This window comes from Octopus sinensis, linkage group LG5 (assembly GCF_006345805.1).
Source record: "Octopus sinensis linkage group LG5, ASM634580v1, whole genome shotgun sequence".
Lineage (NCBI taxonomy): Eukaryota > Metazoa > Mollusca > Cephalopoda > Octopoda > Octopodidae > Octopus > Octopus sinensis.
This window is the reverse complement of record NC_043001.1, coordinates 33,617,918-33,690,006: the sequence shown is the minus strand read 5'-3', so window position 1 is coordinate 33,690,006 and position 72,089 is coordinate 33,617,918. Positions and strand designations below refer to the sequence as shown.

Below are 72,089 nucleotides of genomic sequence, written 5' to 3'. Positions count from 1 at the left end.
ATGCTCCAAAACTGCCCTTTTCCACTTCATCATGCACACATACATGCCTTGTTGTGAAAGTTTCTCTGGTCAGTTCAAACCAATGAGTCCAATGATCTTGACAATGCCCTTTCTATTACCCACATCAAACTTTTCAATGTATCCTTCTCTCTTTATCTGCAAGCATATATCCTGATCTTTGGAAGCACACTCTTACATGTCCCATTCCCAAGAGGTTAACCCCCCCAGTGACCCCACCCACTACTCATTTCCAGTATCTCAAAAGTAATAGACAACAATCAAAAACAACTTTCTCCAACTTCTTGAACCTCCTTTGCTTCTTAATCACCATCAGTACAGTTGACATGATGCCACAACAGCTGGAAATTTACTGTTCTATGTTATTCACAAGTGAAATCTCATCCTTGAGCAATGTAGAAATAGTAGTGTTGTTACCTTCAACTTCAACAAAATTTTTAGCCTTATTAGGCTTGTAAATATCCTATCAAACTTCTATCCTATGCCCCATATCCACTTTTCACCTGATGGACTGGTGGTTTTCTTTCAAAGACTATATAGTCATGTGTTCTAATAAAGTTCTTTCTGACACCTTATCAATTTTGGTGTTCTCCAGGGTTTGATTTTGGTCCCCATGCTCTTCCTCTTATACATCAATGATCCACTTACTGTCACTTGCAATAATGCCTACACATTTACAGAAACTTGTATCTGAACAACTGCAGCTGCTTTGGAAATATTTGATAAAATATATATGGTTGTGCTTAGTTTGATGAGCCTGCACTCCACCACTAACATCAAAATATCAGACCTACCTTGCCACACACAAAAGGACTGCATTTGTTAAACAAATGGAGATAAATAAACACTATATGCACACACACACACAAACTCACACACACACACACACACACACACACACACACACACACACACACACACACACACACACACACACACACATTCTATCTGCCAATATATGGACATTTTGTTTTACAATTATATGAAAATTTTATGTATACTAGCCAGCCCGTGCCATCAAAAATGACAGCTAATTGTAGTATTTTATATATAAAAAGGGTACAAAGAGGTGAAAAAAATCAAACAGTGCTTCAACCCTGTGTGAGTGTGTGTGTGCGCATATGTATACATTTATATGTATGAGTAGCACAGTCTGTAGCAAATATGGTTTTCTATACTTTATCACAGCCTGCTTCCTTCCTTTTTAGGTGTGTCTCAACATATATATATGTATGTGTAAATGCGAATGTGTCTGTAATTCTATTTTCTATGTATCTTTCTGAATACACAAATGCATACACCCACTCAAATATATGAATATATTTTACACAAACACACATATACTCAGAGTTGAAGCGCTGTTTGATTTTTGTTTCCATGTTGACTTTTCACCATCCCACTTCCATCAGCCCTTCCTTTCTCATTCATATGTTGTAATGGAGAAATACACAAGAGTATTATTATTATAGTACGATTATTATAGTAGAAAATACACAATACACTCTTTGCCACTTCCTCTCTCTCATTCCTACTACTTTCTCTCAGTCATTACTCTCACTACTTCTCCTTCACTGAATTACTATTTTCTCTCCTCCTTTCACCATTTACTCCTACTGTGTGATATTGGACAAATAAATAAATATATATATATATAATATATATATATATATATATATAAACACTATGCTCATTATTATATTAGGAGATATACATATTATTATATTAGGAGATATACATATTTTTAAAGAAACTCTAGTGACAGTGAGGCTGCATTTACATTTTCATCTCATAGAATTGTAATATGATACAACACTTCATTCTTACCTACCCTTCTGCATCCAGACATCATCCATTTGTAACCTAGCCACTTCACATCAAATCTGTACTGACTCCATGAACAGAAGATCTTGGAAACTTCCTCCATTGGTGTCCTGCCAATCTTGTTTTATTCCTAGCAAAAGTATACAATCAACACACATACCATTAAAGATTATTGCACCTCCCCACCTCCTAAGCATGTTTACCACATAATTAGAAATGTCAAACTTTACTATCACTAACGATCTCTCCTGATTAATACACTCCCTCAAACACAGACTTCATCATAAAGATGAGTCAACATTTTCATTGTTTCCAAGTACTTCAACCTCCAACAACTATTAACTCTCTACAAAGCTCAGGTAAAACTCACAATAGATAACTGCTCCCGCATCTGGAATGTAGTTGCTTATACACAGATGTCCTTAGAACCCCACATAAAAAACAATTAACACAAAAATAAAATAGGTTGTTTTGAACCAGCACACTGTTGGTTTGGACAATGACGAGACACTGACAGTATAATGCATGTAAAGTCTGAATGTTTTGCCTCAGCGTTTCATTATATTATTCTTGTTCTTATTGCAGTAATTACCCACAGAATCAGGAAGAGTGGGCTGAGCTGTTAAAACAACAACAAGTATTACATGAAAGTGAACTAGAACGATGGAGAGAAATTCTATCAGCGGCTGTTATATTAGTAGATCAAGTGAGTATTGAAAGATTTCATATGTCATACTGCCATCATTGTTTTAACGTACACCTCTCCATGCTTACATGAGTCAAATGGATTTTAAATGAGGCAGGTTTTCTATGGCCAAAACTTTTTCCAAGCAAGATAATATTTCCCTATGGCCAGACATGTTTTCACAGACTATTGGAAATGAATAACACTCCAAATCATCATCATCATCATTTAACGTTTGTTTTCCAATGCTGGTATTGGTTGGACAGCTTGACAGGAGCTGGTAAGACAGGGGTTTACACCAGGTTACATAGACTGTCTTGGCTAAGTTTCTGCAACTGGACGCCCTTCTAATGCCAGCCATTTTACAGAATGTACTGGGTGCTTTGTACATGGCACCATCACCAGTGCTGTTTACCTGGCACCAGCATCACTGAATTTTTACATAGCACCAGCACCAGTGCTTTTTACATGGGACCTCAGTTTTTAGATATCAATTCTGTTGTGGTGGGCAGATCTTCTTGAGTGTGTGTGCGTGTATTTATATATATATATATATATGTATAAGAATTTTTTGTGTAATAAGATAAAAAGCCAAGGCTATATAGATATTAGAGTGACACCTTTGGGTTTCAATGACACCATTATCTCTTATATATATATATATATATATATATATATATATATATATATAGATATATATTTAGATAGATAGATAGATATATATATAGATAGATATATATATATATAATATATATATATGTTAGTAGAGTTAGAGGTTGGAATAACCATCTAAGGGATAAAAGCATCCATTACACTACCAGTATAATTACCTATATTATCCCTGGTCATACATATGCAAGCATATTATGCTCATAGATTACAGGTAATGACAAAGATAAATATGAGTTTATTAGGAATCAAATTTAAAGTAAACAGAAAATGGAGAAATATTGATCAGCAACAACTGACTTACATTAATTATTATTTTTTAATTCAATACAAATAGACTGCATCCCATCTAACAGCTGTTTCTTCTTCCAATGTTATATGGTATTGCCATTGATATGCTAAAAAATAATATTCATCATATTTGGTAATAAAACCGATATGGAACATGGAGATTCATCAGAATGAAGGAAAATACATACATGAAAGAAAAAAAGAGCCTAGAGAGGAAAAAGAAAGGCTGAATATGTTTAAATCATACTATTTTGCTTATGTGTCTCTTATGGAGTGGTTGGTGTTAGGAAGTCCATCCAGTTGTAGAAACCAAGCCAAACCCAAATCAAACTGGAACCTGGTACAGGTCTCCGGCTTACCAGTTCCAATCAAGCCATCTAACCCATGCTAGCATGGACAGCAGATACTAAATGATGATGATGATGATAATGATGATATATATATGTTTGTAATATGATGTCAAAATTTTCATCACTCAGAACTGCAATTTTATCACTGACAAAAAGTTTGCTGCATCATTTTTTGTCAATAACGAGGTTGCAGTTTTGAGTGATGAAAATTTTAAGCACCATATTACAAATTAATATTTAAGTGAAGTTAACAGTCTTTGTGTGTTTCTAAATGGTTAATTCATGTCTTCCACTTGGCAATCACTTTAGTTTCAGAACATGATTTCAGATCAAAACACTTGCCATGCAAGTACATCTCCATAATTGCAATAGGTTCTGCCAGGCTACCAAAATTCTGAGGTAAACCATTACTTGTTGCCTGGGAATGGTAACAGCTATGCAACAGTTTCACTGAGAATTCACCCAAAGAGGATTTATAGAACAGTCAAAAAAACTTAACCTGCACATATACATGTGTGCATGCGTGGGCATGCATACGTGCTTGCATATGTACACACACACAGAGCACAGGCTACCATATATAGTTTCTACCTATCAAGAATTCTCTTTACAGGACGTTGCTTGACCAGGGGTTGTAGTATGAGACACCCAAGTTGCCATACAGCAGGACGGATCCTGAAACCATGTGGTTACAAGGTTAACTCTGTATCCACGTAGCCATCCCTGCACCTATGATAATGAGCAACGTGTATGTATGTGTGTGTGTGTGTACATATGCACACGTACACTTGCATGCACACATACCTATAAACATATTTATATTTGTGTGTGTTGTGTGTGTATTGAGTGTCACAGCTGGTGAAGTCAACAAAGATGTCAAACTAACTGGCACATTAAATGTATTGAATGCTTTGTGGTGTCTATAATAAAAAAAAAATTTCATTTTTAATGACTTTAGCTCTAATGGCTCTTGAAATAGTATCATCGTTTGTTCTGCTTATTAGTGCTATGAAATTAATGAGTTGGTTTATTTAGCAGTGTTGAATTGAACTCTTGTATCCATGACTTGCCAAAGGATGGATTCTGTCATACTCACTTGTCCTAGGTGTTCTATATGAAGAGACATGATAGCTTATAGTAAGGGTCACTAATCATCATCATTTCACAGGGGGCTGCACAGAAAGAATAAACTTTAAAATTCTATTTCTATTTTATTGACTATAACAATCTGCAGAATATTTTTGCATTATATATGTAATAAATTAAACTACTTATTATGCAGTTTATTGTGCTCTGTTATGCATATGGTCCCTCAGTCCATAAAGAAATTATATATATCAGCGACAGAGGCAATATTAATACTAGAGGTAATATTATGCCTCTCAGTAATATTGCGTCCAGGAAGGGAACTTTCTAGGTGCAATTCCAGGCAAGGTTGTTTGTGGAAGACCAGCAGTCGCCCATGCATACCAGTCTCCCCTCTCTATGCCACTAATATTATCCAAGGGAAAGGCAATGGCTGATACAGCTTGGTACCAGTGATGTTGCGACTCATTTCTACAAGAGTTAATGTCTATTCCCACTTAAACATGGATGCTCAGTTAGCACAAACTTTACCATGAGAGAAACTCTCATATAGGCTTTTGGGGCAAAATGCATGCTTGCTATATAATGGATGCTAGCAATGTAGGCGTAGGAGTCGCTGTGTGGTAAGTAGCTTGCTTACGAACCACATGGTTCCGGGTTCAGTCCCACTGCATGGCACCTTAGGCAAGTGTCTTCTACCATAGCCTCTGGCCGACCAAAGCCTTGTGAGTGGGTTTGGTAGATGGAAACTGAAAGAAGCCCATCGTATATATGTATATATATTTATATATATATATATGTGGATGCGTGTGTATATGTTTGTGTGTCTGTTTGTCCCCCCAACTTGGCTTGACAACCGATGCTGGTGTGTTTACGTCCCCATAACTTAGCAGTTCGGTAAAAAAGACTGATAGAATAAATACTAGGCTTACAAAGAATAAGTCCTGGGGTCGATTTGCTCGACTAAAGGCGGTGCTCCAGCATGGCTGCTGTCACATGACTGAAACAAGTAAAAGAGTAATGTAAACATGTATGCATTTTGCACCAAAAACCCATATGAGAGTTTCTCTCATGGTATCTACCACAGTATAGTTTGTTCTAACAGAACATCCACATGTAAGTGGGAATAGATAGAAAATTTGTCTTGCATGAAACTAGTCTGTGGTGCAAATAAGATTGTAGTGGGAATGGGGGTGCATTGATTTATAGGATATGCAATAAATTATCAAAGTCATTATGAACCCTCGTCTTTATATTTTTTTTTTCTTTTCTTTCAGGTTAAATTATCATTATCACAACTGCAGGAAACATTACAACATCGGCACCAGAGTAGATGATGACAAGAACGACTAGGGGGTGGGGAGGAGATACTGCTTTCTGCATTGCCGTTGACCATTTCAACTCATACATCACATCAGGTCTAAGTAAGACTCTGCTGGACATCCTCTCATGAATTTCACTGAAACAACCAAAGGAATTATTTTATGTGCTTGTTTCTTCACTCCTTCCTCTCTCCTGCTTCTGACATCCAGCCTCTTTATTTAAAGTTGAGGAGAATTACAAAACAAAATCATAAATTCTTTTTTTTTTTCTTTTTTTTTTTTTTTTCTTCTTTACATCTCCTTCCTTGGTCTTGAAATTATTTGCTGAAAACAGTTACTTCTGACCTGACTTGAAAATATATATATATATATAAAACTTACTGTGACCAGGACTTAGACACAACTTGGCGTGCAATCCTAAGTGAAGAATCACTCTTTATCTTTGAAATTAGACTTATGGTAAAAAGGGTTTTGGGGTTTCTAGGGACAACAGCAACTACCATCAATCTTGGATTTAAACATTTATAGCAGACTTGCTTTTCCAAATTTAAACTAAAATGAAAAAGAAAACTTTCAAAATGAAGGAAAACATGTTATTTTAGTTTACTATTAAAATCCTAATTATTTATTGAAAAATTATAAAAACCAGAATCAAAATATTAAATTTTTATTTCATATACTTATATGTATGCATATATAATTTGGAAATGTCAGTCGTCCTTTCTCTCACATTTCTCTCTCTCTCAGTATTCTACCTCCATATCATTCTTACTGTTTCATCATTCACATTTTTTAAGTTAATTTAGTGAACATTTTTTGAACATTATAATTAATAATTCTGCTACTAATAATAATAACAACAACAACAGTAATAACATACTAGTTTTTCTAATTAGTGTAGCAGACCTTCTCAAAAAGAAATGAAACAAGATTAGTCAATAATGAAACTTTCAGACCACCCATACATATCTACACAACTCTAACCCTGCCCCCCACTCCAGACTTTGATTTCTTGTTATCTCTCAAAGTAGTTTCCATTAAATGAAAATGAAATTTTTCATGATGTTGAAGTGAGATATATGCATGGTAGTTTTAAATCTATATTGATAAGAGTTATGTTTGTTTGTCTTGAAACAATGTCATTTCTCAACAAATCTCTTCCAAATTTGCACACGGAAACAAAGTCACCCCAGAATAATACGCAAAGAAAAAAAATCATGGGTTCATGGTCATTTTGGGTTAAAACGGAGAGGATTCAAGAAAAGGGCTGCTGAAATACTGATAGTTGTAATGGAGTTGGTAATAGAGTAAGAATGTCAGTGTGAGGTAGAGAAATGTCAATTTATGATGATGAACTCTGCGTTTCTTTCTCCTTCAGTTTTTCTTGTGTTTTTTTTCTCTCTTGAGCTTTCCCATTCTTTCCCATGTTTGTCATCCACACATACACAGACACACACTTTTTCACTGCTCTCCTTTACACAGCAATACATAGTATGTATTGGAACTCTATAGTTATTAAAGCTGATCATTTAAAAATTGTATCTTTTAAAAGGTTAGTATGAGACTTCAGATGCCATGGAAAGTAGAGAATTGTATGTCCTTTAACTGTCTGACATTTAAATTTCTGTATAGTTATAAAATATTCAGGGTTTAAGTTTTATGAATAGGATGTTTCTCTCTCTCTTTCTCTCTCTCACACACACACATACGCATCTTGTGTCTTGGGAGGGTCATTATGCCAACAATAATGGCACATGCACTGGTCCAATATCACTTCTTTTTTGCTAGTCAGTTGGTTAAATATAACAACCAACTAATTGGTCATTTATAAACACTATATATTTATAGTGCTCCCAGTTATGGTCGCCATATAGTGCCAAACTAACTGGGGCTTGAAGCAGTCCAAAACCACTACACTAAAAAGATTGAAACAGTGCAGTGGATGAGCTACAGGGATAGGCTGAGAAAACTGAAACTTTATTCCCTGGAGCAAAGGCGTGAGAGATATGCTCTAATTCACATATGGAAAATTCTAGAAGAGCTAGTACCTGATTTCAGCATTGAGTATTATACAAATGCCAGAACTGGCCACTATTGTATTGTACCAAAGGTACCATCCACGCCATCTAAATTCAGGACCAGGTTCTGCAATAGTTTCAGGTTCAAAGGTGCACAGCTCTTCAGTGCTCTGCCACAAAAATTAAGAAATCTGCATAAGGTAGAAGTAGATGTCTTCAAAAAGAAACTAGACATCCTCCTCTACACAATACTGGATGAACCAGCAGACTGACATGAGGTACGGATGAAGGCAGCGGAATCAAACTCCCTTATACGCTAAGTGGGTCAACAGCTGGGATGAAGGCACATACAAGAGTGGTGATGTGAAACACCACAGACTGAGGAAATCAAGAAGACCGTGGTGGTGCCCCAGCATGACTGCAGTTGCATGGCTGTAACAAGTAACAGGATAAAAGTGTGTGTGTGTATATATATCTGTTCGTGGCCGTTGCCAGCCTCGCCTGGCCCCCGTGCTGGTGGCACGTAAAAAGCACCATCCGTTTGTAGCCGTTGCCAGCGCAGCCCCGACTGGCCTCGTGCCGGTGGCACATAAAAAGCACCATCCGTTCGTGGCTGTTGCCAGCCTCGCCTGGCCCCCATGCCGGTGGCACGTAAAAAGCACCATCCGTTCATGGCCGTTGCCAGCCTCGCCTGGCCCCCGTGCCGGTGGCACATAAAAAGCACCATCCAATCGTGGCCGTTTGCCAAACTCGTCTGGCACGTAAAAAGCACCCACTACACTCATGGAGTTGTTGGCGTTAGGAAGGGCATCCAGCCGTAGAAACATTGCCAGATCAAACTGGGCCTGGTGCAGCCTTCTGGCTTCCCAGTTGAACCGTCCAACCCATGCTAGCATGGAAAGCGGACGCTAAACGATGATGATGATATATATATATATATATATATATATATATATATATATATATATATATATATATTATTCTTTTATTTGTTTCAGTCATTTAACTGCAGCTATGCTGGAGCACTGCCTTTAGTCGAGCAAATCGACCCCAGAATTTATCAATCTCTTTTGCTGAACTGCTAAGTTATGGGGACATAAACACAACAGCATCAGTTGTCAAGCGATGTTGGTGGGGGGGGGAACAAACACACACACACACACACAAACATATACACAGACATGCAGGAAGTAAATAGACATCTTTAATTTTCAAAATCTTTTATTTGATATTAATTGGTTGAAGGAGAGGTTTTCTTATAGCTGCTCATCCATAATGCCCAAGTTTTTGCAGATATGTAACACACGTTCTTGGACTAACTTCTAACTGTTTCCCAATGCCAGAAGCCTTCGAACAGGGTTCGTTTTCCACAATTCTCTTCAAACAGTGAAGCTTCCTTTCCAAGGACCCAGGTCAGCTGGGACATGAATCTGTTGATTCTTTCCCTTGGCTTTTGAATTGCACTATAATTCTATTAACAGTAGCAAGAGAAATTTGAAGATTTTCGGCAATTTTTCGCTGGCTGAGACCAGCCTCAGATTGCCCAACAATACGACCTCTTTGAAAATCTAACAGATCTGCTGAATTTTTTGTGCGTGGCATGGTTACTCTTCGCAAATGTTTAATATAATGGCACCTGGAATGAAAAAGAATAATCACATTGTAAATTCTACATTGCTGAAAGCATATTAAGACATTTAGATCAGAAATTTTGAAAATTAAAGGTGTCTATTTACTTCTTGCATGTCTGTGTACATATATTATATCTATCTATATGTCTGTGTGCATGTCCTTTATACAAATCCACAATTTTTCAGTTAGAGGACTTGCACTTTCTATGGTCATTCAAAACCGTCCAAGGGTGGTCGTGCACATCTTTACATTTCCCCAGTCATCCCGCAACGCCATTAAAAAATCAATAAAAGTGACTTTTTTTGTGAATTTTCTATCCAAAACCCAATCAAAATGGCTGAAATTTGATATGCCAATTGAATGCCAGCTAGCTGTATGTGATTGGTTGGAGATTTGGACAGTACTTGCATGTATGTGTGCATGCACACAGCTGTATATGCATGCACTAGCAGTATGACCCGGTGTTGCCGGGTCATAGTGCTAGTATATATATAATAAAAATGGTAAGACAACAAAGGAATGAAAGAGACCTCGATATTATGTAAATAGAGGAATTTATCTGTAAATGTAATATGTGGCAATTATTCGGTAGCCATGATAAAACTCCGAGTTTTGGTCATTTTCATAGTATTTTTCCAATGGCCGGATAACTGAAGAGATGCCAGCGTGGATTTCCACCTCGGCATCCAAAACTCGGAGTTTTATCATGGCTACGAAATAATTATCACATATTACATTTGCAGATATATATATATATACACACACACACACACACACACACACACACATATATATACAATGAGCTTCTTTCAGTTTCCGTCTACCAAATCCACTCACAATGCTTTGGTCAGCCTGAGGCTATAGTAGAAGACACTTGCCCAAGGTGCCACACAGTGGGACTGAACCTGGAACCATGTGATTGGTGAACAAGCTATTTACCACACAGCCACTCCTGCTCCTATATATATATATATATACACACACACACACACAAACACATGTACAAGTGATAGCAGATATAGACAAATGCATATACACACATATGTGAGCATGCACACAACATCATTCTTCCAATATCTCTACTAAATGCACTTGGAAGGTTTTGATCAAACTGGGTCTATGGTAGATGTCCAAGCTATCACACAGTAGGAGTGAACCTGAAACCACATGGAGGCAAATTTCTTGTCCATACTAAATACATCAGAAGAGAGTGCTGCATGTGTTAAGCCCTGTTCATACAACCAAACATTCGTTTGGTTGTTTGAACAGGGCTTACACATGCATCCAACCATAGAAAATCTGCCTCAGCGAATTCTGTTTCACCTATGAAAACATGGAAAAGTGGATGTTGAAATGATGACGATGATGGTGATGATATATATTTATAAGATAGAAAAAGAGAGAGAGCAGAGCAAAAGAGATATTTAGATGTAGTTGTACCAATATCCTTAGTTATACGACTAAGGTGTCTGCAAATCCAAAGTAAATAGTCAGTGCTTTTGAAGGCTAAAATATCACACACACACACACACACACACACACACACACACACACACACACATACTTCTGTGATTAGCTCGTTCACTCTTTTTCAGGGGAAAGGTATGTGGGTAGTCCTTTCCTTTTTTTAATCTGTATTATTACGGACAAGTAAGTAATTAACTTTCATGTATTTAATAATCTCTCTCTCTCTTTCTCTCTCTGTTGACTTGACATTTTGTGTATCGTTAATACAGACTGAATGACAATCATGTTTATTAATTTTATCCTATTTATGATGATGATGAAACTGTTCAAGAGATGGAGACATTGCGAAAAAATTATAATGGTTTTCAGTTCAAATCAGGAAAGAGAGATAGAAAGAAAGCGGGTAGATAGGAAATAAAGGTGAAATATATTCTGGTGGATTTTTTTGTCATATATTATACAAAAGACCAGGAGACTAAGTACTTTTCTCGGAAACGAGGTTTGGTAACAGGAAGCATATCCAACCAAATAGTACTGCTTCAATAGATTCCCTCCAACTAGTGCCAGTATAAGCAAGAATGATGCTGATATCTATCACCAGTCATACAATGAAGAACTCAATATATTAGAATAAAGAATATAGTTTGTTTTTTGTAAAAGACACCATTCGAGCGTGATTGTTACCAGCATCGCCTTACTGGTACCTATCCACATATATTCTAGTGGATTTTCTTGTCATATATTATATAAAAGACCAGGAGAATAAGTACTTTTCTCGGAAACAAGGTTTGGTAACAGGAAGCGTATCCAACCAAATAGTACTGCTTCAATAGATTCCCTCCAACTAGTGCCAGTATAAGCAAGAATGATGCTGGTATCTATTAACAGTCATACAATGAAGAACTCAATATATTAGAATAAAGAATATAGTTTGTTTTTTGTAAAAGACACCATTCGAGCGTGATCGTTACCAGCATCGCCCTACGGCACCTATGGCATGTGTAAAAGATTCGAGCGAGGTTGTTGCCAGTACCGCCTGACTGGCCCCGTGCCGGTGGCACATAAAAGTACCTACTACACTCTCGAAGTGGTTGGCGTTAGGAAGGGCATCCAGCTGTAGAAACTCTGCCAGATCAAGATTGAAGCCTGGTGCAGCCATCTGGTTTGCTATCCCTCAGTCAAATCGTCCAACTCATGCTAGCATGGAAAGCGGACGTTAAACGATGATGATGAATACCATGCAACAATACCAACCTTTCTAATCTAATGATACCATTCAGTGACTCTAAAAGGAATGAGTAATACATCAAATATGCAAAATTCTTGTTAAAAAATAAACAAATATATGTCACGATGTGTTGCAGTTACTGTTTATAACTTGCTCTAAGATTTATTATTGCTTGTTTACACTTTTTCGATATCAGTGTCTTTACGATACTGGAAAAAGTATATGTATTTGTGAAGGGAACCTACTTTTCATCGACAACTGTGATTGTCACACGCCGATGATGGGTCAATACCCTGAAACTCGAGTCCGTGTATATCATAAGTTGGAGATGGGAAGGATGGCTTCCCTTTGCAAATACTGATAGGGCACAGAAAGTATGTCTAAAGCCAGCTGGAGGAGGTGTCCTCCTGGGGCTACAAACTACAGTAGCATCCACCCTTAGGGGTTAGCCATATTTAAATGGCAAATATATGTCAAAATAAATATAATAATACATAAAGAACTTCAGAAAGAACTTGAAAATCAAAAACAATGCAAAAATATAAGGTTTGCTGGACAGGCTTATTTAAGATATAGAAATTATTGATTATACCAAAAAAAAAAAAAAAAGCTCTTTGCGTGGGTCACAAAACATAATTCATACTATCAGCTGTTTGAAAACTAAAGAATTTAAAATGTTATTGATTTTAGCCACTAAAGGGAAGTTATTCATACAGGTAGATTAGAGAAAGTGATAAAGCACAGTCAGTCATTAGGGTTGGTACTCTTGGTGCTGAGGCAGTCAGCAGTTTCCACTGATCCTTATCTTCTATCACACCTAAAAGGGTCACAGTTTTAAAACCTCTCTAGTCCTTAATGTTGTCAGATCCTCCCTTCAGCTGCGCCCTAGATTATAGTTTTGGACAAGGTGTTATGATGAGATATTTGATTGTTCCAAATATATTTGGCAGCATATTAATTGTCTGATGATTTGTTGTCTGACAAAGTTCTTTACCTAATACTCTAGGTACAAGATGGAGAACAGCCTTCTGAAGCACATGTGCTCAAATATCTGTATTTTTTTATTCTGTGCTTGATGTTAACGTAAGGTTTCAAACTCACAAAGGAATATTGAGATACCTTGGGATTGTTATTGTATGAATATAAAATTCATAGAATAACTGATAGAACTGCTTTACCAAATGATGTTCAACTTTGTCACGGCAGATAAGGTCAAACCCAATAGACTTACATCTATCTCCTTTATTGCTCAAAGTCAGACCAACATACTTAAAATTGTCCACTTCATTCAGTTTTTGTCCATTCAGTATGATATTTGTTATTGTGTTCTGGTTGTGGCTTTCTATACTTTTGCGTTACTGCCTCCCATTAGCTGATATTGTCAGCAAAACACTTATTAAAATGTGGTCATCTGTGGCTGTATGGTAAGTAGCTTGCTTTTCAACCACATGGTTCCAGGTTCAGTCCCACTGCGTGGCACTTTGAGCAAGTGTCTTCTACTATAGCCTCAGACCAACCAAAACCTTGTGAGTGGATTTGGTTGACGGAAACTGAAAGAAGCCTGTCGTATATGTGTGTCTGTTTGTCCCTCCCAACATTGCTTGACAACCGATGCTGGTGTGTTTATGTCCCCGTAACTTAGCGGTTTGGAAAAAGAGACCGATAGAATAAGTACTAGTCTTACAAAGAATAAGTCCTGGGGTTGATTTGCTCGACTAAAGGTGGTGCTCCAGCATGGCCACAGTCAAATGACTGAAACGAGTAAAAGAGTAAAAGAGATCCTTCTATAGAAACTGAGGTGTGGAACTCACTTGGTGTTTCCTGCACAATGTTTTCCAAGAAGATGTTGAAAAATCCTGGCAAGAGGAGACAGCATTAACAAATTCTAACTGTTCTGAAAAAATCTGAGATTGCTATTCATGAAAATTGTTAGATTTGAATTTACATTTTCATTTACTACTTGAAACATTAGGATGAGGTTGGTATTGAAGTTACCACATACCTTCATGCTGAACACAATCAAAGCATTAACTGAAGTCAGTGAAGTTGCGGTAGAGATCACAGTGGTGTTGCAGATATTTCTTGATTAATAGTTTGATGTTGAAGATCAGCTATGCTGTACATCCACTCTTTTGGTTTGAAGTTCCTTTGCCTTCTTGTTAAGCTTTCAGCAGTATTTTACTAGGGTGACAAATGAAACTGATCATTTTGTAATTCTGGAATTACAAAGCCCTTTTTTTTTGTATCGGATGTCATCAATAATTAAGTCTATTCTCTTAGCCACCACTTTCTCTTATTCTCTGACAGTGGGAAGTGTATATTGTTGTTCTCTCTCGATATATATATATATATATATATATATTATATAATTTCAGTTCCAGCAGCCTATATTATTAGACTTAATGTTATGATCATCAATAATAGTGTTAGCCACAGTACATGTGTTGTTAAATTCAAAAGTAGTTTTTGGAAATATTGCATTTGGGTATACAGTTGTAGCACTATTAGGGATGTTATGGCTAATGGAATTATGGTAGTTCATATTCCCTAAACAATTGTTGTTGGGGTTAATGTTGCTTTTACAGGGGGTATAAATAGCATCTTGGTCATTGTTAAACCTATGGGTAGCATGGTCAGGAACTTAAATATTAATGTAGTTATAGGGGAAGTCCCAGCAGGAATTCTCTGGGCTTTTTAGTACAGATCCAAGCTTACATTTAGCTTTATTGTATTTATTCATTTTTTTTTAGTTAAGAATTATATAACAAGGTTGAAACCCTGTGATCTGGTGGTCTCGGCATTGTAAATAGTGGGGATTTTTGTTTATACAAGAATGCATTTTTCACCAACAAGCCATTATGAGAGTTTCTCTCATGGTAACTACTGCAGTGTATTTTGTTCTGGTGGCACGTAAAAAACACCATTTGAGCGTGGCCATTGCCAGTACCGCCTGACTGGCTCGTGTGCCATGGCATGTAAAAGCACTCATTACACTCTTGGAGTGGTTGGCATTAGGAAGAGCATCCAGCTGTAGAAACTCTGTCAGATCAAATTGGAGCCTGATGCAGCCATCTGGTTCGCCAGTCCTCAGTCAAATCGTCCAACCCATGCTAGCATGGAAAGCAGACGTTAAACGATGATGATGATGATGATGAGAGCACTCATATTTAATTGGGGATAAACATTACCCCTAAGAATTATATATATACAGTGTTATTAATTTGTTTAGTTCTCTGGAGGGGAATCATGATTTGAAATATTGATACTGCTATAGGGTATATATCAAATTGGTATCATTATCATTTTAATGTCCACTTTTCCAAGCTTGCATGGGTTGGACAGAATTTGATGAGGTGAATATTCTTATTTCTTTATTGCCTACAAGGGGCTAAACATAGAGAGGACAAACAAGGACAGACAAAGGGATTAAGTCGATTACATCGACCCCAGTGTGTATCTGGTACTTAATTTATTGACCCCGAAAGGATGAAAGGCAAAGTCGACCTCGGCGGAATTTGAACTCAGAACGTAACGGCAGACGAAATATGGTTAAGCATTTTGCCCGGCATGCTAACATTTCTGCCAGCTCGCCACCTTTACCATGAGGTGAATATTCAACAGACAGATGCTCTTCCTGTCACTAACCCTTACCTATTTCCAACTTTCATGACCAGACATTTTTTTATGGAAGATTGGAAATGAATGGCACTGCTTGCATGACAGTGATACTTGACATACACAAGAGAGAGGTCTTCCCTAAGTAGACCCAACATAGGTGTCAGCCATTCAAGTTGCCAGTAGAATGTAGCAAGCATAATAATATGAAGGCAGAGAAAACTTTTTTAATCATTATGGGGTAATTGTTGAGATGCTTAACCCTTTGAGCCTATAACACCAGTTTACCAGTGAATGGCTTATTTTTCTCTATATCATTAGCACTGCTCTACCGGTGGAGTGCATCTAGAAATAAGGTTCAGGAGGTCAGGGCTTAAAGGGTTAAGAAACAGGATAGCAATTCACATAATCAAACAAATATTACAAAGAGTCATATCCATTCATTTGTATAGCATCTTCATCATCAGTTGCTACAAGGGCAAAGAAGATGCTTAAGAGAGGTAAGTGTTAGTGACAGTAAGGGGGTTGTAAAATGCCTCAATGTGTACTCTGCTAATCCATACTAGCATGAAAAAACGTGTGAACAACGAAGCACAAATGAGTTGAGAGGAAAAAGGGGTGTAAAGGGAATCATGATGCATGTAGAGGATAATATAAGAAGGGGCCAAACACTATAATCACTAATTTCTTGTTAAAAAGTCTTCCCACTGACATCTCATTATAATGGGATTAAGATTTTTCAGGATATCTCTGAAGAAAGATAAGATATTCTTCTGATTCTAATTCCTTATAGCTGGTGTGGTAGTGACTAGAGGTTCTTTGAACATATATAGCCTTTTCATAGGAATTGTACTTGCCTGTCCTAAGTTGTTTAGTAATAGCCAGTTACCTGGCTGTAATTAGACAGGTGATGATAGTTACATTTAAACCAAACTGAAGATTCCTATTAAATTTTTCCTAACTTTATCCATGGCATCATCATCATCATCATTGTTTAACGTCCGTTCTCCATGCTAGCATGGGTTGGACGGTTCGACTGGGGATCTGGGAAGCCAGAAGGCTGCACCAGGCTCCGGTCTTATCTGGCAATGTTTCTACAGCTAGATGCCCTTCCTAACGCCAACCACTCCATGAGTGTAGTGGGTGCTTTTTACGTGCCACCTGCACTGGTTCCAGGTGAGGCTGGCATCGGCCACGGTTGGATTGGTGCATTCTACGTGCCACCGGCACAGAAGCCAGTCGAGGTGGACTGGCTTCAGCCACGATTCGGATGGTGCTTTTTACGTGCCACTGACACGGAAGCCAGTTGAGGTGGTGCTGGCATCGGCCACGATTCGGATAGTGCTTTTTACGTATCTCCAGTTCATTTTACTTGAAATTGCCAGGCTTTGTCTCTGTACAAGCCTGAGTAGATTTAATATCTTGTTTCACCCTCTTAAAAAAATTTGGCTTGTAAGTAAAAAACAAATATTAAAATAAGGAAACTATGGTCTAATTTCTCAAATGTGTGCAACATTGAAAGCTGCAAACAAAATCCTTTCTCCAACTTTCAATCAATAAAACATTTTATCTACAGATCTATTGTAAGTAGTAGTATTTTCCCTAAGAGTACATAGCTCTTAACATTTCTTTTTAACATTATATTGGCCAGAATTAAGACAACACATTTCTTATTGCAGTAGTTTTTTTTTCTCTTTTCTCTTGAATAGTTTATTTTGAATATTGAACTTATATCTTGAATAAAAAAAAATGTCAAGATTCAGTTTCAAATTCCTTAAACTGAATAAGTCAAAAGCAAAACAAATAAAAAAAAAAACCTAAACCAAAACCAAAAGGTTTAGCATGACAATTTGTAACAGTATTGGACGATGTCCAAGTAATGAAGAGATCCAAATGCTATTTATTTTATTAATGCACAGCATTTAGACCTACTACACAATTTTATGGTCATAAAGTGGACAAGCAGGTCTAACAAGAGTATGTTTTCAACCTAGCTGGATCTCAACTTCAGTGAGGCAGAACTATGTATGTTTTGGTTATATAATACCTGTTGAATAAATCATCTAATGGGGCATACTTTAAAATCATTTGGCAGTAATAATTGAGTATGTTTATAAATTAATTCATATGCTTCTGGTGTGTTATGTAATTTTATTATCATCATCATCATCGTTTAATGTTCATTTTCCATGCTGGCATGGGTTGGACAGTTTGACTGAGAGCTGGCAAGCCAAAAGGCTGCACCAGGCTCCAATCTGATTTGGCAAAGTTTCTACAGCTAGATGTCCTTCCTAATACCAACCACTCCGAGAGTCTAGTGGGTTCTTTTTTACATGCCACCAACACAAAGGCCAGTTAGGCGGTATTGGCATCAATCATGCTTGAATGGTGCTTTTTACGTGTCACCGGCACAGGAGCCAGTCAGGTGGCACTGGTACCGACCATGGTCAAATGATGCGTTTTACGTGCCACTGGCACGACCAGTCGGGCGGCACTGGTAATGACCACACTTGAATGGTGATTTTTACATTCCACTGGCACGGTACAATTCAGGCGGCACTGGCATGGACCACGTTCAAATGGTGCTTTTTATGTGCCACTGGAACAGGTGCCAATCAGGCAGTACTGTCATTGGCCATGACAATGACTTCACTTGACTCAACAGGTCTTCGCAAGCGCTGTTTATTGCCCAATGACTGAAGGGTACTCTTAAATGGGCCATTTATGCTGCACTGGCATAGGCCAGTCAGTCTCACTTGGCTTGCCAGGTCTTCTCAAGCATGGCATATCTCCAAAGGTCTCGGTCACTTTTCATTGCCTCTGTGAGGCCCAACATTTGAAGGTCGTGCTTCCCCACCTCCTGCGAGGTCTTCCTCTTCTACAGGTTCCCTCAACTGCTAGGGTGTGAAACTTTTTACCACAGCTGTTCTCATCCATATGCAACACATGACCATAACAGCACAGTTGTCTCTCTTGCACACCACATCTGATGCTTCTTACGTCTAACTTTTCTCTCAGGGCACTTACATTGTTGTGTATGCACACTGACATTTCACACCCAGCAGAGTATACTAGCTTCATTCCTTGCAAGCTTACGTATGTCCTCAGCAGTCATGGCCCATATTTCACTGCCATGTAGCATGGCTGTTGACACACATGCGTCATACAGTCTATCTTTTACTCTGAGCAAAGCCCTTTATCACCAGCAGAAATAGATCTCTGAACTTTGCCCAGGCTATTCTTATTCTAGCAGCTACACTCTCAGAGCATCCACTCCTGCTACTGACTTTGTCACCTAGGCAACGGAAGCTATCAACTACTTCTAGTTTTTTTTTTTCCCTGGCTTGTGATGGAAGCTGTTTTCTGCACATTTTCAGTGTTTATTGCTCCTGAGCATTTTCCACATGCAAAAACTATCTTCCCAGTTCACCTTCCTTTAATATTGCTGCATCTCATATGTGTCCATAGCTTACACCAGGTAAATCTTATGGAGTTTCTACCTACGCCTTTTCTACAGATCAAGCAGGGCCATCAAACTGAAGGGATTTCTGATTTGCCTGCCTTCCTACTTATTTTTGCTAGATTGAGTCTAAGGCCCTTAAATTCTAGACCTTGCTTCCACACCTAAAACTTCTCTAGTTCTGATAGTGACTCAGCTATTAGAGCAAGGCCATCAGCATAGAGGAGCTCCCAGGGACATCCTGTCTTGAATTCCTGTTATTGCCTGGAGGACTAATCCTTGGTGGACCCCTATCCAGAATTCTTCACTATACTCATTGACAACCCTCACTTGACAGTATCCCTGTGCATGGCTTGTACAGCTCTCACTAACCACTCATCTATCCCTAGTTTCTGCATTGACCACCAGGTGAGGGATTGAGGGAACCTTGTCAAAGGCTTTCTCCAGATCAACAAAAGCCAGGTACAGAGGTTTATCTTTGGCTAGGTATTTCTGCAGCTGTCTTACCTGAAATACAGCATCAGTGGTGCTTTTTCCCTGGCACAAACCCAGACTGCATCACGTCTAAACTAATTCCGCTCCCTAATTAGTTGGGCTATGATCCTCTCCATGACTTTCATTACCTGATCCAACATCTTGATACCTCTGTAATCATTCGTATCTCATGCATCACCTTTACCTATGTAGCAGTTGACTATGGTGCTGCTGCTACACCAGTCATTAGGTACGACTCCTTCATGTATCACCTGATTGACTATACAGGTGACTAGACTATAGCCGAGACTGCCAGATATCTTAAGCATCTCTGTGGTGATTCATGAGGGGCCGGGGGTTTTCCTTGTCTTCATACCCATAATTACTTTATCTACCAAGGTACTGTCAATTTGGATAGTTAGTCCCTCTGTTGGGTCAACATTCGGCAGACTCTCTTTCTCCCTTTCATTCTCTTTATTTAGCAACCTTTCATAGTGGTGTCTCCAAGTCTCTCTCTTTGCAGCCTCCACTTCACAGATCTATTTCCTTTCATTGCTAACTGAAACTTAATTCTTTACCCACACACAAATATGTATCATTGCACTAAATTATCAATTAAAAGGTCTGTTAACTAGATATTCTCAGTAAAAGAGCTACCTGCTCAAGAGTGTATTTGACTGCAATTATTTAACAGGTGTTCAATTTAGCCTCTCAAATGACTCCTAAAAACCAATAACTTTCATGGCATTTAGACTAGTGGAATTAAACTAAATTCCAAGAATTTAATCTAAGATCAGAAGGGCTATATTATAAAGGTTAATGGTCACCAACAAAGTATAGATACCAATATCTGCAAACATCTACAAAATTTCAAAAGCTGAAATTTATGGAGCAGTGGAAGAGAAAAGATTAAATGGATTACATTTAACTTGCAGAAGGATAGAAGAATATGATGTGTGTGTATATGTGTGAATGTTCTAATATGAAAAATATTGAGCTACAGCTAGCGATGTTGGTTGACATTGCCTTGTACACAATTCTTTTGCTGGCTCAGTGCTTTCAAATAAAAGTGGGACGAAAACTCGCAGACTTGAAAAAAAGATGAGCTAGCAGCCACAAGGTGGGTATAAAACAATGATGCAATATCTATTCACCTAACTCATACTAGCATGGGACAATGGATGTAATGAACAAACCTGTTACCTCTTTATTTCAAAGACATCTTTGGTATGAGGTGGTGAGATGAGATTACCAGTGAAAGACAATTTAAACAAGACGTTATTAAGGCAGGCATTTATTTACTTATTTCAAATACAGAAAATGTTAAATTGAAACATATTACAAGCTTGCAGCACATAAGAAGAGAAAGACAGTGAATATGAATATAGAAAACAGTACTTAGTAGGAGACCAAATGAAGACAGCGTAAACCACCATATAAATAAATAATCTAAAATATAATTTGTATAACTATAAAAAATCCATTATTATGACCACATTAAATCTAACAGTCTTTGTTATGAAGAAGATAAACAGGATTACATATCTGGCTCCAAAATTTCATTTAATTTGCTTTTTGGTTGATTATACATCAGCATATTGAAAAGAAATCCAATAATGTATGCTGTTGACCTGGAGGTCAATTAAGCCTTAGATTTTGTTATGCACTATTTATCATACATGGGTCGGATTATAGAGAAACACATGGGTGCATTGAACACTTTTATGTATTTATACCACAAAAATCAACACTGTATATATATATAAAAACACACATAACAGAATAGAATGAATAGAATGCCTTCTGACATTATGAATATAAAAGAGAAGTGAAATAAAATCAGTAAATAGCTGATAGCAAAATGGAAATATATTTCTTTCATAGGAAATAAATCTGATTTCCTGCCACACACCCACTATTTTCTCCTGGTTGTTTAAGCATGTCATGAGATTATCTACATAGACACAAACGACTTTTCGCTTTACCATGATGTCATATTTTAAATGATATGCATGGATTCTCAAAAACAAGCATTCAACTGCGAAATGTAGATGGGAGTGACTGAAGTAAGTAACATATTCTTTACACAGACATAATTCAATTCGGATGGCAGAGTTTCAAGTCTTGACATTAATGGCCATTTTAATCAAAAACGTATAATTAGGCAACAAGTTTGAACTTCAATATACAAATTTCAGTGAATATTCTTTCATAGTAACCTCACAGAAGAATTTGTTACTTTTTCTTATTTGTTTTTAATTATTCACAACATGATTTAAAATTAGATTTTACTTGTATGATAGAACTTGAATTACCTAATAACACCAATTCCATAACAATCACCAGAATATTTCACATTAGTTTAAAATCATCACCAAGTCTGTGAAAAATTCCACTCCAAATCCAATACTTTTCACACAATGAAGGACTTCCATCTCAATATCCTAACTGTATGTTTATCTTGAACAATTATAGTAATATAACCTAATAGAGTAAGATCTATTTTAAAGTACAGTTTTAACTATATGGGTGCTCTATAGTTTAAGTATTTCGACATTATTCAACTAGCTAAAACTTTAGATATCTTTATCTGAAGGATAAGCTCCAGTATGGATATAGCTACAACTGTTTAAAAGAACTGAAAAAATCTTCAGGGAACAACTTCCAGTCACGGAGGTGAATAGTTGTCACCTGTTTTTGACACTTAGAATCACTAAATTCTCAATGTATGGAATATTATTTCCTAGTTTCAAAGAGTTTTTAATCATGGATTCTGTCCTACACTTACAGTGACTGACATTATATGGGCCATGAACACAAGTCTGAGAAATATACCCTTCTATAAAATCTGTGATGAAATAAAAAGAACAGAAAATCCTATGCCAAACTAAAGAAAGAAAAAAAAAAATCATGTTTGAACCAAAAAGCTGAAGTAGGAAAGGGGCTAGGAATAAAACTTGCTGGAAGAATTATTCTTCAAAGTGAACATATTTCACAGCATCACATCCAGAGCTTAAAAGAGAGGGCATGTCCCCACATAAGGAACAGCAGGTCTCTTTATATTCTCCAGTGTCATCAATGGATTGATGCAGGCTGACTTTCACTGTCACTCTGGGCTGGTTGGGCTGTACAACCTACTCACCCTTCTGAGCAGATGGTAGCTTGTGTACATCCCTCATTACCTCAACACTCATAGAAAACCAGCCCCTGCAATTCAAACCTTGCAGATAAAGCTGCCAGCATCCACCAGGTCTAGATTTGCTTACAGTTCACGGTAACAAGCGGTTGTACTCAGCCATAAGAGTAGACTTTTTCACGGTATCCCAAGTTCTTGCTGCATAATGAAACCTATAAGAAATAAAAAAAATAATAATTTAGTTTCTAGCGACAAGAGGTGATTTATATTTTCTGTTTTATCAAAATTTATGAAAGTATTTTTTACCAGCTGCATAATAAAATCTGATTCATTGCAGGATAATAACTGTGGATAATAGTGATGTTACACATCATAAATGAACTGGCTAAACCAGAATATGAATTTGTGTTGTTAACCCCTTGACGCCGGTATTACCTGAGGCATGCGAGACACTGCTCTGGGTTTTTTTTTTATCTAATGAGGCCACACAAACACACAAGTGCCAACGAGTTCGCGTCTATTTATGTTCACCGTTACAATAACATAGCATTGTACATTTACGTCTACCGGTTTATGAAAATGAACTATATGAAGCTATTTATCATAATATGATATGCAAGAGTTATTCTGCTCAAGTTCAAAAAATAGCTTGTGTGTGGTACAACTCAAAACATGGTATTATGCATGTAAAGTATCCGCATGTCATTGGTCTACTGCTAGTCTCATGACTTGAACATAACCTAAAATAGCTAAGATAATGCACGGGATAGCAAGCACGTGCACCTTAAGAGTTAAAGTACACGATAGTGAACGTAAACATACGTCAACCGCTAAAAAGTCCAAGGTTAGCACAGCAGGCCATCCTACGAGCCATGAACTCACTTCATTTGTCGGGTCTTCACAGTCACAGCATATCTCCAGAGGTCTCGGTCTTTTGTCATTACCTCTAAAAGACCAGTTCACTCTTCCATGCTGGCATGGGTCACACTGAATTTGTTGAAACACATTTTCTGTGGCTGGATTCTTTTCTTGTCACCAACCATTACCTGTTTCCAAGCAAGATATTTCCCATGGCCAGACACGTTTTTAAAGAAGTCTGGAAAACTGGAAACAAACAATGTTTGCAAGCATCACGTGCTGTCAAAACAAGAGTACACACACAAACATATATACATGCACGTACGTGGTAGAAGATACTTGTCCAAGGTGCTGTGCAGTGGAACTGAACCCAAGACCACATAGTTGGAAACAAGCTTCTTAACCACAGTCATATTTGTGCCTTGTTCAAGAAGTGGCAAGTTCTTAAGGTGGAAAACAGTGTTTACGTAAATCAAAATTTTCAAATTATGTCCAGAGAAAATTTTGTTTAAAGAGAATCAACAACCAAACCTGGAAAAGTATCCCAGCCTCACAACTTACCAGTTTTTCTCAGAGAGAATAGTGTGTGTAAGCAGGCGACGTTGACAAGCGAATACTTGATTACGAAGGGACTGCAGCAGCCTATTAAAACTTGGGTAGCCACGATATTCAGGCAAAAATGTTAATATTGAATCTGAAATAAAATAAAAAGAGAATCAATATCTTTAGTTTTGGCTAGAATTCTGATTTATAGAAGAGATTTAAATGGTATTCAGCTGTTCCTATTGAGATAGATACAAACATTTCAACACCAAAGCACAAACTTTTAATAATGAGGCTGGCAACGGCCACGATTGGTTGGTGCTTTTTACATGCCACCGGCACGGAAGCCAGTCAAGGCGACGCTGGCATCGGCCACGTTCAGGAACCTTTTGATTGCAAAGTGAACTTCTTAGCTATACAACCAATCCTCCTCCTCATCATAATTTAACATCCATTTTCCATGCTGACATGGGTTGGATAGTTCTGACAGGAGCTGGCCATCAGAAGGAAGAATTGTCTGGGCTCTTATTGTCTGTTTTGAAATGGTTTCTATGACTGGGTACCCTTCCTAATGCCAACCACTTTACAGAGTGTACTGGGGGCTTTTTTAATGGCACCTGCATGTACCTGTGCCTAGTACAATATCAAGATACAGAATAGCAACAGCAACACTTACCAGCTTCAACTTTCTGATTGTCCATATGAGGCAGCAAAAATAAATTGACCCCTGTGGTGATATTTCGGTTATTTAACCCAGGCAGTAACTCTCCAGTGGCCAAAGTCACAGCATCTATGGAAAACATTAATATATTTAAAAAATTTTGGGGGTTCAAAAATTAGGTTAAAAAATGTGGGAGTTTCTTATACATGGCTAGCATTATAATCCCTTACAAAACCATTTCTGCCAAATTTTAAGCCACCAAAATTAGAGGGTTCTTTATACACATTAAAATATGGTAATTGGTCATCCATTCTTGATCATTTCCTTTAATCTGAATGCAACATTCAAAATACTACCTAGATTTACCTGGGATTATACTTAAGGGGCTATACCATCACGGATGTATGGATTAACCTCCATACCCTCTGGAACAAGATGAGCTGTGAACTTCATTCTCCTGTCTTTAATCTTCTATCTACTGTTTTATTTTTTCATATACTGTGAATTCTGCTTGGAACTTTCCTGCATAAACTCCTTGTCTCTGATGATGGAATACCCAGTGTATGGAGATGTTGACTCATCACCTGAGATGCCCCAGAAACAACTCTGAGACATTAATTACTTCTACTGCTCCAGTTTTGATTCACCTTACTCTAATTAAATATTCTAAATGATGGTTTAGTCCCAGATAAAACCTAACCCAGCAGATCTACTCCCAAAGACATTCTGGTTGTGAATCTTCCATCTTTTTAGACATATATAGGACTATCTAATGAATTCCACTTTTTTGGAGAGATGGGGCAGGGTGTGATATTTGTTGCAATTTCAAGTAGATTATGGTTTCGATTCCTGAACTGGGCAATACATTATGTTCTTGCGCAAAACACTTCATTTTGTACTGTTCCAGTCCAATCAGATTGTAAAAATTAGTAATCTTGAGATGGACCAGTGTCCCATCTAAGGAGGGTGCATGGCCGCAGTCAAATGAATGAAACAAGTAAAAGAGTAAAAAGAGTAATATAATGTAGCTGGTCTATTTGTTTAATAAGTCACAAAATAATTATTACAAATTTTGAAAAAAAAATCTGCTCAATGCATATCAGTATTCAAAATATATTTGTTCCAAATCTAAAGACAGAAACATAAATATAAAGCTTACCTTTGTACTTAAGCTTGGAATTCTCAAGCACTTTGGATAGTAGACATTGTTTGGCACGATAAGTTTCTACACTGAAATCATCTCTTACTGCCTTATTCTGGACAAACACTAGAAAAAGAAATCACATGATGTTCATAATTACGAAAGATGAACAAAAGTGCAAAATATCATACTTAAATCATTATCATTTAACATCTGTCTTCCGTGTTGGCAAGGGTTGGATCTGTGGAGGCACATGGCCAAGTGGTTAGAGAAGCAGACTCATGGTTGAGGGATCGCGGGTTCGAATCTCAGACCAGGAGATGTGTGTGTTTACGGCTCTGGCAGAAGGTAATGGCGAACTTCTGCTGACTCTTTCGCCACAACTTTCTCTCATCCTTTCCTCCTGCATCTTGCAGCTCTTCTGCAATGGACCGGCGTTCCATACAGGTGGAGAACCTATATGCCAAGGAAACCGGCTCTTATGAGCCAGGCATGGCTTGAGAAGGAACAAACAAAATGGGTTGGATCTGATGAACTGTAGGACTGCACTGAGCTCCACTGTTGGCTGGATGCTCCTTCTAATGCTAACTACCATATAAAGGGTACTGGGTGCTTTTTACATGATACTAGCACCAGTGAGGTTGCTAGTACTTTATGATGAAGGAAACATCCTCCTTGTGTGTGGTAGAAATGGAAGTAGTTTTATCCAAGTGTTGAGAGGTTAAAGTATGACAGGAGAGGAACAGGTGTCTTGCTATGAAGCAGATACATGGTTACTCACACTATATAATGGTGGGTGCGAGTAGCTGGAAAGAGTGAAAAAGAATGTGGTGATAAAGTGTCAGTGTATTTTCAAGGTTCAAGAAGGTGATTATAAGAGAATATAGACAGAGGATTGGGAAGGGTGGGTGGGTGAGTGAGTTTGTAAGAGTGTAAGGAAAATGACAGTTAGAAATGAGAGTAGAGGTGAATGGAGTAAATGGTTAATACTCAACATCTTGAGATCAGCCATTGCAATTTCATCCCATGTCTTCCTAGGTTCCATAAGTCCCATTTACTTTAAGTAATTGGCACTTCCTTGTACAGCTGTCCTCAACCAAACTAGCGCAGTCTTCTTTCTTCTGCACTACATCTGATTCTTTTTATGCCCAATAATTTTTCTCAACACATTTGCATTTCGTAGTACATGCATACTGGCTTTATTCCTTTCTAGCCTCTGCATTCAGGGCCCATGTCTTATTAACATGTAGTAACTTAATCCAGCAATTTGATACCTCTGTAATTACTTCTCTCTAAAGCATCTCCTTTACCTTTGTAGTAGTTGATTATAGGGCTGCAATGCCAATTGTTGGAGATGACAACTTTCTGTACAACTTATTAAGCTATACAAGTAACTTGGCTGTACCCAACTCTTAGTGTTGATTCCTGATTGACCAGAGGCTGCCTGTCTTCATATCTTTATTGATCTATCTATCATATATAAGTAGAGATAAATATCACTATTGCTTTATCCAAGCCCAGTCCTAGCTGGATTATCTTATCACACACACTGACTGCCTCATTCATTTTATCTATCCATTTCTCATCCAAAAGTATATCTAAATCACCTACCATAATTACAGCTTCCTGCCAAAAAGAATTTGTACTTTTGATCCTCGTACATGAGGAATTTAACTGAGACATCCCTCCATCTTACCTCATGCACACAATACACACCTAGATGTTTCTACTCTAGTATTTCAACAATTTCATCAGTCTCACATTGTGGAGGCTCTGAAATCCATTTCAGACAATTTGCAGAGGTGAGGAAGTCATAATATATTCTCTGCATTTGCAACTCATTAAATGGTTAATGTGAAATCCTCATCAGATATTCTATGTTTGTTATATATTTCAAGTCATTTCTTTAGTTGAAAAGCAAATGCTTTTGAGTTGTCCAAACTTGCTTTTTTAAAGTCTTTAGGCATCTCCTCTTACTGTAATGTACTGGTTTACTGACACACTTTAAAGTGTTTTATTGGTTATACTCAATAGCATGAAGATTTGACAAAAAATGTTTTAGATAAAAAAAAACACACATGTGATGATGGAACCCAAGTGTGGATTAAGTCAGACCAAGTGATAATATACAAATAAACATACCAATCTGTGGATAATAGTCTGCAGTATTCTCTTGAACTGATGTGTCATCGTGGGAATTAGCAGGAGTTGAAGGTTTAAGCATTTCGGCAGTTAACAAGAATCTAAAGAGATAGAAAGTAGCTTGAATCAGAGGGGACAATTTTCAATGTTGTAGAAGAAATGTGAGCCTATGGTACCTAACAAAAGTTTGATAAATGAATAAGTATATTTGATAAGTATATCGATATAGCACTGCCACGAAAGAATGAATAGTTAAAACTTGAGTTCTGGTTTTAATTATTCCTTGTAATTCTTATAACTTGTAGTTATTCAACTATTGCAGTGGTAGAAACAAAAATGTTATTTTGTTATCAAAACCAGCCTCTATATTGTTTCATTGTAGTAGGGCAGCGAGCTGGCAGAATTGTTAGCACACTGAGCAAAATGATTTGTGGTATTTCGGCTGTCTTTATGTTCTGAATTAAAATTCCAAGATTGTCTTTCATTCTTTCAGGGTCAATAAAATAAGTACCAGTTGGACACTGGGGTCAATATAATTGACTAGCCACAACCACCCCACAAAGTTTCAAGCTTTGTGTCTTTAGCAGAAAAGAAAAAGAACTATAGGGACTGTCCAAAAAACAGAAGTATGTGTGTGTGTGTGGAGAGGCAGCTATGTTTAACTTATAAATTTTATTAGTGTTTATCTTAATCATTCCATTACCATATTTACAATGAAATACCTATGCAGTGTATTTCAATTAATATTGAAAGCTGCATCACAAATCAAACATACTAAAATTGAAGGAGTTTTTAAATGAAGAGAAGAATAAAAAAAAAAGAAAAGGTGGGATACCTGAGGAAGTTGATATCGGTAAACCAATCTTGGACTACGAGAAGTACATTGCATACGGTCATCATGAACGCAGCTAACTGCAGTGACTGCAAGGTTAAAATAACAAACCAATTGTTAGTGTTAGAATTATTATATCATACATAAGTTTTACTATGGCTATGGGTTGAATAGAGTGGTTTTGGAATGGCTTGGATCAAAACATTAGCACCTAAATACTTTTTGCTTACAGGCTCTAACTATATAAATAAAGTAAGGTATACAAATTTTCTGTTTCTTTAAAAAAAATTAGAGACTGCTATAGCTACAGAAATAATGTACAAATTTATGTTGTAACTCAATAATCATCGTCATCGTTTAATGCCTGCTTTCCATGCTGGCATGGGTTGGATGGTTTGACTGAGGTCTGGCGAACCAAATGGCTGCACCAGACTTCATGCCACCGGCATGGGTGCCATTTGTGTGACACTAGTATCTGCCACAACTGTGATTTTGCTCGGCTCGATGGATTGTCTTCTCAAGCACGACATAATGCCAAAGGCCTTTGTCATTACCTCTGTAAAACCCAACACTTGAAAGGAACTTGGCCACTTTGCCCACATGGGGCCCAACACTCGAAAGGAACTCAGCCACTTGCCTCCATGAGTCCCAACACTCAATAATAAGACATTGCTAAGATCATGCCAAAAGGACTGAAAACTGATTTCATTACCTGCATTTCCATACAATTTTCAGCAGTGCTGTATTCAGCTGGGTACTTCTTGTCATGGTGTATCATCATGTCCAAGACAGAAGCACTTAGGACAGGCTACAAAAAAATAACACAATTATTATTTATTAAGATTTCTTGTGAAATGAAAACAAAATTGTAAATTACAGCATCATGCAACATTAAAAATAAACAAGTCAGTAACAGAACCTGTGTATGGTCTCTCGAATTGCTAGAAATAGCAGCCAAAATTCATGTTACATTCTACTGTCTTAAAAATTCACAGTCACATTAGCTAAATTAGCTACAGCTACCCTCCACCAACACACACATGATGTGCTTCCACAGCTTCCATCAAACAAACTCATGCACAAGGCATTGGTCAACCTTGGGTTATATTTGAAGACCCCAAAGCTACATGGTTGCAAAGTGAGTCTCTTAACCTCATAGTCATGTCTGCATCTTTTACCTTTTACTTGTTTCAGTCATTAGACTGTGGCCATGCTGGGGCACCACCTTGAAGAATTTTAAGTTGACCCAGTACTTATTTACTTTTTAAACTTGGTACATATTCTATTGGTCTGTTCTGCCAAACTGCTAAGTTATGGGAATGTAAACACACCAGCACTGGTTGTCAAGTGGTGGTGGGAGAAGGAACAGACACAAAGACACATACACTATATATATACACACACATACATATATACACATACATATATATATATATGTATATATATATACATACATACGATGGGCTTCTTTCAGTTTCTGTCTATCAAATCCACTCTCAAGGCTTTGGTCGGCCCAAGGCTATAGTAGAAGACACTTGCCCAAAGTGCCATGCAGTGGGACTGAACCCAGAGCCATGTGGTTGGAAAGCAAACTTCTTACTACACATTAATTTTGAAAATAATCTAGAATTTGGATAGATGTCATTTAATAATTAATCTTGTGTCAATCTGATGTTTGGAACAGAAAGCAAAAAAGTTCTTACATAATATTTACGATGGCAAACATTAACTTAAAATATGAACAGTTTCAAAGAAGACGTTTTTATGTAACAAAACCAGAACAACTGTCAGACTGGGCAGTGTTAATGTACCTGAGTGTCAAGTAAGATAACTCGATCATTGGTGACAAACATATCAACTCCTGAAGTCTGGTGACTACCAACTTCTCGTATTTCTTTGCTCTGAGGCTGGAACACAAAGTTTCTATAAAAAAAAAAAAAAAAGCAAATAAATGGAGAAATGCATCATACGCCAACATCAAAATGAAAATCAAATGGAAAATGTAGTTAAGATACCTGTGCTGGTGACACGTTAAAAGCACCGTCTGAACGTGGTCAATGCCAGCACCGTCTGACTGGCGTCTGTGTCGGTGACACGTAAAAGCACCAACCGATCATGGCTGTCTGCTAGCCTCCTCTGGCCCCTGTGCTGGTGGCACGTAAAAAGCACCCCCTACACTCCCAGAGTGGTTGGCGTTAGGAAGGGCATCCAGCTGTAGAAACACTGCCAGATCAGACTGGAGCCTGGTGCAGCCTCCTGGCTTCCCAGATCCCAGTTGAATCGTCCAACCCATGCTAGCATGGAAAACGGACGTTAAACGATGATGATGATGATGATGATGATGATGAAATACACAGAGTGATTCAAACATCCCTTTAGCATTAATATAACTCAGCTCACAACTGAGATGAATTGAGCACAGTTGAGCCATTATATATATTGTTTCCCCATCCATTAGTTATACCTTCTACCAATCTTAGTGAGTTGAAATACCTTTGATGACAGGTCCATTAAATCAGGAGTGCCTAGGGTTAACAATATCAACTGGTGCCCTATCCCTTAGTCATACCTTCCACCATTGCATCACATCCTTCACCCAACTCTCAGCTCTGGCCTCAGTCCATCTGTTAAATGCCACAGCTCAGGGCTTCCAGCATAGCTGGTATACTGCCCTGCTGTTTATCTTGCCAGCTGGCCAAGCTATCTCAAGCAAGAGAAGTAGAAATACCCAGACAATTGAACAAGACCATTTTGAGGACACTAAATAGTCTTTTACTTTTAATAGTGATAGTGCCATTTTTCTAAAATAGGTAAACACATGGTTCAGGGTACAGTCCCACTGCATAGCAGCTTGGGCAAGTGTCTTCTACTATAGACTTGGGCTAATCGAAACCTTGTGAGTGGATCTGATAGAGGGAAATGGGAAAGAATATATGTATATATTTGTGTGTGTCTTTGTTCTCATCACAGCCTGACAACTACTGTTAGTGTGTTTATGTCCCCAAATCTTAGTGATTTTGCAAAAAAAGACTGATAGATTAAGTACTAGGCTTCTTTCAGTTTCCGTCTACCAAATCCACTCACAAGGCTTTGGTCAGCTCAAGGCTATAGCAGAAGATACCTGCTCAAGGTGCCATGCAATGGGATTGAACCTGGAACCATGTGGTTGGGAAGCAAACATCTTACCACACACCTATGCCTGTCTCATATATATACTCTTTTACTCTTTTACTTGTTTCAGTCATTTGGCTGCGGCCATGCTGGAGCACCGCCTTTAGTCGAGCAAATCGACCCCGGGACTTATTCTTTGTAAGCCCAGTACTTATTTTATCGGTCTCTTTTGCCGAACCGCTAAGTGACGGGGACGTAAACACACCAGCATCGGTTGTCAAGCAATGCTAGGGGGACAACCACAGACACACAAACACACACACACACATATATATATATATACATATATACGACAGGCTTCTTTCAGTTTCCGTCTACCAAATCCACTCACAAGGCATTGGTCGGCCCGGAGCTATAGCAGAAGACACTTGCCCAAGATGCCACACAGTGGGACTGAACCCGGAACCATGTGGTTGGTTAGCAAGCTACTTACCACACAGCCACTCCTGCGCCTATATATATATATATATATATATATATATATATATATATATATATATATATAGAGAGAGAGAGAGAGAGAGAGAGAGAGAGAGAGAGAGAGTGCGTATGTGTGTGTCTGCATGTCTTCGCACTGACATCACTTGGGCAGTAGTGCCATTATGTTCTGCATAAAGAAAAATCTGCCAGCTGATATATTGGATAAGTGAAAATATGGAATATAGTACCTTACATGGAAACAAGAGTTAGCATCAGAAAGAGTATCTGGCCAAGAACATGGTTGCAGGAAGTTTATATTTTAAGAACAAAAAGTACCAATCTAAAAGAAATAGAGAGAGAAAGAGTGGTTTTTACCGGTAATAATCTGAAGAAGAATTCCCAGCCAAGAGCGACATTATTGTTGATTTGCCAACTCCTTGCATGCCCAAGACGCCAACAACAAAAAAGTTATTTTGATCTACTAAAACCTATAAAAACAAAATATGACAAAATTTTGATATTTTAATTTTTGAAATTTTTTGTTCTTTTCTTCATGGAATAACAGGTTAGAAAATAATACCAACGATTGCATAGATTACAGTAAGTCTTTTTTTTTTTATATATATAGACAGATGGCCTTGCATATTGTCAGTTGTCCAGAAACATGCAGCTGGTATGGCTTCACATTTTGACCAATATTTGTAGGTACATGGGAATCTTAAAAACTTGAAGACGATTCTTTCTATTATTTTAATGCAACAAATTGAATATACAAAATAATAATTTTTTAAATACAGAAAAAACCAATAAAAATCTACAGCATTTATAACTTCTTTCCTTTTCTAAGATATTGTCAGATACATAATTAATCTCAGAGAAAAGTATAGAAAATTTAAAAATTTAATGCAGTCATGCTAACTTGACAACAACCAGGCATTTTGCCAGCTATGTGGGCTAGAACAATGCAAAGTAAAGTGCCTTGTCCAAAAACACAATGCACCGGCCAAATTGGGAGTTGAACTTACAACCTGATGATTTACTAGGCCATGTATCTTGAAACAAGAAAAGTCAAAATAAATATCAAGATTTGTATTACTAGAAGTCAGTTTTATACTTATTTTCTCATATTAATGTAAGTAGAACTGGTTTTGTAAAGATAGGCCTGTATAATATTCTTTTCTACTCTAGGCACAAGGCACAAAATTTTGGGGGAGGGGGCCCAGTCGATTAGATCAACCCCAGTACGCAACTGGTACTTAATCTGTTGACCCCGAAAGAATGAAAGGCAAAGTCGACCTCGGCGGAATTTCTGTATAATACTAGGAAAAATACTTTGCAGCAGAATGCACAGACTAAGTTATTTTGTTATCAAACAATAAATCCAAAGAAAAGTTAGAATTGTAGAATTTGAATTTCTATAATAAATTATAAAACATAAAACATCTGACCCAGACTTCCGCTAGTACTAATCTCTCTATCATATTATAATCATCATTATTTGATGTCCTCTTTCCATGCTGGCAAGTCAAAAGACTGCACCAAGCTGTGTCTGCTGCTGCTAATAATAATAACAATAATAATGATGATAATAATAACAATCCTTTCTATTAAAGGCACAAGGCCTAAAATTTACATCAGCCCCAGTGTTTCATGGGTACTTAATTTATCAACCCCGTAAGGATGAAAGGCAAAGTCGACCTTGGTGGAATTTGAACTCAGAACATGGTGGCAGACAAAATATTGCTAAGCATTTTGCCTGGTGTGCTGACAATTCTGCCATCTTGCCACCCTCACTAATAATAATAATAATAATAATAATATAATAATAATAATAAATGCCCTGATGCTGTACCAGGCAGTGGCTCTCATGGCTTTTGATCTTAACTGATAGGAAGTGTTATCATGTACATCGTTTTGTCTTGATATAAAAGATGGGCTACAGCAAATATTCTGCTCAATACCACAGATTTGTTTGTCAGTTGTTTGACCGTAACCAGTTGAGCATTCCCTTAGTGGCTGACGATATGTGCATCTCTGATCATGAGCAGAAGAAGGATTCTTTGGGGTTTGAATAATTCACCCTTGGAAACATGGGTAGTTCGTTCAACATCCTTAAACAACCCTTTTTCAGGGACCTTTTGAGCGGGATGGGTTACTCGACCAGAAGAAAATTCTAACTGTCCCCACTTGCAAGGTCATGTGCTGTTTACCTTGATATGAGATCACCATGTCGTGCACCTAGTGTACCCTTATCAGACAGGTAGTCATGATGGGTATACTGGGCTTCGTATATTTTACCCCAATGTCACTTTGATGGCATGCACTACTCTCTCACTCAATAATAATAATAATAATCCTTTCTGCTAAAGGCACAAGACCTGAAATTTTGTTGGGGAAGGTAAGTTGATTACACTGACCCCAGTGTTCAACTGGTACTTATTTCATGAACCCCGAAAGGACAAAAGACAAAGTTGACCTTGGTAGAATAATAATAATAAGAAGACTTACTTCCATTCCAGTGTCACACCAATGCATTGAGTCATCAACCAACTTGATGCATCTTGGCATTTCTGGGAGAGGAGCAAGTCGGTTCTGACACTCTAAAAGAGACAAGAATTGCCAAGTTTAAATAGATTCGAAGACAAAATCAACAACAATTAATAAATTAACATGTTACAGAAGTTGAATAGTATTATAAAGTATTCTGCAGTACATTTAATATGTTAATATATTAGATGAGTGGATTAAGTATTGGATTAGCATTCTATGGATAGTGTGTTCATATCCATTTCAAGTAGTTTGATTTTGTTTCTCTCATGACATTTCTGAAGTGTCTTAATTTATCAAGAATAAAATTAACAACAGAATCGTGTTCTGTCCTTCACTTACTGCCATAAAAACAGGAGAAGCTGTATCAAATTAAAACAACCGTTTATGTCTCAATGTAAATACATTGTTGAAAGGTAATTTACTGCAGTATTCATCCAGAGATAACATAACTTATGAACATGCTGTGTTTAAAAACAATATATATCAGGAGGGGAAGAAAATCTTCCCAGAAGTGGCTAGCAAGAATGCCAACCACATGCTCAGACAAGATTTTATTGCTTCCAAAGTACAGGAAACAGTGAGCAAGCATTGACTGGTATTGCAAATAGCTACCAGGCTGAATAAAAACCCATTTTATGCAGTAGAAACAGAATTAGATTAAGATAGCTATCTATGTATCATACTTTATGCAAATACATTGACATATTCATATTAAGTATGATATGTAGATGGCTTTTATAAAAGCAGGGAGTACTTAAACACCAGCTTTATGAATATATGTGGTTCATGAAATGACTCACAGCATGACATGCACGTACATTACTGTTATTATAAAAAAAATAACTTGAATATTTTAAGATTCATATTAAAGAGACTGAGCAATAAAACAACATTTCACCTACATTAGTAAAATATGTAAGCCATTTTGAAGATCCACATCATGTTAATGGTCGCTACATTTCACTGATGTAGGACATATGTACAATTCAGATATTTGATGAATGCAAACCTCTAGAAAGGCCTACATATGAGGAAGGACCATTTGAATGCTCCACAATGTTCACCACTGTAGACCACAGAGACAAATATCTACCTGAATATCATGTGATCACAAGACTGACAAAGCCATTAGATGTTGTTACACATCACTGGTCACAATGTGCTTTTTTGCATTGCTTTAGCCTTAAAATGATGCTACCCTGCTGGCTATGCAAGCAGACCAACATCCCCTCTGATCGAAACGAGGACTGGAGCAATGTGAAATGAAGTGTTTTGCTCAAGAACAACATGCAGCCCAATTAAGGAATTGAACCTATGATCTAGTGATCAGGAGTGCAACAGTCGAACCACTAAGCCATGTGCCTTTACCTGTCTGAATATACACACATGACAAAGCCATTAGATGTTGTTACACATCACTGGTCACAATGTGCTTTTTTGCATTGCTTTAGCCTTAAAATGATGCTACCCTGCTGGCTATGCAAGCAGACCAACATCCCCTCTGATTGAAACGAGGACTGGAGCAATGTGAAATGAAGTGTTTTGCTCAAGAACAACATGCAGCCCAATTAAGGAATTGAACCTATGATCTAGTGATCAGGAGTGCAACAGTCGAACCACTAAGCCATGTGCCTTTACCTGTCTGAATATACACACATTAAAAATTTCTCCTCTTACTCTTTACTCGTTTCAGTCATTTGACTGCGGCCATGCTGGAGCACCACCTTTAATCGAGCAACTCGACCTCAGGACTTATTCTTTTGTAAGCCCAGTACTTATTCTATCGGTCTCTTTTGCCGAACCGCTAAGTAACAGGGACATAAACACACACATGCATATATATATATATATATATATATAGGAGATAGGGGTACGTTATGCCGCAATAATATATATATATATACATATATACGACAGGCTTCTTTTCAGTTTCCGTCTACCAAATCCACTCACAAGGCTTTGGTCGGCCCGAGGCTATAGTAGAAGACACTTGCCCAAGGTGCCACGCAGTGGGACTGAACCCGGAACCATGTGGTTGGTAAACAAGCTACTTACCACACAGCCACTCCTGCACCTATTACTTTAGATTTTAACCCTAACATCACAGCAAAACTAAGTATGTTTACACGCATTTCAGATCATATATGTACTGTGATATAAAATATAATGAAATAAGTCTATGTTGATATTTACCATCCATAGAAGAAAGCTGAGTATTTCGATGCATCTGATAAGGAGATGTTGAATGGGATGACAGATCACTGGAGACAGCAGCATTGATGTTATGTAGACTCGAAGCTGGTGTGCTGGAGCGTCCTGAACTGAGAGAGGCTCCTAAACAAATACCTGAACTAGTACAGCAGCTATTTCCTACACTTGTACTGCTACTGGTGCTGTCTTCACGGGCTTTCAAAACTACAATTTGTTTTTCACCCATCTTCACTCCAGACATGTTATTTCCACTCAAGGATGAAGAAGAAGTAGGATTCATTGTAGTAAGCTGGATAGAGAAACAATAATAAAATAGTTAATTGTGAGGCCAGCGAAAAAAATAAAGTTTTATAAATTTATCTTTCTACATTTAGTTTCATGCAACCTTCCAAGTTCAAATTACATCAGGAGTTTACTTAACTGTTCAAACTTCCAAGATTGAAAAATAAGTACTAGCCATTTTACCCTTTTGCATTTAAACTGATCACATCACCAACATTTAGCGTCTGCTTTCCATGGTGGCATGGGTTAGACAGTTTGATTGAAACTGGTATGCTGGAGGGCTACACTGGTTCCAATCTGATTTGCCATGGTTACAACTGTCCAAATTAAACTAGTCAACAAGTAGAGTTTGTCATTATCATCATCATCATCATCGTCGTTTAACGTCCGTTCTCCATGCTAGCATGGGTTGGACGGTTCGACCGGGGTTCTGGGAAGCCAGAAGGCTGCACCAGGCTCCAGTCTAATTTGGCAATGTTTCTACAGCTGGATGCCCTTCCTAACGCCAACCACTCCGTGAGTGTAGTGGGTGCTTTTTACGTGCCACCTGCACAGGTGCCAGGCGGGGCTGGTAACGGCCACGGTCAGATTGGTGTATTTTATGTGCCACCGGCACGGAAGCCAGTCGAGGCGGTGCTGGCATCGGCCACGAGTCGGATAGTGCTTTTTACGTACCACCAGACCAGGGATCCTGGCTGGTTCAATTCGATTTCGATTTCGCTTGCCCCAACATGTCTTCACAAGCAAAGGGGGTTGGCAAGGGTGCCTGTCGTACGGTCGCATTGGAGTATTTTACGTGCCACGGCCACGAGTCGGATAGTGCTTTTTACGTACCACCAGACCAGGGATCCTGGCTGGTTCAATTCGATTTCGATTTCGCTTGCCCCAACATGTCTTCACAAGCAAAGGGGGTTGGCATGGGTGCCTGTCGTACGGTCGCATTGGAGTATTATGTAAGTTATAATGCCAAACAAACATTTTCACAGGTTTAATGAAATATGATTAACCCATTTTGGTTAGAGAACATTTCTTGAGTCTGATACAAGAAAATGCACCTATTTCCTGCTGTAACTGATTTGGCAGTTTTTGTGTTGTCGTATCTGATGAAGTGATATTAATTAACTTAATGTTAGCAAACCAATGAAGTTACTTACTAAATCAGAAGAATGTGGTTTAGCCAAGATTATTGGCGGTTTAGAGTTTAAAGAACTAAGATTTCCAGTATCTGATAGGTCTCGGTCTCCGCGTTCTTGAAAAAAGTCCTGTCAAATACAAAAAAAGTTTTACATATATATATATATTTCATTAAAAGAAAAATAGTTGATTATTATGGGTGGAGAGGTTAGGGTTAAACAGAAAGCAAAGGAAATATCATTTTATGGCCTAAGTTGCTTAATTTAGATTTAAAATACCCAGGTGAATAAAGGTACTGGAATACCAGCAAGCACCTATATTACATGTTCAAATCAGCAAGCAGTTTATCATATTCCCGGGGAGAAGACTTTATCCATATTATCTCATCTCACCAAGATGCTGAGAAGTAACAAATCATCTCAGAAACCTATCTGAAATAAACTGTGTGTTCTATTCAAGATCAAATTTATTTCTCAGCTGCTCACATCATGAACCCAAAGTGAAACACTGACATAAAAAAAAAAATCCTTTCAGGCTCAAAAGATACCTAATTCCTTTTTCTTCTTATATGTCTGATTGGCACTCGTGCCAGTGGAACGTTAAAAGTGCATCCGAACATGGGGTGTAACTAGCTCACTTATGAGTGCCCCTCATTCATTGGACAACGAACTTTGCTTGTGAAGACCTATTGAGGCAAGTGTAAACAAATCAAAATAGCTTACATGGCCAATGACAGTACCGCCTGATTGGCACTTGTGCCAGTGGAACGTTGAAAGCACATCCAAGCGTGATCGTTGCCAGGGCCATGGATTGGCTCCTGTACAGGTGACACGTGAATAGCACCATTCGAGTGGGATCGTCGCCAGCATTGCCTTACCGGCACATGAAAACCAACATTTGAGCATGGTTGTTGCCAGTGCCGCCGGACTGGCTCCCATACAGGTAGCACATAAAAACACCTTTGAGCGTGGTCGTTGCCAGAACCGCCTGACTGGCCCTCATGCCAGTAGCATGTAAAAACACCCACTACACTCTTGGAGTGGTTGGTGTTAGGAAGGGCATCCAGATGTAGAAACTTTGGTAGATAAGATTGAGCCTGGTGCAGCCTCTGGCTCACCAGTCCTCAGTCAAACCAGCCAACCCATGCTAGCATGGAAAGCGGACGTTAAACGATGATGATGATGTTTAAACCAGGTTAGCTTTCATTGAGTAAACCAACCATCAGTGGCATTCCAGCTGTGACTATTCCATCTATTTTTACATCAAGGACTATATTGTTATTTTTGATGAAATAGAGAGTGATTTGAGAGGTCTTGCCGCTATTTCTAACAAAGCAGGCGATCTTGTAGTAATATTATCTAGCATGTTGTGTGAGGAATGAAACTAAACCAAATATAACATACTGGTGGCACGTAAAAAGCATACACTACTCTCTCAGAGTGGTTGGTGTTAGGAAGGGTAACAGCTGTAGAAAGGTTACTAGATCAGATTGGAACCTGGTGCAGCCTCCTGGCTCACCAGTCCCCAGTCAAACCGTCCAACTATGATGATAACACATAGAAGAACTGTCAAAATTCTATCAGAAATGTTTAAAGGTAACAAGCATTATTTAGAAAACCGAAATGTAAAAGTTGATGCACGTATTGTCATTTTATGTCAGCTTTCCATGCTTGGATGGGTTGTTATGGACCAAGTCACTTCATATTTTGAACAACACCAAGACCCTTATAAATAGGGTATTGTTTGTATGTTCCTTTTTGGCAGGGTTTCTATGGCTGGATGTCCTTCCTAATGCCAACCACTACAGAGTATACTGGATGCACATAATTATAGTACCAGCAGTAGAGAGTGCTAGACTGTCAGATCATTGACAAGATTAAAGTCCATTGTAGCATATGTGGTCTCCCTTTGTTCATCAAACATTCAGAAGTGTGTACTGGGTGCACTGTGGTGCCAGAACTAGCGAATTGTTTTGTACACTACGACTAAAGCGATCTCGCCCTCTGTGTTGTCACCTTTTGTTTGAGGGAGTGAACTGAAGAATAGTGGAAAAGATGATGGTAGTAAAAGATATACATCGATAGCAATAATGATAGGCGATGGTAAGAGCAAATGGTGGATATCAATAGAGAAAGCAATGGTTAGCAATAAAGAAGTATGATGTTAAGGAACACTGAATATGTACATATCGGGTATCAGCCCTTGTTATAGAGACGTCAAGGTGAATGAAAGGTAAAATGATAAAGGATAATGATACATCAATTATCATTTAGCAATACACAAAGCAAAAAGGATACACGTGTGCAAATATAAATAAATCGAAAAATTAAATTATATATCAAGGTCCGATTAAGGCCAAATTGCGTTCTAAACACCTCACCTAACAATAGTGCCCGGTTCTAACCTTCCGTTCGAGTGTTATTAACGAGAAATTACGACAGAGTAACTGCTAAAATGTGAAATAAATGAAAAATCCAGTTTTCGTCCCAGTCGAACCCAGCAACTATATCAAATACAACACGTTAAATAGCAATATGCTGTTTACTTAGAACTACAACAAGGAAAAATTGCAATTTTTCAGTAACGTGTTATTCATTGTCTTGTTAAATTTTACCTTTTGCGCCATGGTAAATCCTGCACCGGGGAAAAACTGTGGTGCCTGACAACCTCGGTTCCCTAAGGACGTACTTGCACTGATTTTAATAGTTAATAAAGGCCTCGCTCTCTCTCTCTCTAATATATATATATTCTGATTACTGCTAACTGAAACAAGTTCATCTTGCCCTATTCAGCAACAATACGATAACAAATATCAAATTACTTGCCGAACAAGTACAACTCTGAAAGTGATAATTTGAAAATAACAAATATGAAACTAGTCTAAATTGAGAAGAGAATGGGAAAATGATGAAAGAGGCGGAATGAAAATAAATTCTGCAGTTTTAATAAACTGAAATATTCGCAGTTTCCGGAAGAAAAATTACAATAAAATTCATAGAAAATTGAAAACGCATTACAAGAATTAAAATATACAATATTATATAAATGTAAAATAGTTAAGAAATGATTTTTTTTTTCACTTTAATTGTCAAAAAATTTAATGAAAGGAAGCTAACATCATTTGCTTTGGTATCTGGAGCCACACCGAAATGAAATTCGCACGACACATGAAATTATTCTAAACTCGAAAGTTACTTTCTTCATAAGAACAACGTCTCGTTCTTATTGACTTGTAAACAGATGAAATTAGTCCGGTTGTACCAAAGTATATCTGGCAATCTTTCGTCTCTAGTAGACCTTTCCGTCGAAAGATTGCCGTATATCTTGTAATAAAACTTTTAACAGGCACTTCTTTAGGACAGATGACACGATTATGAGTGGGCAGGCGAAGCTATATACATATGTATATATTTATCAATAATAATAAAGGGTGAAATTAATTAATTTGAAATAATCATTAATTTCACCAAGTAGATTTCGGCATGTAAAAGCCCCAAAATCTACTTGGTGAAATTAATGATTATTCCAAATTAATTAATTTCACCCTTTATTATTATTGATACATATGTATATATGTATATATATATATATATATATACACACTTCAATATTTAGAATTGCTCGTCTTTTTTTTAATAGGAAATGTTTTCTTTTTAAAATGCCAAATAACAATAAATGAAAAAAAAATTAAATGACATATTTTCTGGGAGGTAAAAAAAAAAAAAATACGATATTTAGAATGAAAACATATGTATTTATTGCAGGAAGAGATTACGTGCAATAATTTAGATTTGAAGAACGTGAAGCATTTCCTCAATTAAACATACTGTGATTGTCAGTAAACGAAAAAGACATGTTTTAAAAAATTATTGTTGAAGGGAATTTTTTACCTTACGTCCAGCTCGGCGCCTTCGTCTGTTTCGTCCTCCTCGATCGCCGCGCTCAAGCGGATCAGACATTACGATCCACACTGCTTAACCTTAAATCATCTCAGGACAGTTTTTTGTATCTACACCGGCGGTGATACAGAGGATATTTAAAAAATTTGTTTTAAAATTTAAAATCGTTATAGTATATTCATCTTTATAATCATTATTATTATTTTCATATCTTTTTTACAGTTGATGGAACAAAAATCTAGAAACTATAGATCTAAATTACTGTAAAAGAATGTTCTTAGATTTTTGTTTTTTATCCTTTGAAATTTAAACTCCTATTTAAATTATTGATTTCACACTGAACCTGTCTTATTTATTGTTAATTTAATCGATAAATTAAGGCTAGTAATTATCTAAAATAATTTATCCAGAATTCTTTAAAGAAATATCCTAATGTTAATAATTCTGAAGACAACTGAAATATCAGCCAAGGGAGATAATTTCAGACACCGGAAGTTCCCTTGACAATTTTGTTTGGAAATATTCGAGCCAGGTTAGGATTTCGCAAATATTAATTATATTATTATTTCTTTAACATTTACTCTGCACGAATTCAAATTAATTGTGAGATACTATTTTCTCTTCAGCTCATATATTGCTGTCGAATGTATATCATAAGCAATACAGTTAACCTGTATACATTCAGCTTACATATATTTCAGTTATGTATTCTAGAAATACCGGTATCTTAATCAAAATAGAATACCTCTTGAGCTTTCGTTGGTCATGGTAATTTACTTTCTCATTGAATGATCATTGTTGTCAATATTTCACACTATCTATAAAAATCAAGTAGCTCTATCTATCCCTTCCATAAGCAAACCATCCCATCTACAATCAAAATAAAAGTTCATATCGTATTTACATTGTTCTTAGATTCGTTTGAATTTCAGAGACTAATCGAAACATCAATTAACCAAACAAGACATAAAGGGGTATCAGGTTGGGAAAATTTGGAAAGGTTGGCCCACTATACACATTCAATTTATCTTGTTTTTGTTTGTAAAATACGCGTGTTAAGAGACTTGATAGTTCTTTATTTTCATCCTTCACCTGCTCTTAAAAGCATCTTTACAGTTTTTCGGCTATTAAATAACTAGTTGATGTTTAGCCACAACTCGGCTTCTGAAAGGCTTTCCAATATTGACCATCGGGTCCTTAAACATTAACCGTCCCTTTTTTTTAAAATTTTTCTTTCTGGCATAGTTTATATAGGGTTCCCCTAACTCTTCACCCCGCCCATTTTTTATTTATTCATTTTTTTTAAAGAGTAGTGTGGTTTGAAGAAAATCTCACTTATACAGAGAGATTCCTTTGTTGACAAGTTAAGGTCAACGGGAGAATAGCGAAACATTCACAACTGTTTTCTTTTGCTTTTCATGTGAGAAAAAATAAGTGGAATTTAAGAAAACAAAGTTGTCGCCAAGTTCCAAGTTCCTCAAATTCTGACGTAGTTCCTTAAATTCTTCGGTTTAAATCTTAATGTTCGTTCTTACTAATTTTATATAAACGTTCATCCATAATGGAAAACTGAGTAATGACGGAGTAAATGATCAACCTCTTCCGAATAAATAAACCCTGCTACATGTATAGAGTCCTTTTTCTTTCATTTGTACCTTTAAATGTGTATGTATGTATGTGTGTGTGTGTGTTTATATATGTGAAAACATTAATCCCGATACTTTTCTCTCGTTTTTTTCTTCTTTTTTTTTTAATGGGGTATGTGTATTTACTCTTGACATGTCTGTGTGTGTTCTTGTACCTTGTCAAATTACATTTCATATAATTTTCCTTTGTCAACTTGATGTCCTCATGATGGTGATAACTATTTTATGGTGGAGAGTTGTGTGAACATGTAGAATGGTAACAATGTTCTTTACTTCTGTTCCAGCAGCCAGCCATAGTTGGGAGCACTTGCCATGGCTCCCGACCAGGGTTCCCGTGAATACTACTTCAGAAAATGGAAGAAAATGAAAAAAGATATTAAAGATACAATATTTGTGAGTATATCAGCCTCTCTCCTTGTTTCTCTCTCTTTCTCCATATATATATATGTGTATATATATATATATGTTTCTTTATTACCCACAAGAGGCTAAACATAGAGGGGACAAACAAGGACAGACAAACGGATTAAGTCGATTACATCGACCCCCAGTGCGTAACTGGTACTTAATTTATCGACCCTGAAAGGATGAAAAGCAAAGTCGACCTTGGCGGAACTTGAACTCGGGATGTAACGACAGACAAAATACGGTTATGCATTTCGCCCGGCGTGCCAACGTTTCTGCCAGCTCGGCGCCATGTATATATATATTTATATGTATGCATATATATCACGCAAATGGCACCTGTGCTGGTGACATGTAAAAGCACCCATTACACACTTGAGGTGATTGGCATTTGGAAGAGCATCCAGTTGTAAAAATCCTGCCAAATCAGACTGGAGCCTGGTGCAGCCTTCCAGCATATTCAATCCGTCCAACCCATGCCAGCATGGACAACGGATGTTAAATGATGATGATGATGATATGTTGTTTGCTGCGCTGTTGTCCATTTTCCCACATTGTGTTTTGATGGCTTCTGTTTGTTGTGTTCTTTCCGTTCTATCTTTCATTTATATGATTTTTTTTTCCTCCGTCTTCCCTTCTCTGGATCTTTCCTTTTCCTATGTTTCTGACGAAGAGCTCCACTCGAAACGTAAAACCCTTCTTCTTCCCTTCCTTCCTGAGCGTCCAATAATGCTATATTTGTTCCATCTCTTTGCGTTGTTGTGTTTTCTCTTTGTGTTTTCATGTTTGGATTAACTATATATATATATATATATATATATATATATATATATGTATATATATATATATATCCTTTTACTTGTTTCAATCATTTGACTGTGGCCATGCTGGAGCACCGCCTTTAGTTGAACAAATCGATCCCAGAACTTATTCTTTATAAGCCTGGTACTTATTTTATTGATCTCTTCTGCTGAACCGCTAAGTTATGGGCACGTAAACACACCAACATTGCTTGTCAAATGATAGTGGGGTGGGGCAAAGACACAAACACACATACACATATACACATATTTATATACATGTACCGTTCAAGCGTGGCCGTTGCCAGTGCCTCCTGACTGGCTCCTGTGCAGGTGGCATGTAAAAAGTAGCATTCGAGTGTGGTCGATGCCAATACCGCCTGACTGGCTCCTGTGCCAGTGGCATGTAAAAAGCACCTGCTACACTCTTGGAGTGGTTGGTGTTAGGAAAGGCATCCAGCTGGAAAAACCTTGCCAGATCAGATTGGAGCCTGATACAGCCTTCTGGCTTGCTAGTCCTCAGTGAAATGGGTTGAACAGTTTGACAGAGGACTGGTGAGCCAGAGGCTATGCCAGGCTCAATCTGATCTGGCAAAGTTTCTATAGCTGGATGCCCTTCCTAACGCCAACCAGTCTGAGAGTGTAGTGGGTGCTTTTACGTGCCACCGGCACAAGGGCCAGTCAGGCAGTCTGTGTAAATACACACACACACACACATATATTTGTATGTATGTATATATATATATATATATCATCATCATCATCATCATTGAATGATGTGAAATCATATGCATTGAGCTCCAGTATCAGCTTTGATATGGTTTCTATTGCTGGATACCCCTTCCTAATACCAACCATTTTACAGTGTGCACTAGGTGTTTTCTTTTTTGGGGCAGGGGCTGGTTAACTGGAGAGCTGCCTGGGTTCCAAGCCTATTTTTGCATGCTTTCGTATCTGGATGCCGTTCCTAATGCCAACACTTTACTGAGTGTACTGGAAGCCTTCACACAACACGGGCACAGGTGCTTTTTACGTGCCACTGGCACCCACAAACTTGCAAGATTAGGATCTCTCAGCTGAAGAGGGATGTAGGGTATATGCCTATCTGCAAGAGCAACCACATATTTATGTAGCTTGTCATGTCTTCTCAAGCCTAGTAAACCACCAGAAGTCTTGGTCCCTTGTCATCCTTTCTGTGAGATCCACCGTCTGAAGATCCTTTTTAACCACTTCATTCCACATCTTCCTAGATCTACCCCTTCCACATGTTCACTCCACAAATTAGAGCTTGACACTTCTTAATGCAACTGTCTTCATTCATATGCATTATATGACTGTACTAGCGCTTCTTTCTTGCACACATCTGATGCTCCATGTACCCAGTTTTTCTCTCAAATCGCTTACACTCTGTTGTATATGCACTCTGAAATTAGCCACCCAGCAGAGCATACTGGCCTCATTTTTTCATACCTTTGCATGTCCTCAGCAGTCACAGCCCATATATATCAATATGCACAATCTCACACACACACACACATTTATCTGGCAATCTTTTGCACAGTTTCCTGTTACCAAATTATTTCTTTCATGAAATATTGGTCAGCCAGAACTTACAGTACACAAGGTTTCCTCAAGGCACCATGTAATGGGATTAAACCAGAACCATGGAATTGTAAAATGAACTTTTTAACCACACTGTTATACTTATGACTATCATTCAAATTACTTGTTAATGTGGTTTATTTTTCTTGTTTTTTTTTATATTTTATTTTAATTTTATTTTATTTTATCCCTCTCCTCCTTTTTTCTAGGTGAATGCAGCTATATGTGATGAGGTGGTCAGAATAGAGGAAAAAGTTTTACAAGTGAAGGAGGAACGAAGGTAAGTTTGTTATTGTATTTTCCAGCATACAAGTCAAATTTTTCTGACAAAAATTTACTGCCAAAAAGAAGTAGATTGACTTATACACCAAGATGACTTTGGAGGATTAAAAACTCCATGTGAACTGCAGCTGGATTCGGAAAGACAGTGATGATGTTTAATTGTTTACACTATATATTACGTCAACTTGTATACTGGAAAATACAGTAATGAAATCCAAACACAATGTTGCGATACCAGTGCCGGTGGCATGTAAGAGAACCATCCGAACATGGCCGTAGTCAGCGCCACCCGACTGGCATTCGTGCCAGTGGCACGTAAAAAGCACCATCCGATCGTGGCCGTTTGCAAGCCTCGTCTGGCACATAAAAAGCACCCACTACACTCACGAAGTGGTTGGCGTTAGGAAGGGCATCCAGCTGTAGAAACACTGCCAGATCAGACTGGGCCTAGTGCAGCCTTCTGGCTTCCCAGACCCCAGTTGAACCGTCCAACCCATGCCAGCATGGAAAGCAGACGTTAAACGATGATGATGAATGTTGCCAGATGGTCACTCTGTGAGTCATTGGTCTAGAGCAGCTTTCTGTCAGTAGTGCTGAGGACCTTTGAGTTAAATAATAATCTGAGGACAGCTGTGTAAAGAAGTGCCAAGCTCTGATTGTGGTGGGTACCTGTGGAAGGGGTAGACCCAGGTAGATGTGGGACAAAGTGGTGAGAAAGGATCTTTAAATGCTGGGCCTTTCTGAGGAAATGACAATGGACTGGGAGGTGTAACGATTTGCTGTACTTGATAAGATGCACCAAACTAAGTAAAATCGCTGTCTTCCACACTTACAGGCTTGTCCTTTCAGGTGCTGGTGCCACATTAACACACCATTACTGGTGCTGCATAAATACATCTGTGTTGGTGACATGTAAAAAGCACGCTGCACACTTTGCTAAGTGGTCAGTGCTAGGAAGGGCATCCAGCTGTAGAAACTCTGCAGATCACCTTATTCTCCAGACCTTGCTCCTTCAGACTACCATTTGTTTCGTAGTTTACAGACTCGTTTGGGGGACATAACTTTTGCAAGCCAGGAGGAGGTCGAAACTGACATTTCAGAGTTCTTCGCTTTGAAACCAAAAGAGTTTTACATTGATGGGGATTAAAAAGCTTATAAATAGATGGGAGGAAGTCATAGATAATCATGAAAAGTACATTGAGGATTAAATTTCAATTAAATATAAAATTTGATTACTTGTTTTCTTTATTCAAAATTCGGACAGAACTTATGGGATGACCTGATATAGATGTATGTGTGTGTGTGAGTGAGTATTACTTTGTCTTGACATTGAGCTGGTAACTGAAATAGATTTAACCTGCTTCTAAAATGAAAGGAGAGTTTGTTTTAGTGTATATAGTGATATGTTTGGGCCTACACAACTTGTGTATACATATGCAGTTATTTTATGCATATAAAGAGTATTTCATTTATAAATTAATATTCAACTCTTTTTATACTTACCTGCTTGTGGCTACCCTTAGTTCTATGATAAAAAAAAATTTCATTTTAAAGTGTTGCCATATAAATTAAAATCTTACAATTTTGTGCTGGAGTCTTTCTTTTAGTTAAATTCCTAACATCAGCTTAATAATCCTTTCTATTATAGGCACAAGAACTGAAATTTTGTGGGGTGGTGGGCAAGTTGATTACATTGACCTTAATTCCCAAGTGGTGCTTATTTCATTGACCCTAAGAGGATGAACGGCAAAGTTGCCTTCAGCAGAATTTGAACTCAGAATGTAAAGACAGATAAAATGCTGCTAAGCATTTTGTCCAACACAGTAATGATTTTGCTAGCTCACCACATTCATCAGCTTAATAATGGAAAGTCAATTATTTTACAATATACCTTAATGATTTTTTTATTATTTACAAAATTAATTGACATATATCGTCAGGATGATCTTGAGTTTGTCCACATTTGTGTGATGCTGATCCTTCATCCAATCTGTCAACAGGTACTTCACATTGAGAACACATTCTTCTCCAATCACCAGAGTTAAGAAATGCAAAACCTTGATATTAGCTAAGTGAGTGATCGCTTGAGAACCAAGGCCCTGTAAATACAGTCATCATCATCATCGTTTAATATTCATTTTCCATGCTATCATGGGTTGGACAGTTCGACCGGACTTACTTTAGTCCATAAAGTAAGTCATTTCTTTTGGCTTTGTTTATCATAAGTTTTAAAATTTTATTTTAACTACAGGTTTCTACTCCATAAGCTTCTCCAGTTCCAGTCTATGACTGACCCAGCATTAGCCAACGTTAAGATGCCAGTTACTACAACTACTACAACCACCACTACATACCCAACTATACTCAAAGTGCCCACCGCTGTTCCTACTCCTCAGCAAGCTCCTGCCGAACCATCTGCAGCACCAGCAGTGCCTGCCAAGCCAAAAGTGAAAAAGAAACTCACCGAAAGAAAGAAAACAGTTACAGAGTTACTTGGTAAGATAACTTTGATGATCTACGTAGACATAAGAGAGGATTAAGAGTAAAGGGGCTGATTTGGCAAGCTATCAGAATACTAGCCATTAATTGGCTGTGAGATCATCTTTAATCAATAGGTTAAGTTAACAGAGGAAGAGTAGCACATGTGATATATTGCTTCCTTGAGCATAGATAGGTGAAGGAGTGGCTGTGTGGTAAGTAGCTTGCTTACCAACTACATGGTTCCGGGTTCAGTCCCACTGCGTGGCACCTCGAGCAAGTGTCTCCTACTATAGCCTCAGGCCGACCAAAGCCTTGTGAGTGGATTTGGTAGACGGAAACTGAAAGAAGCCCGTCGTATATATATATATATATATATATATATATATATATATATATACAAAATGAGAAAATGGAGAAATATATCTAAATCAATCATCAACTATCAGATAATACCGAATCATATACTTTATTAAAACACTACACAATAGCAATGAGATTATATATATGTATGTGTATTTGTGTGTGTTTCTGTGTTTGTCCCCCCAACATCGCTTGACAACTGATGCTGGTGTATTTACGTCCCCGTAACTTAGCGGTTTGGCAAAAGAGACTGATAGAATAAGTACTAGGCTTACAAAGAATAAGTCCTGGGGTCGACTTAGGGTGGTGCTCCAGCATAGCCACAGTCAAATGTCTGAAACAAGTAAAAGAGTAAAGAGTATAGATACATTGAAGCTCCGATGCCTGGCAACTGACTTAATAAACACCCACAAAATCATTAACCACCATGCCAACAACCACCTTGAACACCTTTTTGAGCTCCATGTGTCTAACACACGTGGGTATGCCTACTAAAGTCAGAAAACAGCACACGTCCCATGACTTTTGGAAACACTTTTTCACACCTAGAGTTGCTAAAGCACGGAACAAACTACCTGCATCAGTTGTTAGTTCCTGGGACATTACATCCTTTAAAACCTCCATGCTTCCTGAAATTCACCAACGCTACACCTGATATCCTCCCCCCCTCCATATGCATCCACACATGTATATCATAACTTATACACATTTCACTTTCCTGACACTTGTACATAATTCTATATATTATAGATGCACCTTTGATAAGTTGTAGTGCACCTGAGTACTGTACACAATAATTCTGTGTGGCGCCCCTGAGACTGGTGAGGGAAAGAAAGAGAGAGAGAGAAAGAAACTTGAAACCTGGTCTTGTCATCATCATCATCATCATTTTATATCCACATATCCATGCTTGTATGAGTCAGATGAAGATTGCTGAGGTAGATTTTCTGTGGCTAGATGCCCTTCTTGTTGTCAACCCTTACCTGTTTCCAAGTAGGGTAATATTTCTCCATGGCCAGACACTTTTTTGCAGAATTGTAGCTGGTGCCGCATAAAAAGCCCCCAGTACACTCTGTAAAGTGGTTGGTGTTAGGAAGGGCATTCAGTCGTTATAACCCATGCTAAAACAGACAATAAGAGCCTCGTGCAGCTCTCTGGCCGGCCAGCTCCTGTCAAACCATCCAACCCATGCCAGCATGGAAAACAGACATCAAATGATGATGATGATGATAATGAATGACTATGATACTCACTTACAACTATCATGCAATGTCAAGGCAAGGAGACAAACGTTCACTCACTCACTCACTCTCTCTCTCTCATACACAGACATCATCATCGTTTAACATCCGCTTTCCATGCTGGCATGAGTTGGATGGTTTGACTGAGGACTGGCACCCCAGAAGGCTGCACCAGGCTCCAGTCTGAGCTGGCAAAGTTTCTACAGCTGGATGCCCTTCCTAACGCCAACCACTCCGAGAGTGTAGTGGGTGCTTTTACATGCCACCAGCAGAGGGTCTAATCAGGCAGTTCTGGCAGTGACCACACGGAAAAGGTGTTTTTTATGTGCTACCTGCACAGGAGCCAATCCAGTGGCACTGGCAATGACCACGCTCAAATGTTGTTTTTCATGTGCCAGTAAGGCGATGCTGGCTACGGTCATGCTCAAATGCTGCTTTTTACGTGCCACCAGCACGGGATATATACATATATATAATGGGTTTCTTTCTCTTTGTTATTCTATCATATCTACTTCAGCCTTACAGTCATCATCATCATCATTTAACATCCGTTTTCCATGCTGGCAGGGGTTGGATAGTTTGACCAGAGCTGCCAAGCAGGAGAACTGAACCAGGTTCCAATCTGATTTGGCTTGGTTTCTACAGCTGGATGCTCTTTCTAATGCCAACCACTTTACAGTGTGTGCAGGGTGCTTTTATCGTGGCACCAACACATACTGCTTTATTTTCCCCACATCTTCTAATCCCGGTCCTTCATCACATGCTACAACAAATTACATCAGTTCTATCTTCAGTTCAATCTGATTCATATCAATACTGACCTCTGTTGATTATTCCTTTACCTGTGGCTTTTAAACCATTTTTGTTTCTTATTTCAGAAGAGAAATCCAAACCTAAAAAGGCCAAAACACAAGCCAGTAGCAAAAAGATAGTGCCACCAATTCCTCTAGATCCTTTAGGACGACCCGTTTTCCCATTATCCATTGGAGACTTGACAATTCACAGCCTTGGTGAAGTAAGTAGCAACTCATTTATGAAAATTTTTAATATGATTGTTATTACTTTGTGTTAAAGTATTGTTATTGCATTGTACTCCTGGCTGTGCAGCTACAAGCAGATGTAGAGACTGTCTCTCTCTCTCCTTTACCCTTGATTCAATGAAACGTCTAGGATATGACAGCTGGAGAGAAAGAAGACTACACAAGCACTTAGCTAATACTCATTATGTTTGAGTAGATTGGAGCAACATGAAATGAAGATTAACAAGAATGTTCATGGTTGATAAAAACCATGAATGTTCTGCTTCTCCTCATTGTCAACAACAGTAAATATCACAAATGCATTTTCATTATCTTCACTGGCAGTGACAATCTAAAGCGATTTCTCCATCTAGAAAATGTTGAATGTGATCTCTGCCTTCTTCTATTTGACTTTGCATGAGTTCTCTACCCTTTCCTACTTGAGGCTTCAACTCTGGATTCTTACTTTAATTATTCCATCCTTACATCTTCTTTTCGCCTTTCTCTATCTACTTTATTGTATTCTCTGGCCTATTTTCCCCCACTTTCTTTATCTACTTGCTTTATTCTAAACCAACAAACTCCCTTCTCCCAAATGCATTAAACACAGCTTTTCCAGTATGCTTCTTACCTTAATATATATTCCAATTTCAGATTGTTCCTGATCGACCAAATTTCCATACTGAGGAACATATTTACCCCATTGGTTTCTGCAGTACCCGATTGTACGTAAGCACACGGCATCCAGATCAGAAGTGTCTTTATACTTGTAGTATATCAGATGGTGGAAATGGTCCACTTGTAAGTTGCAATTTTTCTTCTTCTTAATCACTGTAAATCAGTATGCCCTTTTAATTGCTCAAATACTAAATTTTAAATCAAAGAAACAACTTATCAGTGGACATTTCAAAATTTTATGTATATATATATATATACACACACAAGCCAAGTGAGACCATAACTCGTGGTCTACGCCAGTGGTGTAATCAGCCCACTTATGCGTGCCTTTCCTACATTGGACATTAAATTTTGCTTGCAAAGACCTGGTGAGGCAAATGAAATCGAAATCAAATCAAATTTGCAAATTCGATGACTGGCACCCATGCGAGTGGGGCGCTAGAGTACAATCCAAGCTGACTGGCTTCCATACTGGTGACACATAAAGAACACCATTCAAATGTGATTGCTACCAGCGTCGCCTTACTGGCACGTGAAAAACATTCGAGCGAGGTCGTTGTCAGTGCCGCTGGACTGGCTCCTGTGCAGGTGGCACGTAAAAAACACTACTTGAGCGTGGCCATTGCCAGTACTGCCTAACTGGCCCTCGTGCCGGTGGCACATAAAAGCATCCACTACACATCGGAGTGGTTGGTGTTAGGAAGTGCATCCAGCTGTAGAAACTCTGCCAGATCAAGATTGGAGCCTGGTGCAGCCATCTGGTTCGCCAGTCTTCAATCAAATCGTCCAACCCATGCTAGTGTGGAAAGTAGACATTAAATGATGATGATGATGACGATGACACACACACATATACTCTAATATAGTGTATTTTAACGTGTAGAAGGAACCCGTTTTTGTCAAAACTTAGGTTTAAAAAATGTGGGAGTTTCTTATACATGGATAGTATTATAATCCCTTACAAAAGCTTTTTCCAAATTTTAATCCCCCAAAATTAGGGTGTTCCTTATACATGTTAAAATACAGTGTATAGTTAGATAGATACTTAACTAATTGACTAATATAAAGAAGTGAAATTGAACCTGTGCTTGTCTTAATATGATTGGCAAAATGATTTCCCTGAGATGTAACATTTTTGTTTCAGCACACAAATTCACATCAAGAATATTGCAAAACAAAATACAAAAGCAATATGAAAGTAACTTGAACTTCAATTCATCTTGGTTATGTCCCTTCACATCCTGTTTTGTCTTTTCCTTTTTTTTTGTCAGTCATTATTCACCATTATTCAATTCCACTTTTTCTGTCATACATTGTCCCCTTAGAATCACTGTATTTCAGTGACTAATAACAATGGCAGCACCAGAGAATCAGTTGACTATGCTAATAATTTCTCTTTTATTTGCAGTTTGAAATATCTGCTGATGACCAAAAACAAATTTTGTGCCACCGAGATCCCTCAGAATGTCACAGCAAATTACTACAATTAATTAATCAATCACGGTAAGTTTATTGGAGTTTCTGTCTTTGTTTATCTTGTTATTTTTTTGTTTCTTTTCTTTTTTTATTATTATCATTTTCTTGGTTGATTTACCAGAATATTTTTATATTGGAAAGTGATTTGAAGATCTGTTGTTGACTTTGCAGTGTATGTGCTGTACTTGTCAGAAGAGGCAAGATTTATTGACTTATTTTTACCCAGCCTGCCAGTTGTTTGTGGCACCAGTGATCTGTTAATCAAACTCTGCTTGCCAATTTGATGACAATTTGATTGTCATCAATTTCGATGACAGCACCATGCTAGTGGAGCGCTAAGAGCACCATCTGAGCGTGATCGTTGCTAGGGCCACTGACTGGCTTCCGTGCTGGTACACGTAAAAAGCACCATTCGAGCGTGATCGTTACCAGCGTCCCCTTACTGGCACCTATGCCGGTAGTACGTGAAAAACAACATTCAATCGAGGGCGTTGCCTGTGCCACTGGACTGGCTCCTGTGCAGGTGACACATAAAAACACCATTTGAGCGTGGCCATTGCCAGTTCTGCCTGACTGGCCCTCATGCCGGTGGCATGTAAAAGCACCCACTACACTCTCAGAGTGGTTGGCATTAGGAAGGGCATCCAGCTGTAGGAATATTACCAGATCAGATTGGAGCCTGGTGCAGCTGTTGGCTCTTCAGACCTCAGTTAAATCATCCAACCCATGCCAGCATGGAAATTGGATGTTAAACAATAAATGATGATGATGACGTGTGTGTTTGTGCCTCCTTGTCTTGACATCACAGAGGACCTGTACAGGAGTAACACAACTATTACAAGCTGTCATTCATTTTGCTCTTCCCAGATAACATGGTCAGGCAAGGAAAAGCATTACCTTGCTTGGAAATAGGTGAGGGTTGGCAATAGGAAGAGCACTCAGTCATAAAACATCTGCCTCAATGAACTTTGCCTTGTGCAAAAGATAGCAGAATCATTAGCATGCGGGGCAAAATGCATAGTGGCATTTCATCCATCTTTACAGTTTGAGTTCAAATTCTGCTTTGACTTTCACCCTTTTGGGTTCGATAAAATAAGTACCAGTTGGGCACTGGGATTGATGTAATTAACTGCTCCCCTCCCCCAAAATTTCAGGCCTTGTACCTATAATAGAAACGATTTGTATTATTATTATTATTATTATTATTATTATTATTTTCATTATCATCTTTCAATTCTGTTTCCATTTCTTGCTGTGTGTCTTCCTGAGACCTAGGGCAGAGAATATCCTTGTTGTTTTTGTTGTTGTTGTTGTTGTTAATAATAATAATAATAATAAACTGAATATATTTTCTGTTTTAATTTCACCTAGGGGTTATGACCTTGTGGCCACTCATGGTGCTGGTCCGGAGTTTTTTGGGTTGTCACACCCGATTGTACAGAACCTTATCCAGAGCTGTCCTGGTGCACGGAAATGTTCCCTTTATAAATGGATCAAGTTTGAAGTTAGCAAGACTGAAAACATCTGCAGTTCGATTACTACTGAAGATGACCCCACCATCTCGGTAGAAGCTCTTCGATCACTGCAGTCAGTTTCTCAAGGTAAAAAATCAAAGAACAACACATCAAAGTTAATTGGCTTTCTTCTTTATTTTGGGGTTTTGTTTTGTTGCTTTTTTTGTTATTTTCCTGAATGGATGCTTCATTTAGGTTTAAGAAAGTTATTACCACACAAGAAAACCACCCAAACGTGGCCGTAACCAGTACCGCATCGACTGGCCTCCGTGCTGTGGGCACAACACACACCATCCGATCGTGGCCGTTCGCCAGCCTCATCTGGCACCTGTGCCGGTGGCACATAAAGACACCATCCGAAGACCCGGCGACGTAGTCAGTCCACCTGTGCATACCTTCCCTCTTATGACACTTGTGAAGACCTGTTGAGGCAAGTGTGTGACACTTGTGAAGACCTGTTGAGGCAGAGGCAAGTGTGTGACACTTGTGGAGACCTGTTGAGGCAAGTGTGTGACCCTTGTGAAGACCTGTTGAGGCAAGTGAAAATCAAACCAAATCAAAATAGATGAATATCAATGGAATTTGTATCTTTGTGGTTCCAGTACCGGTGGCACACAAGAAAACCATCCGAACGTGGCCGTCGACTGGCCTCCGTGATGTGGGCACAACAAACACCATCTGATCGTGGCCGTTCGCCAGCCTCACCTGGCACCTGTGTCGGTGGCACATAAAAACACCACCACCATCCAAAGACCCGGCGACGTAGTCAGTCCACCTGTGCTTACCTTCCCTCTTATGACACTTGTGAAGACCTGTTGAGGCAGAGGCAAGTGTGTGACACTTGTGAAGACCTGTTGAGGCAGAGGCAAGTGTGTGACACTTGTGGAGACCTGTTGAGGCAAGTGTGTGACACGCGTGACACTTGTGAAGACCTGTTGAGGCAAGTGAAATCAAACCAAATCAAAATAGATGAACATCAATGGAATTTGTATCTTTGTGGTTCCAGTACCGGTGGCACACAAGAAAACCATCCGATCGTGGCCGTTCGCCAGCCACATCTGGCACCTGTGTCGGTGGCACATAAAGACACCATCCGAAGACCCGGCGACGTAGACAGTCCACCTATGCATACCTTCCTTCTTGTGAAACTTGTGAAGACCTGTTGAGGCAAGTGAAAATCAAATCAAATCAAATCAAATCAAATCAAATCAAAACAAATCAAAATAGATGAACATAAATGGAATTTGTATCTTTGTGGTACCAGTGCCGGTGGCACACAAGAAAATCATCCGAACGTGGCCGTAGCCAGTACCGCATAGACTGGCCTCCGTGCTTTGGGGACGTAACAAACACCATCCGATCGTGGCCGTCCGCCAGCCTCATCTGGCACCTGTGTCGGTGGCACATAAAAACACCATCCGAGCGTGGCCGTCTGCCAGCCTCGTCTGGCACCTGTGTCGGTGGCACATAAAAACACCATCCGAGCGTGGCCGTTCGCCAGCCTCGTCTGGCACCTGTGTCGGTGGCACATAAAATCACCCACTACACTCTCGGAGTGGTTGGCGTTAGGAAGGGCATCCAGCTGTAGAAACACTGCCAGATCTGACTGGCCTGGTGCAGCCTTCGGGCTCCCCAGACCCCAGTTGAACCGTCCAACCCATGCTAGCATGGAAAACGGACGCTAAATGATGATGATGATGATGATGATGATCATCCTGACGTAGCAGTTCGTCAAGAGAGACTGATAGAATAAGTTACTTGGCTTATAAAGAATAAGTCCTGGGGTCGATTTGCTTGACTAAAGGCGGTGCTCCAGCATGGCTGCAGTCAAATGACTGAAACAAGTAAAAGGGTAAAAGAGTATAACATCATCACCACCATCCCCAGCACCAACACTAGCACCTTCAGCATCATTATCATCATCATCATTATGACCACCCCATTATCACCATTATTGACGTAACTACCAGTACCACTACAACCATCACCAGCACCACCTCTACAGATAGTTGATTTTCGTTATTGCCATGCATGCCAAAGAATGAAGGACCTCAATGAATGGTGAGATATTGTGTGACCCATCCAGCCCATATCATTATAGAAAAACTTTAAAATGACGAAGCCTCTATGCAAACATATCAAAACAGTTGCAAAAAAAAAAAAAAAAAAAAACACAAAGAAAAAAAAATTTTAATAAGATCTTGGAATTGCAGATAGTCAATCTGTTCAGTGTGAATGATCTTTTATCAGCGAGTATCTCTTGAACATCTGTAAATGGTTGTTATTTTGTTCAAGACCTTGCCCAAGCAATGTTATCAGTTTCCTTTTTTCCATATATGTATATATTTCTCTCTTTAGTCGATGTATGTTTATCTTAACCTGTTGCACCTCAACAGTATTCCTGACCTTGTTTTATAGTTGGACAACAATAAAAATAAATAGCAGCTGTGATACCAGTGCCGGTGGTACGTAAGAGAACCATCCGAACGTGGCCGTTGCCAGCGCCGCCCCGACTGGCCTCTTGCCGTTGGCACGTAAAAAGCACCATCCGATCATGGCCGTTGCCAGCCTTGTCTGGCCCCCGTGCCGGTGGCACGTAAAAAGCACCATCTGATCGTAGCTGTTTGCCAGCCTCGTCTGGCACATAAAAAGCACCCACTACACTCACGGAGTGATTGGCGTTAGGCAGGGCATCCAGCCGTAGAAGCATTGCCAGATCAGACTGGGCCTGGTGCAGCCTTCTGACTTCCCAGACTCCGGTTGAACCGTCCAACCCATGCTAGCATGGAAAGCGGATGCTAAACGACGACGATGATGGTGATGATGATGATATATATATATATAAGAAAGAAAAAAACAAGCTTCTTCAAAATTATGGGTAGACTAAATTTGGATGATGCTGATATTAAGGATCATGATGAGGAGGAAGAGGCAGGAGGTGGGGTGGTAATTTGTTAAAGTAAAAATGCATCTAGTTTGCACTGATGTAGCTGGTGACAGGAAGGGCATAGAAGACAATCATCATGTTCCTGTAATTTGATGATTGTTATTTTCCTTATTGCAGATTTTTGGCAAATATTCTTACTCTCTTTTACTCTTTTACTTGTTTCATTCATTTGACTGTGGCCATGCTGGAGCACCGCATTTAGTCGAGCAAATCGACCCCAGGACTTATTCTTTGTAAGCCTAGTACTTATTCTATCAGTCTCTTTAGCTGAACCGCTAAGTTACAGGGACGTAAACACACCAGCAATGGTTGTCAAGCGATGCTGGGGGAACATACACAGACACACAAAAACACACACACATATACATATATACAACGGGCTTCTTTCAATTTCCGTCTACCAAATCCACTCACACGGCTTTGGTCGGCCTGAGGCTATAGTAGAAGACACTTGTCCAAGGTGCCACACAGTGGGACTGAACCCGGAACTATGCGGTTGGTAAGCAAGCTACTTACCACACAAGAATTTTTATTTTTTCATACAAGGATTTGATTTGAATATATTTTGATGGATCTTAAGTTGCATCCATGTCTATTACAACTGTATAATGGTTATCATTGTTTAATGTCCGTTTTCCCTGCTGGCATGGGTTGGACAGTTTGATTAGAACTGACAAGCCATAAGACTGTGCCAAACTCTAAACTCTGCTTCGGCATGGTTTCTATGGCTAGACGCCCCTCATAATGCCAACCACTTTACAGAGTGTACTGGATACTTTTGACTTGGCAGCAGCACCAGTGAGATTACCTGGTAATTTGCAAGACAGGACCCCTCAACAGAAGCAGGAGTATAGTTCACTGGGATGTGATTTTGTGCCAGGTGTTAACAGTCTAGATTATGATGGAAGAACAGCAACAGGTGTGTTGCAACAGACGAGATTCATGGTTACCCCAACTGGAAAAGGAGAGAAGATATGAAAGAGATGCCAAGGTGTAACTGCAACTTAGAGGAACGTGATAATCAACAGAAGTTATTGATTGGATGGTGGTCAGATGGTGCTATTAAACAATGATTTTTACTTGTTCTGAATTTTAAGTTTTGATACAGTTGAAAAACAGGTAAGGGTCGGTCATAAAATACTGGCCTTGATATACCCAGTAGCCCAGAAAAATAGATACAAAATAAATGAAAAGAAAGTGATGTAAGTTGTCAAGAGAGATCTGTTGTCAGAAACAAAGGAATGGGGTACATGCCTATTTATGATTCTGTTTGGTTAGGCGTAAGACCATGACCATAATTGAATGGTCTGAAAGTGTAACACCATCTCCACTCATCCCACCTTTCTGCTTGATCCTTTGTCTTGTACTCTCCCCTATATTCACTTTGTACCTTGAGACTACAGTCTAGGATTTTGTCACCATATCTTATCTCCCTTCCAACTCCTCTTGCCTGCTCTTTCCTATTGCAAGGGGAGCCATGTATCTCCTGGTGGGATTGATTGCTCAGCCTGCTAGAAATAGCAATCAAATCTCACAAAATTAGAAAACGACACATTGGACAATGTCATTCTTAGATATCCGAAAATATGAGTATGGTCATGGCGGGAGCATCTTTGATCAAATGTCTATTTAATCGAGACTGACCTGAAGTAGTCAACAATAAGCTATAGCATTTATTTATCTATTTATTTATTTTATTCATTAAATTTTAATTTTGCTTAATGTTTAATAAAAACGAGCAAAATTACAAACATAGAAGAATTTAACTTTTCTTTTCATAAATTTCATTTTCTATTTTTTTGCAGGAAGCAAATTTCAGACTTGAAGCCATTGAAAAGAACTTTCCGATAGATACATACATACATAAGTATTTATGTGGTGCTGAGTCAATTCCACAGGCAGTATGCAGAAATATAAAATTGACAGATGTTCCAACTGAAGATAAAAATCATAAATAATCATAATAATCATAATGATAATAATAATAATAATAATAATAATGAAAATCATTTCAGATCTCAAAACATTTTGCTTTTATATCATTATTTTCTAAAACTGCAAGAGAACAAACAAACCTAACTGTAATATTGGAGCCTGGTGCAGCTGCTGGCTCTCCAAACCTCAGTCAAACCGTCCAACCCATGCCAGCATGGAAAACGGACGTTAAACGATGATGATGATGATGATGAATTCATGTATATTTTATATATTTTATATTCTGTGTTTTTTTAATGTCAGATACTTTATATCTATAAACTTAATCTTTCCTTGTGCTGTTGACTTTTGGCTTTCATTTCTTTACTTTATTATTTTTATCATATATGCCCTTCCTAACGCCAACCACTCCACTACACTCATGGAGTGGTTGGCGTTAGGAAGGGCATCCAGCTGTAGAAACATTGCCAGATCAGACTGGGCCTGGTGCAGCCTTCTGGCTTCCCAGACCCCAGTTGCACCGTCCAACCCATGCCAGCATGGAAAGTGGACGCTAAACGATGATGATGATGATGATGATGGGGTGCGGAAAAGTTCTTGGCTTCAGGAGTATTGCAATAGGTCTGGTTGGAGGCCCAACTTTCCACGTTCTTTTACAGGGCTTAGAAAACTGAAGGGCCACTGCAATAATTGTGTGAATCTGAGAGGGGAATACGTTGGATAAAATCATAATTAACCGAACTTCCTGTATTTTCTTTTACCCAAAGCTAGAAACTTTTCAGCCCTCCCTTGTGGTATAAGATTTGGTGAAATGTGTCTAAGATGTGTGCCAGTATGTGTTCAGAAGCCAGAAAATAAAAATAGAGAGAAAAAAAAAAATGAAAAAGAACTGGGTGTGGAATGTAGAGAGAGAAAGAGTGAGTAACAGCAAAGCTTATATTGCTGAGAGAGCAAAAGAGAGAATGAAAACTACTGTTGTTGACAGAGAGTAGGAGGAGAGAGAAGAGTATGAAAGATGGGTAGACTAGCAACAGATGGACACAGTGAGCAAGTGACCAAATGACAAGGGCAGACAATCAGATTTTTTAAAAGCAGTAACGGAAATGTTATTTATTAGGTTCAGTCCCACTGCGTAGCACCTTGGGCAAATGTCTTCTACTATAGCCCCGGGCTGACCAAAGCCTTGTGAGTGGATTTGGTAGATAGAAACTGAAAGAAGCCCGTTGTATATGTGTAAATATATATATGTATGTGTGTTTATGTTTGTGTGTCTGTGTTTGTCCCCCCAACATCGCTTGACAACTGATGCTGGTGTGTTTACATCCCCGTAACTTAGGGGTTTGGCACAAAAGAGATCGATAGAATATGTACTAGGCTTACAAAGAATAAGTCCTGGGGTCGATTTGCTCGACTAAAGGTGGTGCTCCCGCATGGCTGCAGTTAAATTACTGAAACAAGTAAAAGAGTAAAGAGTGTTAATTATTTGTTGATGGTATGTCATAACTGTTATTTAATTTCGCACAAATATATGAAAGAATGATGAAATAGTAACCTTTTATTGTTTACTTGGTTTCAACTGGCTTGATATGGATGGTTTAAATACTAAAGTGTTAAGGAGGTGTAACCTTTGCTGGCAACAAAGGGATTCTCTCACTGAGTGAAGTATAGATTATTTGATGCTTATGTACAAAATGCAAGACTATGGAGGATGCATGAAAACTTAAAAAAGTGAAGCAAACATGCTCCACTTGATGTGTAATGTTAAAGTGTATGAACATCAGAGAACAAATGAACTGAGAGAAAAATCTTGGTACAAACAAAATATTTAAAAATATACCAACTTTGCACATTAGAAATGTATGAGACTATTTTCTAATGAAAAACTACCAATTAGAATTTCAGAATTTATCTCTTCTGGCAGGCACTGCACTTATAGTTCACTGCAATATTTTAAACTCATAAACTTCTTGAATGGGTGTAACTCTACAGCTGAAAGTTTACAAGCATTTCCTGAAATGTTATTTCAGGAATTTCAACCGTGTTTCATGGTCTGCTACCACAACAGCTCCTTTATAGGATCCAGTTAGCTCAAGACATCATCAGGAGGAACCATGTCCGGTTTCGGCCCCTACTCCTCTACCGTTTTGACGTGGCAGCCACCCCACTTTCGGAGGTGTCTTCAGCTGTGGTGTTGGGTGCATGTCTTCTTTCTTCTGTTCCCTGACCTCTTTGATGTAGCTAAATAAACTTGTGGTATTTACTAACAAAATTCCAATTCATCCCTTTTGCTTGTTTGTCCTACCTATTCAGTTACTATTCCCTTTCTCCTTCATTGTATTTGTTTTTACTAATATCCACACACCTAAAATACACTATTACATGTAGATATAATTTCTCCTTACAATCACTGCATTGAAAAGATAGTTTTAATAGTGGAACTTGAAAAGAAGTAGTCACTATAAATTATAAATTTTAACCCTTTTGTTACCATATTTCTGTTTGAGATGTTCTGTGTTTCTTTCAATTAATTTTAAATATAAAAAAGAATTTAGCAAAATAACATAGTTATCATTAAGCTAGTGTTAGGAACATAAATTGTAATTAAGGTTTGGTCGAACCATCTGACCCATGCCAGCATGTAAAACAGATGCAAAATGATGATGATGATACACACATGTATATAGTGGAAGTGCATGGCTTAGTGGTTAGGGTTTTACACTCATGATTGTAAGATTGTGGGTTCATTTCATGTTGCTCCAGGCCACTCAACTGCTAAAAATGAGTAAATCATGTGATGGACCAGCATCCCATTAAAGGGGACAATATAAATGTCACAGAATCTGGGAAACTAGCCTTATGAGCCTATGGTTTGACCCCTTTAGTGATATATTTATATATATATATATATATATATGAAATACAAAATGGGACAAGAACGCAAAATATCCGGATAGTTAGGTGATACAAAAATGGGACAACAAAATATCCAGATAGACGATACAAAGAAAACAAGGACGGGTCATTTGAAGTTTTCTTTCCTCAGTTAAGTACCAGATTATCCTCGCAATTTCAGCTGATTATACTCGAGATTGCTCTAATCCGGCCAGCCCTAAGGAAAAACTAAGCTAAGAGCATTAGATTCCTTGGAAGAAAGCAGTGAATATATACAAAAACAAGGACAGAAAAAACGGACAATGTTACACAAATATATATATATATATATATATATATATATATATACATTTATATATATATACATTTATATATATATATACATATATATATATATATATACATATATATATATATATACATATATATATATATATATATATATATATATATATATATATATATAGCCCTACTGTCACAGCGGTGGTGTACCCCACAACTGTCACGTTCGTGTTAGATTGACAGTATACAACCATTCTATCGCCCCACCACCGTACATGTCTCTACGAGAGATTTAGAAATATATATATACATATATATGTATGTACACAGACATACACACAGACCTCTCATGCATACATACATACATACTCTATCTGTTGGCAGCTGGTTTAGGCCCCATAGTTTCAGATGAAGATTCGAATTAGAGTAGAAACTGGCAAAGCCAATCCCTTTTGTTCGATTATAAAAATGACATTTACATTTGTCCTCACACTGTCAATTACACATCAGAGTAAAGGCTAAAAATTGTATTGTTTCTAATTAACTACACCTTATTATACATTTTAGATTAATCACCATGCTAAACCATATGAACAGGATATGAGCAGGTGTAACCTTTATCCACCAGGAAAATTAAAGCATTGTTTAATAGAAGCATCAACTTGAACTCGCACTCAGAAAGGATATATCTTTTGTTGTTATAAGTCAAAATATTTGTTTAAGTACCAAATGGCTGAAAACCATATTCTTTTATTCTTTTACTTGTTTCAGTCATTGACTGTGGCCATGCTGGAGCACCGCCTTTAGTCAAGCAAATCGACCCCAGGACTTATTCTTCGTAAGCCTACTACTTATTCTATCGGTCTCTTTTGCCGAACCGCTAAGTTACGGGCACGTAAATACACCAGCATCGGTTGTCAAGCGATGTTGGGGGAACAAACACACACATATATATGACCAGCTACTTTCAGTTTCCGTCTACCAAATCCACTTGCTCAAGGTGCCATGCAGTGGGGCTGAACCCGGAACCATGTGGTTGGTAAGCAAGCTACTTACCACACAGCCACTCCTACGCCTATAGTCATACAATACAATTTCCTTCCATGCTTTGAAAAAATATAAAAAATTTCCTTAGTCAATGTGACTCAAAGATTCATTATTTTTGTTATCATAAATGAAAAAGGCAAGCAGATGATTGACTGATGCTCTTAAATCATAATGTTTTAGCTATATCAAACTCTTTTATGGTGTTAATATACTTAGTAAATGTTTTATAATTGATTCAATTGTTTCATTGATTACTTGAAAATCAGTAAAATGTGAAACTAAGAGACACAATGTATGTAGTTTCTGTTTGGAATTAAATTTATAATTTATTCTATACCTTTGTGTTAAGTTCTTTAAACCGTTATATTATTATGAGTTTTTTAAACAGCTACAGTGTATTTCTTTATTCAACTCTGTTTTCAGAACACGCATATCTGTGTGTGCATGTTCTGAAAATAGAGTTGACAGAGTTAGAATAGAGTGAGAGAAAGTTAAGGAAAGAGTTGCATCTGCTAGCAACAATGTGGTTGGTTTTTAAAGTGAAGGGTAGATAGTGTGGTATCTTTATATAAAGTGTGATGTTGCATGGCAGTGAAGCATCTGGCAGAAGTGTTAGCACGCTGGGCGAAATGCTTAACAGTATTTGTCTGTCTTTACGTTCTGAGTTCAAATTCCGCCGAGGTCGACTTTGCCTTTCATCCTTTTGGGGTTGATTAAATAAGTATCAGTTACGCATTGGAGTCGATATAATTGACTTAATCTGTCTGTCTGTCCTTGTTTGTCTCCTCTTTGTTTAGCCCCTTGTGGATAGTAAAGAAATAGTTCTTGAATGTAGAAGATTGTAAAATCTGCCAAGAAATAAATCAATCCTGCTTCAGTGGATATGTAGTGGTAGTGTACATAAATTAATAGCCACAAATGATTTGAGAGAAAACTTTGATGTGAGATGAATATAAAAGCTGTAATAGATGAGACTGCACTGTTATGAGCATATTAGGTATATGAGAATGAAATATGGTTAAAGAAGTTCCAAGCATTCCAAACGGTAAGAACCTGTGAAAGAAGGAAACTGAAGATATGGGAAGAAGTAATGCAGATGGGTTTCAAGAGGTTAAGCTTCTCAAAAAAAAATAACAAAAGGTCAATTCAAGAAGTGGAATGCTGTACTGGAGAAGAGATGCACCCAGCCCATAAAGCTCAAAAAATGGATGGGGCATAAACTATAATAACGGTATTGGAAGGTGGGTCTTTTTCACCCATCATGTTTGTATTAAGTCTCCCTGCCATTAACAACCAATTTTGTTATTTTCTATTTCTATCCCTCATCTCTCTGTTACTCTCCCATCTCTCTCTCTCTTTCTCTCTCTCTCACTTTCTCTCTCTCTCTTTCTCTCTCTCTCTCTCACACACACACTTTCACATTACTCTCCCTCTTTTCAATGACTTCCCCTTTTATCACCCTGTTTCTCTATCTATCTCCCTTACATTCTATGCTTTTTCTCAGAAGAGTGTCTATGTGAAAGCAGCATGGGAAAAAGAGAAAAGAGAAAGGGAAAGCAGCATGGGAGAAGAGAAAAAGCTTTCACACAGACACTCTTCTATCACACTTTCTCCTTTATTACTCTCTCATCATTCTCCTTTTCACTCTCTCCCCTGATCCTCTTCTATCCCTGTATCTCCCTTCTAAATGAGACATCACAAAGAAGTGATTCCTCTTAAGTCATGTCAAGGACATAAGCAACTTCTCTGGCATCCTTTCTATTCTACATTGTCACTGTTCAAATTAACAGAGACAATGTCAGGTAGAGAAGACATTAGTCTTGCCTGGAACACAATAATATCTCAACTATTGGTGTTATGATGAAATACATCCAGTATACTTGGAAAAGTGGTAAGTGGTAAAAATGGTATCCGGCTGTAGAATCCATGCTAAAAATAGAAATTGGTCTCCAACTTGCCAAGCATAGGACATAGTCACCAGCCTACTAAAAGAGCAGTGATTCCAAATATGAACTACTGGTTGTTCAGCTGTAACTTAGTTTAAAGTTATTTCTATTAAACAATTTTCTGTAGTGCTGGTCAGTGGGGAAATGATAAGATCATATATACTTATAACATTCTATTACCCAATAATAAGAAGTGATACCATAATACCAACAAGCTTACATTTTCATTTTCCTTCTCTTTAAATGAGAATGACGCATCTCTCTTTTCATATGAAGTTGCATAAAAATTAATTTATAAAAAAAAAACATATTTTCAAATAAATTAAATCAACAACTATATGAAATGTTTACAAATGTATAAGAAGATACCAAGATGGAAGGTAAGTGTAGACTATCCTCCTCCCCCTCCTCATCGTCATTGTCATCATTGTCATCATCATCATCATCATCATCATCATCATCACCATCATCATCACCACCATCACTGCCACCACCACCACCACCAATACCACCACCACCACCACCACCACCACCATCATCATCATCATCATCATCATCATCATCATCGCCATCATTTAACATCCATTTTCCATGCTGGCATGGGTTGGATGGTTTGCCAGGAGTTGATCAGCTGAAGGGCTGTTCAGGCTCCACATCTGTTTTGACATGATGCTTGCTACAGCTGGATACTCTTCCTAACACCAACCACTTTACAGTGTTTACTGCGTGCTTTTATGCAGCATGGGTGCTTTTTATGTGGGACCAGCATCTACAAGCCTGCAAGATTTAGGGACACTCAGCTAGAGAGAGATTCTGGGAATGAGCCTGTATGCAAGGGAAACCATGGTTTTACTTAGCTTGCCATATCTTTTCAAGCACAGCAAACTAGCAGGAGTCTTGGTCTCCTGTCATTCCCTCTGTGAAGACCAACGTTTGTAGATCCTTTCTCATCACATCACCTCATATCTTCCTGGGTCTACCCTTTCCACATGTTCCCTCTACAATTATAGATCAGCACCTCTTGATGCAACTGTCTTCATTCATATGCATTACATGGTCATACCAGCACAGTCTTCTCTCTTGTACACTACATCTGATGCTACATATACCTGTTTTTTTCTCTCAGATCCCTTACATTCTGTCGTATATGCACACTAACACTACCCATTCAGCAAAGCATACTGGTTCAAGTCTTTGCATATCCTCAGTAGTCATAGCCCCATGTCTCACTGCCATGTAGTATAGCTGTTCATACACAGGCATTGTACATTCTGCCTTTCACTCAGAGGGAGAGACTCTTCATTACTAACAGAGCCAGTAGCTCTCTGAACTTGGCCCAGTCTATTCTGATTCTAGCAGCTATGCTTTTGGAACAACCATTCTCACTACTAACTCGGTCACCTAAATAACAGAAACTGTCTACTACATCTAAGGATCCCCACTGTCATATGAGGGAGTCTGTTTTTTTGTACATTCCTAGTGTTTAATGTACTTGCACATCTGCCACTTGTAAAGACTACTTTCTCTGTTAGTGATACTACCGCACCTCTTATGTGTCCATAGCTTGAACTGGGTACACCTTATGGAGTTTCTCCCAACACCTGTATCAAGCAAGGCCATCTCCCTGAAGAGATCTACAATTTGTCTGTTTTCCTACTTACCAATACTTTGGTATTTGCTAAATTAACTCAAAGGCCCTTTTATCCCAGTTTGTGCTTCAATACCTGAAATTTCTTCTCCAGTTCTGGTAGTGATTCAGCAATAAGAACAAGGTCATCAGCATAGAGGGGCTCCCAAGGGCAGCCAGTCTTAAATAAGAGGTATCTAGGAACCGAACCCTGGTGGACTCCTACTTGTACACTAAACTCCTTGCTATACTCATTGGTGACTTTCACCTTACTAACAACATCCTTGCACATGATTTGTACAGCTCTCACTAACCATTCATCAATCTTTAGCTTCCACATTGTCCACCAAATAAGGGAGTGGAGGTCCCTGTCAAAGGCTTTCTCCATGTTAACAAAAGCTAGAAACAGGATTTTATTTTTGGCCAAGTATTTCTCCTGCAGTTGCCTCACCAGGAAGATAGCATCGGTGGTGTTTCTCCTTGGTACAAATCCAAACTGCATCTCATCTGTGCTGACTCTCTTCCTAATTAATGGAGCTATGACCTTTTTTGCAACTTTCAGCACCTGGTCCAGCAATTTAGTACCTCTGTAATTATTTCTGTCTAAGGCATCACCTTTGCCTTTGAAGCAGTTGTCTATAATGCTGCTACACCAATCATTGGATATGACTCCCTTATGGACAACCTGGTTAACTATACAGGTTACCAGGTCACATCCCACTCCACTGAAGATTTTAAGCATCTCGGCAGTGATCCCTGATGGGCTGGAGGCTTTCCCTGTCTTCATATCCCTAATTGCTTTATCTGCTAAGCTAGTGATGAACAAAGCATAGTAATACATCGATAATTTTGGTAAAAAAAAAAGTAAATTAAACAAAATAAAATAAGAAAACACCCACCCTCCAACAGAAACACGCACCTAAAGATAAGAAGTCTGATTATAAGTGCATTAGATCTTGTAGACCGTGGTTCAAGTGTTGTCAGAGTACCAAGGCTGATATACACCATCAGAAAAAAAAAAGCTGAATTTTGTAGGTTATCTTAATCCTCCCCTCTCTCTTTCTCTCTTGTCTCTTTTCTTTCTTTTACCCCCTCCCCGCTTGCTCTCTCTTTCTCTCTCTCTCTCTCATTCACTCCTTCTTTTTCGTTTTTCTCAGTTACCTCTTGCTTTTTCATTTAGATTTAACAATAGCTTAAAAGTGAAAGGAAGAAAGCTTATTCCTGGAAGAGTTGTATATGTAAATATGAGTCAGCAGACTTCTCTCTATATGTTTGTGTGTATGTGTAGGTGAACATGTGTGTGTGTGTGTTTGTGTGTGCATGCTTCTGAATGTGTGTGCTTGATATGCAAGCATATGTGTTGCATATGTATTTAAATGTGTGCAGATGTGAATGTGTTTGAGTGTGTCTGTAGCTGTACGGAATATTTAGAAAGATATCTATATATGACTTTGTGAATGTCTGTGTATCCGTCTATATACATACCCCTATAGATATATATTTATATACATATATATATATATATATATATATATACATGGATATCTATATATGGGTTTGTGAACATCTATGTATGTATACACCCAGATAAAGTACATATTGTAATTCAGATGTATATATATTATGGCTAAAAATGGAAAATCCTCCTTAAACATATGACTTAGAAATTCCCTTCTCAGAGGTGATACAAAGATCAGATCTATTACATACACCTTTAGCATGAGCATGTGTGTGTGTGTGTGAGTGTTTGTTTAAGAGAGCAAGACACATCTTCTTCCCCATCTTCTCTCTCTTTCCTCTCCCTTTTTCCAACTGGGGTAGCCATGTATCTCCTTTACAGCAAAACACTGGTTTCTGTTCCTCTATTGTATTTAGTCTTTCATCACCTGGCACAAAGCTACCTTCCTCAGTACTACTACTGCCTGCTCTGTTGAAAGTCTTTGTTTTACAAGTTACTTGGTAGCTTTACTTGTGCTGGTGTCACATAAAAAGCATCCAGGACACTCTGCAAAGTGGTTGACATTAGGAAGGGCATCCAGCCATAGAAAGTATAACAAAGTAGACAGGGGAGCCTGGCACAATCCTTTGGATTGTCAACTCCAGTCAAAGCATCCAACCCATGCTAGCATAAACATTAGGTGTTAAATGATGATAACGATGATGATGATCCTGATATTGATGATGATGATGATATTTTAAGAGGGGATGCACTCAGAACCAAAAGCAATAATTTCTTTTATTTTTAAGAAATTTTTCACTGATTCAAAGAAGTTAGAAAAAAACCTATCAGCAATTGTTGGTGAATCAAGAAGAAAAAAAAAGAAATTTCAAGACAGCAAGACTAAATTTATTGAGCTAATTAATCTACTTAGGTAAAAGACAATATGGTCTTTGTTTGCAAGTAAGAGAAACGACCAAACTGTTCTTTCTTTGAAAATGTAAATTAGCATGAAAAATTTATGCACTGGAAAATATCTTCCTTTCTTTTTGAGAGTCACTAATACTTGTCAGTCTCCATCACTGGAGTTAAATCTCAATAAAGAAATTATTGTGTACAGCATTCAGCTTATCACTTTCAATTTAACTCTTTAGCATTCAAACTAGCCATAACAAGCCAAAATATTTAACATGTTTCATGTTGAAACTGGCCAGATCCGGCCTCTCACCTCAACCCTACAATTTCATTCTAAAACTAAACAATCACATCATTGAAATCTCTATACTACATCATCGTCATTATCATCATCATCGTTTACGTCCGCTTTCCATGCTAGCATGGGTTGGATGATTTGA

General features: G+C 38.2%; 3 protein-coding genes and 1 long non-coding RNA gene across 16 annotated transcripts in view; 3 read left to right on the top strand and 1 right to left on the bottom strand.

The window, feature by feature from the left end:
- Positions 1 to 7,443, top strand: part of LOC115211607 (protein Aster-B) — a 270,613-nt gene extending 263,170 nt beyond the window's left edge. For all 9 annotated transcript variants that reach the window (XM_029780198.2, XM_029780197.2, XM_029780194.2 and 6 more), the window contains 2 exons: positions 2,425 to 2,545; positions 6,198 to 7,443. In XM_029780198.2, the coding sequence (XP_029636058.1) occupies positions 2,425 to 2,545; positions 6,198 to 6,257 (181 nt within the window). In that variant the 3' untranslated portion in view covers positions 6,258 to 7,443. The remainder of the gene's footprint in view (positions 1 to 2,424; positions 2,546 to 6,197) is intronic.
- A 5,626-nt stretch (positions 7,444 to 13,069) lies between these two features.
- Positions 13,070 to 36,242, top strand: LOC118763620. The gene is made up of 3 exons (XR_004999381.1): positions 13,070 to 14,000; positions 28,589 to 28,593; positions 36,232 to 36,242. It is a non-coding gene; the product is annotated as an uncharacterized LOC118763620 (long non-coding RNA).
- Positions 21,415 to 43,311, bottom strand: LOC115211711 (protein SMG9). 4 transcript variants are annotated; one of them, XM_029780366.2, is made up of 13 exons: positions 43,108 to 43,311; positions 39,238 to 39,345; positions 37,784 to 38,090; positions 35,549 to 35,640; positions 33,416 to 33,528; positions 31,261 to 31,372; positions 30,162 to 30,257; positions 29,453 to 29,538; positions 28,618 to 28,718; positions 26,494 to 26,601; positions 25,350 to 25,463; positions 24,692 to 24,824; positions 21,415 to 23,484 (listed from the first exon to the last, which is right to left on the bottom strand). In XM_029780366.2, the coding sequence occupies exons 1-13, from the start codon at positions 43,174 to 43,176 to the stop codon at positions 23,406 to 23,408; spliced, it is 1,518 nt and encodes a 505-aa protein (XP_029636226.1). In that variant the 5' UTR covers positions 43,177 to 43,311; the 3' UTR covers positions 21,415 to 23,405. The 4 variants fall into 4 exon arrangements, with proteins under 4 accessions (XP_029636226.1, XP_036359203.1, XP_036359202.1 ...); XM_036503310.1 differs by having other exon boundaries at positions 43,113 to 43,222; XM_036503309.1 differs by lacking the exon at positions 43,108 to 43,311 and adding an exon at positions 41,832 to 41,976.
- Positions 43,312 to 43,443: 132 nt separating this feature from the next.
- Positions 43,444 to 61,840, top strand: LOC115211712 (transforming growth factor beta regulator 1). 2 transcript variants are annotated; one of them, XM_029780367.2, is made up of 9 exons: positions 43,444 to 43,648; positions 45,050 to 45,155; positions 47,779 to 47,849; positions 50,103 to 50,347; positions 52,812 to 52,948; positions 53,607 to 53,753; positions 55,039 to 55,133; positions 56,478 to 56,707; positions 61,373 to 61,840. In XM_029780367.2, the coding sequence occupies exons 2-9, from the start codon at positions 45,075 to 45,077 to the stop codon at positions 61,390 to 61,392; spliced, it is 1,026 nt and encodes a 341-aa protein (XP_029636227.1). In that variant the 5' UTR covers positions 43,444 to 43,648; positions 45,050 to 45,074; the 3' UTR covers positions 61,393 to 61,840. The 2 variants fall into 2 exon arrangements, with proteins under 2 accessions (XP_029636227.1, XP_029636228.1); XM_029780368.2 differs by having other exon boundaries at positions 45,047 to 45,155.
- Positions 61,841 to 72,089: the final 10,249 nt, after the last annotated feature.

Bases quoted from the DNA above. Each gene is read 5' to 3' on its own strand.
- LOC115211712 (XM_029780367.2), top strand. From the start codon at position 45,075: ATGGCTCCCGACCAGGGTTCCCGTGAATACTACTTCAGAAAATGGAAG. The intron at 50,348-52,811 runs GTAAGATAACTT...TTCTTATTTCAG, and splicing joins AACAGTTACAGAGTTACTTG to AAGAGAAATCCAAACCTAAA. The intron at 55,134-56,477 runs GTAAGTTTATTG...AATTTCACCTAG, and splicing joins CAATTAATTAATCAATCACG to GGGTTATGACCTTGTGGCCA.
- LOC115211711 (XM_029780366.2), bottom strand. From the start codon at position 43,176: ATGTCTGATCCGCTTGAGCGCGGCGATCGAGGAGGACGAAACAGACGA. The intron at 38,091-39,237 runs GTAAGTAACTTC...TTCTCTATCCAG, and splicing joins AACCACATTCTTCTGATTTA to CTTACTACAATGAATCCTAC. The intron at 35,641-37,783 runs GTAAATATCAAC...TGTCTCTTTTAG, and splicing joins TCAGCTTTCTTCTATGGATG to AGTGTCAGAACCGACTTGCT.